Source organism: Cornus florida, unplaced genomic scaffold, assembly GCF_030987335.1.
Source record: "Cornus florida cultivar Cherokee Brave unplaced genomic scaffold, ASM3098733v1 CherokeeBrave_3.0.0_Hap2_Chr01, whole genome shotgun sequence".
NCBI classification, from domain to species: Eukaryota; Viridiplantae; Streptophyta; class Magnoliopsida; order Cornales; family Cornaceae; genus Cornus; species Cornus florida.
The window spans coordinates 42005080-42077168 of NW_026775571.1; the positions used below are offsets into that span (position 1 = coordinate 42005080).

The following is a 72089-nucleotide window of genomic DNA, read 5'->3' on the forward strand; positions in this document are numbered from 1 at the left end:
AACCAAGAACCAAGAAAATATCAACTTAGATAGGATACGGTGTGTTCTATATTTTTGGAACAAGTAAACCTAGAGCAACAAATTACTAAAAGTCAAATTGAGCGGTTTTGAATTACTAACACTATATATCAAAAATCATTCCTTGTTGAAGGAAAATCACTCCTGTTTTAGAAATATACAGGATCTATATAATCCAACCCCTACAATACCATATCTTTTACTATGTGTAATAATACCATGCTACAATTTCATCACATATAGCAAAACGCATTCTAGCAAACAAAGGCCAGAATGGATTAAGTGCCAGTAAGAAGTTTAGTGCTATAATATTCACTCAATTCAGAATTCATCAAATAATTTCATTATGCCATTTCATATGTTTTCTTTGTAGTTATGAATCTGAATATATATATATATATATATATATATATATATATATATATATATATATATATATATATATTGACAAGTTAAAAATGTAACTTTGTTGGTTCAGCATGGATTTGAAATGAATCTGAATATATTTAAGGACTATGGAGTGGTAAAATCTCACAATTAAGAAGAAGGGACACACACAGACTAATACCAAAGGAAACTTTAAACAGCTGAAGAAACATGCAGAATCTATACAGAACAAAAAATGAAAACCAATCGGGAAATGAGAAAGTAACTAGAGATGGACAAAGCTGACAACATTATAACATACCAGGCATTTTATGACCAAGCCCAAGAGAAACAGCAAGCTTTGGCATTTGCTTCCGCCAAGCAGACCCAACAACGAGCTTCCTATACAAATCAAGATCCTCGTTCTTCACAATACCGAAAGTCAGCAAATGTTGCAAAAACGTATGCACATCCGGCGTCTTCACGTTCTCAATTCCACCTCGCTGGTCCAAGCTCGCCTTCCACGTCTCCGCAATCTCCTTCGCTCGTTCCTTCACCGTCGGCGTCACCAAAAGCCTTGAATTCCCCAATATCGGATCGACCACAACTGGAATCAGCGATTCCAGAACCAAAACACAAGCCCACCCCAAATCATTCACTCTCTCGCTCTTCTCCACCCTCTTATCCACCGGAAACACCTCCGAAATCGCCTCCAACACAAACCTCGCCGGATCGACACAGTCGGCCAAGGACATGGGCATTTGAGCCCTCATAGAGTCCAATTCCTTCTTCCTCACAGTCACGAACCTCCAAAAGCCCTCGGAATCCATCTTCGTACAGTAAGATCTCAACTTCAGAAACAAACCATCATCGTTATCAACTTGGGGCTCAGCCTCTTCTTCCTCGCATTTGGCTTCGAGAGCTACCAGTGCAGCCTCCTTCCGCTCTTTGACCTTTTCGAGTGCGATCGAGACCGAACCGTCGATGGTGACCTCGCGCTTCTGGAGGACATGGAGGGACTCCTTGGTCTGATTATCTAGGGTTTTGATCTTCTTCTTCAGAGCTTCGGACTTCTTCAGTAGATCTTGCTCGATAGAAGAGAAGTGGTCGGAAAGCTCTTTCCACAGTAGTGTGCAGCTCGTCATCAGCGAGGTCTGCCTCTGGAACTCGTCGAAGCTCGGCTGAGTCAACTCGCCGAGCTCGCCCGGATCGGCGATTGAACCCATTGTGTGGTGAGTCAGAGACTCTTCTACTGTCTCTCGCTATCTCCGTGAGACTCTCAATTCAGGTGTGCCGAGACACCGACGAAACCCTAGAATCGAAATGGTAGAGAGAGAAAAGAGGAGAGAGATAGTGGAGGTCTTGTTGGTAGTGGGGAGATAAAGATAGGTCGCCGGAAGGGTACGGATGGATGACGTGTGCGGGTAAGGGATGAACACGTGTAATGGCGTCTGACAAAAAGTCGTTTGGTACCACCGCTAACGTGGGCTGGGGGTGCGAAGGTGGCGCAGGATTAGAGTATGACGTGAGCTGAACAAGGAGGGTGTTTGGATGGTAGGATAAGGGAAGGGGCTGCTTTCTCGGAATCGAAGTCGGATCAAAAAAGAAAGCAAAGAAAATACTTAGATATATAGATATAGATACAGATATAGAGAGAGAGAGAGAGAGAGAGAGTGAAAGATGGAAAAGCTGGGGAAAGTGGGGTGGAGGGAAGTGGCGTGGGCCATAATGAGTGACCTCCACATGTTCACATGGGTAATAGTCAGATAAAGTAAGTACATTGCCGGCTTCAAATTAAAGATGGTATAGTGTACAGATAAGATATACAACACGCACTGTTGCACGGAATGAACGCACAGTTGAGGCATGCGCATATGTAGCCAATGTTACGAATTGTTGTGTTTCGAGAATGGTAATAGTTCAATTCGTGATAATCAAGATTTTTTAGAAGTGATATTTTTATTAAATAAAAGGAGTATAATGTAAGTCATATTAAGTGTTTAAAATATGTCGCATAAGTGCACATTTTAGAGACGGTTTTGAATTGTACTTTGAGATTTTTTTATTATTATTATTTTTTTTTTGGACACAGACTGAGAGAGCAGTTGATAAAAAGTATATTATGTGTGTTAATTTTATATGATTTAGCATAGCAAATTAATATGATAAAAATAAAAAAAAACAAATTAATGGAGTGTATAAGACATTTTGTTTTTCATATACATGTGGTACAATATGATGTTTTATATTCAATTGGTGAATGATGTATTGTTCGGTTCGGTATTTGTATCGAACCGTCTACTTGATTACATAATTAATTTATTAGTACATGAGAGTGTGGCATATGCTATATATGAATTATAAAATTTGTATTATCATAAATGGTTCTTAATCGGTAATAAATGATGAATTATTTATTAACAAAAACATGAACTGGATCTTTAATGTAGAGTTAGAGGTGTGAGAATCATCGTACAACTCGCGAATGACTCTCAAGCATGAGTGAGGTCTTAACTCTTCTATTAATAAGTAGTTGACTTGATTTATTTGGCGGAGTCTATATGATCTAATGACCGATACTTTGGGTAGATATTAATTAATAAATTAGGATTAATGTATTGTCAAGAGTTGCATTAGTACTATTCTATTTTGACTTGATTGATTTGATCACCAAAAATTCGAGGCGATAAAATGTTTTTTATATATTTATTTATTAAATATATTATTTTATCAAATAAATCTTTTACTTGACCAAACAGAATAATTAAGAAGTCAAAATAAAATAATAATTAAATGGTCTGATTGATGGCTTATAGCTTATATTATCCAATAGCTTAATTAAGCATAGAGGGTCACGCAAATTGACTTCCTAAAAATTAATATTCTAAACGGAATACAATTAATTTTATCTAGTGGAATTATAATTAATTAATGGGATAATTGAATTGAGTCAAAGGAGGTTGATAAGGTCAATTATTAGTCCATTGAAGTCACGAAGAAAGTGAGATCCTCACCCATAGCTCTAGTAATAATTTTCAAGAAATTGAGAAGAAGACTAAAGAATTGTAAGAAGTAATTGGGGCACCCATATGGGTTGGAATTTTTTTTTTTTCTCATAATAAGAAAATTTTATAAATATATAATAATAAAAAAATTCTTCATTTAAGAAAAAATAATAATAAATCCAACCCACATGGGGTTGTTTTGAGTAGGACAAACCAAGAAAATTGGGTAAGAGGGGGCAAAAGTGAAAAGTTCTTATAATTTCAGAGGGGGGGGGGGGGGGGGGGTTCCCAACACTAAAATTTCATTGGTATATTATTGTAATATGAAAAAATTTTAGTAATTAGGCTCTTTTTTTTTTTTTTTTTTTGAGGCGGGGGGGGGGGGGGGGGGGGGGTGTGGTAATTGCCCCCCTGGTAATTGCCCCCCTGAAGCCCCCTACCCCCCTGAAGCCTTTTAAGTCCATCCCTACCCATGTTAGATTGTAAGGATTGTTAATTCTCCTCCAAAACATATATAATTGAGATATTCATATATGATAACAAATATGTATGAATTGCACTCCAAGTGACAATTCTAGAGAAATTGTAGGATAAACCTATACTTACAAAATCCCTATATCAATCTCATTCTACAAATTCTAGATCTAGGATTCTTATTTCTCATTTTTTATCAAATGCTTGGAGGACTTCATTGATGACGACATATGAGTGATTCTTGACGATAAGAATTCCACCATTAAAGTATAGAAGCTTGGAGAGATCTTCTATTGATTATACTATACCATTGTGGATTAATTTGTGATATTCTCGTATCATTACAGTAAGTTTTTTACAATTATATATATATATTCTATGGCATGTATTTTCATCAAACCTGTAAGTTTTTCCATGTTGGGTCAAATTAAGCCGCAAGCTCCACTCCTAAAGGTGCCCATTTGAACCAAGCAAGATCATGTCCTTGGGTTTATTTTTATGCTTCCATCATTTTTGAAATTTCATTTCAAAATAATGTGTTTGGTGATGTATTATATAAAGCATTTTTAAATTTTTTTGGTAAAAATCATACTTAAGGCACTTTTATTACTAATTTACTATATTAAGCATACACGAATAACAATATTGCGTGATATTAATGTGAGTATAATCCATTCATATTGCATAATTATTAATTAACATGGCATGATTACTAGTTATAAAACTAGTTCAAATACACTGTTATGACTCAAAAGTAAGATTTATTATTTCAGATATTAGTGTGAGTAACACTATGCGGAATGGATATAGAAGTTTGTATTAAAAATAACCTAGAGGGGGTGAATAGGCTTAACTTGTCCTTTGTTCAATTTTAAAATTATTTTAATTTTACCAAATAAAATTAGAACAACAACCCACAAAGTAAAAATAACATGCATCAAAGTAAATAAAGTTTAAGAGATAACACCGGAAATTTTTACTTCTCATTAATAGATTTTTGTCCATACTCCATAGCCAAGTCATTTATAGTGTCCATCCTTCTCAATTTATCTTGTGACTCCATGTTCGTATCTCAATTATTTATACTTCTAATTAATAGTTGTTTTCTTTTTTCTTATTTAACTTCTTCTTCTTCTTTTTTTTTTTTTTTTTTTTGCTATTGAATGATGCTTCTTTTTTTTCCATATAAACAAATTAATATTAAATTTGTATGTCCTTGAGTATAACAAATTTGGTTGATTCCCTCGTCTCAAGGCATGTGATTAAGAATTTCAATATATATATTGAAAGTCTATCTTTTTAAAATTCACATCTGAATTTAATTTAATAGCGATATTAGTTGTTTCTGATCTTTTATTTTTGTTTGAGTTATGAATATATAATATAATATATACTCAAGTTCAAATTTGATAATTATAATTATTAAATATCAGAAGTTGTACAAACTTTTGGATTCAAGCCTCATGTCCCTTGTGATAGTGATAAATAATTAGAGTGTATATAAGATAAATTTTATGTCAAACTTCTTATGAATATTTGTTGGATGAATCTGCAAGAGGTATGATTCAGTATTTTGTGACATTATATGAATTTTAATTTTAAATATGATCGAGTAAAGTTCATGTTATGTATAATAAGCTGATGGATATCATGTCATGATATTGCATGGTTTTTAATTAGAACATTTACATTGCAACAACAATCTAGTAACAAGATGGTACCAGGTGGGTTGGTTGTTGCTGTTGTGTAGTAGTTTTGATTTATTTAAGGAAATACGATTAAAAAAAAAACATATGAAAAATCATTAGGATAATACAAATACTGAATGGAAGATATAAGCTAAAAAATGAGGAGACTTGGCTTGAATAAGATGACGAGAAAAATACATTCGTGGCGAGTGAAGATTGGTGGGCCAACTACTTACAGGCATATAACAATATTTCTATTTTATTATATGAATTGCATGTATTATGATATAATTATATGTTAATGAAAAACAGGCCCACCCAAATGCAACGAAGTTTCAAGAAAAAGAGATTGAACACTCATACGAGTTAACATCTCTATTCAAAGATTGTATAGCAATAGGCAACTTGGGTTACACACGTTCGCAAGGAATATTTTCAAAAAATAAAGTTGGACCTTGTCGAGTCGAAAAAACACATGATACTCAAGAAGATGCAAATAATGCAATGCATAACAAACAAGAACATGGGGAATTTGATAATAATCAAGGTACAAATAATGCTGGTACAAGTGGCAGGAAATCAAGGGCATTCATTCCACTACTCGAGAAGTGTCGAAAAGTGTCACCGGCAACAAATACGAATAACACAATTGAGAGAATTTGTAGTGCAGTTGAGTCTAAGGCAGCAAATCATAGTGACTGAAGCATAATTAAGGAATGTATAGACTTGTTGAATCAAATTACCAAAGTACCAAAAGGAAGATATCTATACATGTTTGCTTGTGACACCTTATTCTTACAAAAAGATATACAAGAGCTATTTATTGCACTTTGAGAGTACGAGTTACGTTGTGCTTGACTTCAAAATCGACACACGCCTTCAAATACACCTCGTCCATAGTTATTTTTTGTTTCATCTTTTGAAATTACCATTATAAAATTTTTATTTATTTAGATATGGATAGTGTTAATGTGACGTTTCGAATTTTTTGGCATTTTTTTGAATTTTCTAAACTTATTTATTTTTTGAACTATTTAGATATGGATAATGTTATTTTTTTCAATTTTCTTAACTATTTAGATATGGATAATGTTATTTTTTTGAATTCCAACAAAATAATCAAATAGCCACATAATTTTAAAAAAAAAAAACTACATAAATAAATCTCCAGAAATTAGGGGTAATATTACATGATTGAAGTTCTAACCCAAAGACAAGAACGACATGAATGTCAGGGATGGACTGATGGGCAGGAGTGGCCTGGCCAACTATTTTTCCTAAGTCGGTTCTGTCATTAACAGAATGTCGGGTCAAAGGTCAATGGTCGCTTCATGTAATTGATGGTGACTAGGGCCGGATGCAATGTGTCACTTAGATTGGAGTCAGATGTTTTATTTAGAAGTCAGTTTCATGTAAAATGGGTGTCATTAGGAATGACAATACTTTTATCAATTGATATGGGTTATCATAAGCTGTGGTGCATTTCGTTTAGGATTATGTGTCCAATAAGCTTGAGTGGTTTGACCATTTGATCCTTGAACGGTATTTTAGAGACTTGTGCATTGAGTGATTGTTTGCACATTTGAGGATGTGGGTGATTTTTTGTTGAAACAATCATGAGAAGGGAATACTTCCCTTGGGAGTCAGTGAGTATGATGGGTTACTTGATCGTGCGATTGGTAATCGCTTGTGTGGTCATAGGATTATATAGTTATGTGATGAGCAACGTGGTTAATGTTTGTCGGGGATGATTTAGGTGTATCCTTGGGATTTCGAGTCGAGCTCGTGTGTTAATGTGTTAAACAGTTTCGTAACCGCTATCTTTGTGAGCACTTAGGGTGTTTAGCGTGGATTATTTGGGGTGTTGCGGGTTGGAGCTACCTGGTAGGGAATCAAATAGTTTCATGGTAAGATGTCTTATGAAGTTTGCGTTGACGTGGTTCTATGTCTTGTGTCACTTTTGACTTTGGGTTAAGTAGTTTTCTTGATCTCGTGAATGTGAGGGCAGATGGTTGTGTATTGTGATAATTTGAGTTGATTGAGTTCCTTAATAGATAAGTGAATTCATGTAGATTAACGAGGATCGTTATTTGATGGTATATTACTGACTGGTAGTTATATTCAGGGAATGATGATTTTAATGGTTTTGATTGATTAGATCTGGGTAGAGTCTCGGGGTTTGTATTGGGGACTTGTGCCTCGTGTGCTTAATGATTTCTTTGAGGGTGTGGATGATATCTTTGATTGTGTTAAGTGACGGTAGAGAGCTTGTGTCTAGTACAATGTGTGCCTTTGCATCCAGTTAGCTATTTTGGGGTTAAGGCAGCATGTGGCTGGTGGTCACAGTTCGCTGAGGAGACGTTAGGTCATGAGCACAGGGCTGCGAATAACATTAGGACGTGGGATTCCTTATATCAAGATTATGTTTTGTAGTGTGCTATGTGGGGTACTTGGAGACGTACTCCAGTCATGTATCCTGTTGTCCTTCACTTATGAGGTGACTTGATTTCGGGGATGAAATCTTTTTAAGTTGGAGAGATTATGACATTCTGAATTTTTGGTTATTTTAAAATTTCTAAACTTATTTATTTTTGCCTCGTTTAGCATGTCGGGTACCTTGTAGCGTGCCGTGTGAGTTCCTGGAGTTAATTAAGGCATTTCTTTGAGTTTAGAACTCTTGGAAATAAATTCCATGTCATTTTGATATTTTTCAGATTTTTGGTCCGGAAAGTCCCGACTGGTCCCTAGACCCGAATTTTTCATGCTCGGGTGATTCTTTTGATTCAATATGTATTTCATAATTATTTATTTGATGCATTATGTGTTTATACGTGGGAATTATTTAACTGTAGCATGTTTGTGGTGTATATATGCATAAAGGAGTATTTTAGGCATTTTGTGGTCAAACGTGGGACCCAATGACTTATCTATCACACATATGGATGACCATGTGCAAAAATTCTACATTTATTTTCCTTCCTCAGCCGTGCTACCCTTTTATCTCTCTAAAACCCACACATTCAAGACTTAATTTCATCCATTTCCTTTTGGAATTGATCTTTGCTTATATAAGGCAAAGTTAGAGAGCTTGACGAGGGTTTCAATTTGATCATAGCAAAGTTCCATTTGGGTGACATTGAGATTTTTGAAAATTGGGACTTTTGTTCTTCCTTGATGTAAAGTTGTCTAATTGTCAATTTCCTTTAGTATTGTAAATGATTTCATATTTTTCCCCTCTATTAGCATACAAGTTTGATGAAATTTACATTGTTGGATTCTAGGGTTCCATGTATGTAGAGAAAATTGTTAAATTGATGTGATATGTGTGGTTATATGCTTATAATGTGTGCAAGTTGTGAACAAAATGTTATCCAATGTGCTATTTAATGAACCCTAGGATTAATGTATGCTAAAATGATGTGAAGATGTGACGACAGCATGCTATTTGTTTAAATTGTCATTTAATGATGTATGCTTATCAATTGAAGATTTTAGCAAGCATGAATTGCTTATGGCATTGAGAATATTTTGTCAAGAATTAAAGGGTTTACATATGGTGCATTTCATACACGTGATATTGAATAAATTTTTACAAGCATGTGATTTGGGGTGTGTGGAGATATGTGTGTGGAAATATAGAAGAGATGAAAATATGAATTTGATAAGTTTTGTAATAAAGGTTTTCTCAAACCCGGTAGTTGGGGAGCTACCCTTTTGCCTGTAGTGCTAGCTAGTTAATAGGGACACGGGAGGTACTCATAAGTAATCTAGCGACCTCGAGCCCCAAATGGTAGTTGGGAGTCATCCTTCGCCAAGGATGACTAACAAATGCTCCTTAGGGACGGTGGAGGTACCAAAGTCCGGCTGGCTAACACGTTTTTGGTGTGTGTGTGTGTGAGTATGTGAGGGTGTGTGTGTGATTTATGGTTATATAATGCATTCCATGTATTGCATTGTATGTGGTTGATGACAATGTTACTTATGATGAAAATGGTGTATAGAAACCTTTACATGATCCCTATATCTCATTTTTATTCCTTGTGTGTGGAGCATGCCATTGGTTATTTTGCTTAAGGAGGTATCATTTAGGCAATCTCTACTGGGCCGTTGTGCTTATTTCTCTACTTAACATTTTTCAGGAAATGAAAAAGAAATAATAGACGATCCACAACCGTACACGTGATAGCATTGTAGACATCTTTTGACGATTAGACGTTTAATTTATTTTGGAAGCATGTAATATTTAATGTTTTGGGAGTTGCAATGAAATATGTACCTATGTTGCTACAATATACATTTAGTGGCCACTTGTATTTGTTTTGTGGATGGAAATAGTTTTGAAACAATTCTTTTGCATTTGTAGTCTCATTAAGATTCCAATCCTTTGTAGTGTTCAATAATCATTCAATGGTATAATTGGACTTATTTTAACTTCATAAGACGTATCAATCTTACAATGATTATTATATGAATGCAATGATGTTAACTTGAGGTGTTTTCAGTTAATTAGATTTTTTTGGGGTGGATTTAATTTACATTTAGGTTCACAAGCATGCCATGGGAGTGTCCAAGGCCATAGGTACCTTAAAATGGTCCATTTTTCAGTTCCCAGGGTGGTTCGGCCAGTTGGTGATATAAGTCAGCCGACCGACAATGCATTTTTGGCTTGGACAGAATGTAGAAAAGCCTGGGATGTTGTTTCGGTCGGCTGACCATCAATGTCAGCCAGTTAACCCTCCATTTTCGGCTAGCTGACACATGGCTTCAGCTGACCTACACAACCCAGCTCACCGACTTTTATGATCTAACTTAAAATGACCATATCTCCTTCATTTTAACTCCAAATTGAGTCCAATTTCAAGGTTTTTTTTAGTTGTCTTTCCAATGGTACCAACCTCATCCAAAAACTTCACATTTAGAAGTTATGACTATTTTAATGAGGACCACTCTAAGAGCCTTCCAAACCATAAAGGGATATTTGTGTGAAAGCATTATTTTGGCGTCTAAAACCTTACAAAATGAGTTAATAAGGACATGATGACTTGGATAGACTTCTTTTGACTCGTTTAGAATCAACCTACTTCTCTCTGTTACCTTGAAATGACCATTTTGTCACTGTGTGTCCTCGGGTTTGGGTAAGGATCCGGTTAGCATTTTGGATCTCGAATTTGGGTCGTTACAGTTAACAAACTCAAAGTTATTTTGAGAGAATATTCATATGGTGTTATTTTTATTTTTATTAATGGCAGTGTTTTATTTTGGATTTAGTGGATGTATGGTTCCTATTTTTTTTTTTTTTTTTAATATTGATATTAGTAGTTAATATATTGTATTGGTTTTGACAAATGATATTCTTTATGACAGTTATTTATAGATTTGGATGAAGAATTTCAATCCGATGATGAATTTGATGAAATGGTAATAGATTCATTAGTTGTTGTTGTAGTCTGTGTTACAATAAATTATCACATGACTTCTATAGTGAAAAAACCATGTAGAAATTCATATGACATCAATTTGTAATGAACTTACCAAATAGAAATTCAACTATTTGTCATGAATTATTTCACATGAAAAAATATGTATTTTTACGATATGTCAAGAGCTCAAACGAAGAGATCTATAAAAAGATAGTCATGAAATTTCTGTGGAAGAGCAAATGGCCATATTTCTTACGACAATTAGGCATAATGAAAGAAATATGATACTATAAGAACGATTTCAACCCTCTGGTGAGATGATTAGTATGCATTTTAACACAATTCTGAAGACTCTAGTAACCTTTTTAATGTCAATTATTGTGCCACCTTCATTCGATGAAATCCCTTTCCATATAGGAAACAATCCTAAGTATTAGCCTCATTTTAAGGTAATTTTTGTACTTTTTTCATAATTGTTTATATATTATATTTTATTGTATTTTTAGTAATTATTTTATTATTGACTTCATAACAAATTTTATTCTAGGATTGCATTGGTGCGATTGATGGAATACACGTTGATTCAGTGATTCGAGTAGATCAACAAGTTCCATATCGTGGACAGAAATGAGATTGCAGACAAAATGTGATTGTTGTATGCTCATTTTGTATGAGATTCACATTTGTTTGGGTTGGATGGGAGGGATCGACCTATGATTCCTATATACTTTCCAAAATTATTCATAAGCGACATGTCAACTTTCCGAAACCTGCAAGTGGTTCATATTGTTGAGTTTAGTTTATATTTTTATATTTTATTATAAAACTTATTGTTTGTGATATTTTCTTTGTAGATAAATGCTATGTTGTTGATGCTAAATACCCTAACATGGTGGGATATTTGGCACCATATAAAAGAGTATTGATATCATCTACAAGAATTTCAAAGAAATAGCTAGCCAAGAGAATTTAAAGAATTATTTAGTTATGTTCATTCATCACTAATAAATTTAGTTGAACAGTGTATTTATGTTTGGAAGGCATGATTACCAGTTTTAAAACATATGGCTCCTTTCCCATTCCCAACACAAAGATTAATTATAATTGCATCAATAGCATTATACAATAATATACGACAAGAAGGAATAGTTGATACCGAATTTCAATGATTTCGATTATATGACAACAATGAAGGTTATGTGAGTGACAATGACGATATGGATAGGCGTAATATGGCAGACCAACAAAATCATGGAGAAATGATGATTATACATAATATGATTGCTGATTCAATATGGCAGTCGACTAGATAAACCATAACTTAGTCTTTTCTATGTCATTAAATTGTAACTAAAAGTTTTATTTAATTTTTCTTTCAGTCAAGTATTGCTTATTTTGAAATTAGTAGCTAAATTCTTTATATAATTTGACATGTTCACATTTATTATTAAAAATTTATCAAGTTCTTCAAATAAAATTGAAATTATTTATTTGTTAATATAATTATTATGCAATTTTATTGTTTTAATTTTGTCTTGCTAATTGTTCATTAGTTAGTTATTTATATGTAATTTTCTTTTAATGACAAAACTAGTGTTTATATGGTTGAATAATTGTGTAAGGGTATTATGGTAAACTTGTGTTTATTTTATACCAAAAGGACTTTTGGTAATTTTGTTCCCAAACACACTTCATATAGTAAATTGAATTTTCCAAATAAAAGACCTTCTCAAAAGTCATGTTCATCAAACGACTTTTTTTTTTTTTTTTTTCCCCCTCAAATTCCTTCCAACGAAGTCTTCAAACTCATTTACAATGAAAGGATTTTTTATTTTTTATTTTGAAAGCTCCTCATCTAATCACAATTAAATGTTTCAAAATTATTATCAAAATAGAGTGCAAAACCACATTGATAGGATAAATTGTAAAATGTGTGCAGTTACTTATCTTAAAATAAAAAATACAAAATGAAAACTTTAATATAGTTCTTATCAACGTTTTGTATTTTATCAAAATTTTCTAATTATTTTATTTTTATTATTCTTTGATGCGTCTCAATTTACACGTCGTGTGGCTCCCAGTATTTTCCTCCTTATTGTTTCATCTACCTATTTTTTTTTCCCTTGGGCATTTTATATATGTGGTTGTTAGTGAGTGATTATATCTGTATATGGGTGTTAGTGTGGTTAGGTGGAATAAGATATTTGTTTGTGGTATGGTTGTGGTTATAAGGAAGTTTGATAGACATTTTAATCACTAAGGTGTTTCTTTGACTTTGACTTGAAGGATGCTAAAACGGGACCCGGGAGAAGGGGGGGGGGGGTGAGGGTTGACTTGGCTTCAATTATTATCACTCTTTCTCCTCTCATTTTCGAACCACACATATACTCTCTCTCTCCACTTTCTTTCTTTCTCTACATTATTCTCTCTTCTTTTTAGTTTGAGGAGGATTTGATTTATGCCGGAGTTAGCAAAGTTATAGATCGTTGAAAGGGATTCGTTTTGGTACCAGTCTTGCCAGCTTTTGGTGGGATTTTGAGTTTGGACTTGGAGCTTTGGGTTGATTTTTTGAGGTAGGGGAAGTTTAAACTACAAGTCCTATGGTTTTAGTGAGTTTTTATGTATTTTCTTACATGGAATCTTGACGGTGTGAAACATGCTTAGTTTTGTAAATTGATGGTTGTGATGTTAAACATGAGATAATGTTGATCTATTTGCTTTTGGGTTGGGAATATAATGGTTTCATCTACTTGTACTAAGCATGTTATTTTTCTATGATGAAATGTGGAAGTATAACTTGCGTGGTTGATTTTATGTTGGATATTATGATGTATATCATGGATATTATGTTAGTGAATGGTTGTATACTATGCATATTCTTGGCATGGGGTGAGTTGAGAGGATGAAGGTTTGATGTGGAAAAGAAGGTTGAAAAGTAAGATGATGATATGTAGTAATTTGAGATGATGGTTGTTATGAAAATTGGGATGGATAGGAATGTGGCGACCTTGTGGGTGGGTCTGTGTGAGCGTGTGCAGGTAGCACCAGTAGGCTACCACACTAGGAGAGCTACAGGTGCACAATCTCACATTGCCTGGGTGTGGATATGGCAAGTGTTATACGTAGATTCAACACCTTTATATGACACAACGTGTTTTAAAGTCGTGATAGCCGTGAACCAACCAGAACTCCAGAGTTAAGCGTGTTTAACCTGGAGTAGTACCAGGATGGGTGACCCCCTAGGAAGTCCCTGGTCCAGAGGAGCCAAAAGCAGATAATATTGTGTCTGGCTAGGGTGAGGGTTATTACAAATGGTATCAGAGTCTGACCCAACCGGAAATATGGCCAACGAGGACGTTGAGCCCCAAGGGGGGTGGTTGTGGTGACCTTATGGCGGGTATGTGTGAGCGTGTGCAAGTGGCGACAGTATGCTACCACACAGGGTAAGCTACATGTGTACAATCCCACATCGCCTGGGTGTGGATAGGGCAAGTGATATATGTAGATTCCATACCTTTCTATGATACAACGTGATTTAAAGTTGTGATGGCCATGAACCAATTAAAACTCCAAAGTTAAACGTGCTTAACCTGGATTGGTACCAGGATGGGTGACCCTTGGGAAATCTCTAGTTCAGAAGAGCCAAAAACGGATGTTTGAATAGGGTAAGGGTTGTTACAAGGAAGAGGAGTGCGTTGTATTTCATATGTGTTGAAATGGTTGAAATGTATGAAATTCATGTATGATGATGTTGATGATATTCCCATGATCCTTTTTTCTTGTTCTCCTCTTCTTTGGTTGTGGCTCACAGAATTTTTAGGAATGTATTTTAGGCTTACTTTACTGAGCTGTAGAGCTCACCCTATTATTATTAACATTTTTCTAGATTTTAGAGATGATCTGGTGAAAGATATACATATATGAACATTGATGTAGATATAATATTCATTTTTGTTAAAGTTATGTATTCATGGCCATGGTGGCCTTATTCTTTGTATTCGATTCCTTATAAATTGTATAAAAATGATTTGTATGATTTGATCTTCAATTGATGTATATAAGCGGTATGATTAATGGATGTTTATGTGTTAATATTTTGATGTTTATGGACTTATATTTTCATGATCTTTAAGTTTGGGAAGCATATGGATGGGTTGGGAAGTGATTTATTGGATCACATTGACTTTGGGCATCATCTTAACGTCAACATGGGGTCATCTTAACGTTTAGATCAGATCTGGGAGTCATCAGTGCACACAAATACCTTCATTTGTGCATATAGATGCACTCATTTATGCGCACAAATGGTCCTTCAACTTTAAAACCTTATTGGAATAACCATCTTAACGATAGAATAAGACCAAGTGTGTGCATAGATGGTCCACTATTCTCACTATGACTCCAAACTTTGGTATAATTACATAATTACCCCCAAACTTTAACTAAAGCATAGAATGGGCATAAAAAATGAAAGTTTTACCCCTAATGAGTTGTGAAGCTATAGTAAGTGTACTAAATGACTATTTTACCCTTTCGGGTCCCAAAGCATTAATTGACCACTGTAAAGGATTATTTTGCCCTTATGGGCTCTAAACCCACTGTAATGACATGAAATGGCCATGTTGCCCCCGAATTTCATTTTAATCATTGGATGAACTTAGTAAATGATCGTTTTACCCTTTTGGATCTTGAACCGTTATAATTGAGTTAAATGACCATAGTACCCTTATGTGTCCTCGGGTTCGGGTGAGAACCCGGTTAGCGATCCGGATCCCCGAATTTGGGTCATTACAGATTTGTGTTGCAATAAATTATCACAAGACTTCTATGGTGAAAGAACTATGCAGAAATTCATATGATATCAATTTGTAATAAACGTACCAAATAGAAATTCAAATATTTGTCATGAATTATTTCACATGAAAAAATATGTATTTTTACGATTATGTCAAGAGCTCAAACGAAAAGATCTATAAGAAGATGGTCGTGAAATTCATGTGGCAGAGCAAATGGCCATATTTCTTATGATAATTAGGCATAATGAAATAAATATGATGCTACAAGAATGATTTCAACCCTTTGGTGAGATGATTAGTATGCATTTTAACACAATTTTGAAGGCTCTAGTAACCTTTTCAATGTCAATTATTGTGCCACCTTCGTTCGATGAAATCCCTTTCCATATAGGCAACAATCCTCAGTATTATCCTCATTTTAAGGTAACGCCATCCAACCCAAACAAATGTGACAACGATGAAGGTTATGTGAGTGACAATGACGATATGGACAGGCGTAGTATGGAGGACCAGCAAAATCATGGAGAAATGATGATTATACGTGTTAGGATTGCTAATTCAATACGGCAGTCGACTAGATAAACTGCACCTTAGCCTTTTCTATGTCATTAAATTATAACTAAAAGTTTTATTTAATTTTTCTTTCAGTCAAGTATTGCTTATTTTGAAATTAGTAGTTAAATTATTTATACAATTTGGCATGTTCACATTTATTATTAAAAATTTATCAAGTTCTTCAAATAAAATTGAAATTATTTATTTGTTAATATAATTATTATGCAATTTTATTGTTATAAGTGTTGCTAATTGTTCATTAGTTTGTTATTTATATCTATTAGTATTATTTTTTTTATGACAAAACTAGTGTTTATATGGTTGAATAATTGTGAAAGGGTATTATGGTAACCTTGTGTTTATTTTATACTAAAATGACTTTTGGTAATTTTGTTCCTAAACACACTACATATAGTAAATTAAATTTTGCAAATAAAATAACTTATCACAAGTCATATTCACCAAATGACTTTTTTTCCCCCTCAAATTCCTTTCAACGAAGTCAGAATAACTCCTTTACAATGAAAGGACTTTTTTTATTTTGAAAACTCATCCTCTAATCATAATTAAATGTTTCAAAATTCTAATTAAAGTAGCGCTCAAAACCACATTTAAAGGACAAATTGTAAAATGTGTGCGGACTTATCTTAAAATAAAAAATACAAAATAAAAACTTTTAACTTCAAACTGAAATTTATATAGTTGTTATTTTCAATGTGTTGCAGTTAAATTTATGAATTGTTGCATCTTGGTCTAAGATTGGGCGACTAGCGGATAATTTATAAATTTTAAATAAAAATTTTCTAATTACCTTAGTGAACCCTCCAAAATCCCATCAACCAAACGACATGGTAAGTTAGCATTGCTTTAGGGCTCCACATTCTTTTCATTTCTTTTCATAGACAAGGATGTCTAAAAATAATAATTTGAAAAAAATATCCTAGAAACTTTATATGATTGAAATATAATAATCATTATTATGCTTCCAAACCGCACTAGGAAAAATACAGTTAATCAACAAGTAGCCGCCTACTAGATTATTGACTCTGAAAAGACACCATAGTTGAATTTTGAGCATGTCTACAACTTTGAGGCCCTACTAGTCTAAGGTGCTAAATACATTTAATCTAGAAGTTTGGTGAGGCAAGGCTTTCAAAAGGTACCTGAGCAAATAACAATACCTAACAACATAAAATTTTGCTTCTCTCTTTCGGTAGAATTTGAAAAGTTGATTTCCAGTAACAACTCACTTCTATTTGGTTTTAGTTCAAATTGGTATGATTTTATTACTAGATTTTGTCCCTAAAGACATTTAAAAAGAGCACTAGTATATATAAGCACTTTACCTTTATCATCGTACATAAGCGATGTTGAATTATGTAATCTGTAACTCGCCATGTCTCATGTTACCACTAAAAAACACTAAATCCTTGTCTTAAAATTAGGATTAGTTATGTGTATAAACTTCATGCATTTGTCCTAAAGCTGATTATCAGGTTCCCAATTTTTTTTTTTTTTTTCCTTTGATTAGGTAAACTACTCACACACATTTCACATAAATTAACTTCCAACCCCTCACCTCTTCTTTGAGCAATGTTTGCAAAAATAGGAAGCCCCATATGGTCTTCCACAAACATCACAAATGTGAATCCAAGATCTGAGATGAATTTATCAAATAAATTGAAAAACATGGAACTTTACTGTTTCCAATTTTTAGGGCGCAACTGAGCCAATAATCATGTTTGATTTCATACTCATGGTTGATACTTGACAATGGTCAAACAAGGCAGCTTCAACATTTCACAACTTTCTATATTGTCAAACAGATCCCAGTTTAATATCACTTTGATCATCAAAAGCTTTACCTTTCAGCCCATTATTATTTCATGTCCCTCTAGGGGCTTCTCACTATTTTTCGCTTTCATGTCGTCACCAAATATTGTATTTACAGTATCTTCTATGATGTTATAGATAGTCATAAAAAGGAAAGTTTTCCTCAACAGAGGTTGAGAGCAAGTCCAAAAAAACCTAACTTTCAAAAATCTCAAATCCTATAACTTTCAAAAATCGCTGAGTCCTATAAAACCAAACTTTCAAAAATCAAGCGGACATTGTTGAGATTATACAATTTGAGTCTACTATGGAAAAAAAACTATTAGATGGTCCTGAACCATATAGCCCACCAGGTGGTCCTGTCCAATTGAAACTCATATTCGGTTTCGTTTAATATCTTAATAAACTCTCTTAAATTCACTTGTTAGTTGGAGAATTGCGATTGGATTAGACCTCTTCCCAAATTATGCAAGCAAATGTATTAGCTTTATTTAGCTTTTTTACTTTCTCAGAATTATAAAGGGAAGGTTGGTGTGCAGAATCCTTAGTTGACAGCGTCTCAGAATTACAATATTAACAATATTTATACAACAGAAACGATTGATTACAGGGCATTGCATCAATATTTCATTCCTGGCTAAAGCAATCATACTGAGAACAAGGAAATAATAATCTAATCTCCAAGTTTTGACTTAATGCATGCCATAGGGCTTCAAAACACCGTCAGCATCAAGCTATAAGATAAAATATATCCGACTAAACATTATGGCATGTTCAGATTGGATACTGCCCTGATTTCACAAAATCCCAAAAAGAGGAGCAAGATCCAGTCAAGCTCAGTCCAAAAATCTTATTATGAATCACTACAATCGTACCACCGAAGGAGCTGATCTTGGGATTACATCCAGCTGCACCGAAAGATGAACGCAGTTCAAAGAATGTGGATATTCATACCTCATCAAATAACAGGACTAACTTCTTTCTGCAGATTTCGTTTGTCGTTAGCATTAATCCAATACTGACCTGCATTTTCCCTACAAGCACCTAATCTGAGCTCCAGGACTCGGCAGCAACCCGAAATTACAAAGCCTTTGAGAAGCATGGCAGGTTCTCCAAGTGCCATGAACAGAACAGAATCCACTAATTCCTCGTAAGATACAGGACCCATTACAGCAACACAAATTGTGGATCACATGGACCTATCAAAAAATCACCTGCATTCACCTATAAAAGCAGCATTTCAGCATTCTGTGAAAAAAAGCATTGTGGTTATAGTCCTCAGCAATGGGTTCAAGATCAGATCAAAGAGGAACAGATCCCCAATAACTTGTACAAAGGCATCAATCCTTCAGTTTCTACAAGAATCAGAAACGATTTCTGTACTCGTGTGATTCACTTCCCAACTCAGTCATATTTTGTCAGAAGTTTCAAATACAGAATCAAGATCACAGTCCAGAAAGAAGCCTTGGCCAAATATTTAGAATGAAACCACTGAACCCATAGTTTATCCCAACATATCCCCAACAAAGACATATTTTAGAAGCACAGTCCAGATCCTGGATTTTCCTGATATTAAAACCTCCTTTTCCAATTTACCAAAACTTGAATGCATATATAAACTTAAATTACGATAACAACAATTACCAATATTAAGCAAGTAGATGAGCAGATTCAGGTCCTGGCTTTACGAAAAGAAGAATATAAGAGGGAGAAAAAAAGGAAAGAAAACATTTAGCCCCAAGCATTCCCATACCAAAGTACATCCTCTCAACATCAGAAAAGCAAAGACAGGAAATTCAACTAACAGAAGAAAAAAAAAATCCACTTTAAAAGTAGCAAGTTCCACTTCCATGGGTTCCCATAATTCTTGTTCAATCTTTCCATTTTTTGTTGCAATCTGTCACTTGGTTATGTGGGTTTCAAGGTTTCACTTCCATTACAGATGGTACATGCACAATGAGCCAATGATCTATTCGTGTCTGTGGGTGCACTCTGTCGAAGAATCCCTTTTGCATTTCAATAAGCCAGAGTTCTCTGTTTTCTGAGGTGTCGAATGCCAGGGGGCACCTAACATATACATGCAAAGCCCAATATGTAGTACTTCCAGAAGAGGCAAAGTTCCTTCCTCTATAATTAATGAACTTAGCATACCCATGTCCATTAGAGTTACCTGCTTAAGTTTCTGAAAGCCATTTGCCTTGAAACACAAGCCGAAATGTATGCATCCCATATACAGATTCAGGCACATTAGATTCAGCAAAGCTTGCAAGGCTTCTAGCGGATCATCAAGTAATCTGGAAAAGCTCATACACAAAGTGACTAGATTTTAAAGTTTCGGAATCCAGCCAACTTCTTTAAATATCCAGACAAGTGGAGACTTCGAAGACGTTGAGGCGGGGATGATACAGATTCTATATTCAATGTCCCAAATGATTGTAGTACATAAAGACTTCTAAGATGTTTCATATTCGCAATGGAGGCCATTTCATATTTGCAATGGAGGCCATCAGATGTTCCCCATTTACATTTGTCAATGCTCCGACACCCAACTTCCTCAACTCTTTCAAATATCCCAGTTCTCTAGTTATCCCTTATATCATCTGCCTGCACAAAATGCAGCTTCTACAGCTCCTTTAAATGTCGAATCCCTTTGTGCACCTTCACTCAACAAGAAATTGGCAAACAAGCCATCCATTTTTTTTGGGTACACCAATAGATGTCGTAGTTTCTGAAGCTCATAAATCTCAATTGGTAGCTCATCCACGAGGGAATATCTCAGATCTAAAGTCTGTAAGTTGTGTAGCATTCCCATGGACTTTGGAAGTATCTTCACTTTCGTGTTCCTCACACTGAATTACCTCAAATGGTATAGGTCCCCAACTTCTTGTGGAATATTATCCATAGGAGCACCTTCAAGATCTAACACCTTTACTAACTTCAGTTTTGCAAACAATGATCCGAAAAATTTAGGCAGCACTTGGTCCACTCCAACAAAACAGGAATGAGCATGAACATCATCAATGGTTTCTAGAGCATTATATATATCATTGTGAAAACACAATCGCCGAGGTTGTCCATCAAAACTTGAGTCCTCCGCCACAACTTCACTAAAACTCAAATCCTTAGCTTTTGTAGTGATGATGACATGAATCAAACCATGCATTCGGTAACTACGGGCTTTTGAATCAATACTTGCGTCTGACACTTGAATTAAGCTTTTGTGAATTAGCCCGTAGATCTTGAATTAAGAAATATTGATTCAAAAGCCCGTAATTGCCAAGTGCATGGTTTGATTCATGTCATCATCACTACAAAAGCTAAGGAGTTGAGTTTTAGGGAAGTGTGTTTCCTTCAGTAATTTCTTGCTCCACCAGCAGCTTCTATAATATATCTGTACCAGGAAACACCAACATATTCATGGTCCTCATTTCTTGTTTGTGTGATTCCTCAAGCGGATTGAAGCCAAAAACTATAGTCCATGTATGCATGTGCTCAGCGATGGCAGGAATAATCAATTTCTCAACTTTGAGAGAGCAGAGTGCCTGAATAAAGAAATGTAACAACATAAATTATTGGCACAAAACTGATCATCAGAAGGAAAAATAAAAAACGGTTACTGAAACCAAAAATAAAAATGAATTTCTCAGGATTTGAATAAAAAAAATATGTAGTCAAAATGTCAACGAACGACCTAAGATGCCAACCCACAGTGCATATGTACATATGCGTGCAGCTGTAGAAATATGCATGTGTTTATGCATATAACATCTTAAATACTGCAGATTCTCATTCTGGTCCTCCCAGCCTCCCACATGCATCACTATTAATTATAACAATTGTTCATCCATGTTTCTAACACAATTAACAAAGATTTTTAAATTTTTCTCAAAAAACAAATGCAGCGAGTTAAAGCAAACTAACTAAGAATTGTAGGTTTAGGCCTCAAGCTCGGACTAATTATTCTTTGAAAACATGATTTTGTTTTGTTTAGATGCTTTGCCACATAAAAATGCAAGAAACAATATTACTGTACCGATTCAATGGCACAAAGAAGCCGGCGCATCATCCCTTGGCGTCTGTATATATGGCGTGTCCCAATGAATGGCATCTCTGCAAGCTGGGTCCCACGGGTCCTAACCAGGCAATAAACAATTCAAGGATTAGAACATTTTGCAAATGAGTGGAAACCAGCAACCTTACTAATAAAGGTGTTTGTTGAGTAAGACAGCTTTCGAGCCCAAGCCCCACAAGCCCCAACCAATGAAGTGGGGACCGGGAATGCTACAGGCTCAAAACCTTTGGCCGTTCTTTTTAAATGGGGGAGCCTGAGGAATGCTGATCAAAATACATGTGATGCATGCACACACAAAGCATAAATAACATAAGCCCACTTAAAAGGGATTAATCTATCTAATGGAAATTGGAGTACCCGAAACATGAAAATGATAAATGACTCAACAAACTCAAAAAGACAAACCCTTAGATCTAGTTACTTTTATATACAACATACTTATTTTTGATAAGTATGTTCTATAATATTCAAAATTTATTCAAAATTCTATATTCTATCCTTTTCTCTATTCATATTAGTATGAATGGCTAAGAATGAAATAATAGTTCATTGCTAAGATTCCATTAGTTTATTAGATACTAGTTCATCAGATTATAACTTATAAGTTCATAACCCTAGCCCATTCCCATTTTGGGCGAAATGGATCTACTAATTCTTTGATTCCAGTAATGTAAGAGTGATCTTTAATTAAGAAATAGTCCCTAGAAGCTAAAAAAGAATATCCTGAGCAATTGCAATAATTGGTTTCATTGATATGCCTAGTATAGTGGATGCTATCACACATACAATCATACTCAGTTTGACAGAATTGTTTGATCTTAATAATGAGTAATATTTTTAATATGTGAAAATCCTCAAAGTGATAAGAAAAATGGTTCGTATCATTACTTCCATTCTCCTTTGCAAATGAAAGTTTATTTTACACAATTACAAAGCTAAGTTCTAAAAGCCAGACATTATTAAGTTGGACAGATGTAAACATTGGTTATGCGAAAACAAAATTATTGCAATATTGCACCCAAAAAATAAAAAAATAAAAAGATTAGTTGATTGTGGGGGCCTAGTACAACAATTTTCTAAGACCCATGAAAGGCTGGCCAAAGGGAGCAAGATCAGTTGGGTTCTGCTTAGCCAACAAGATAGCAGCCAAAGCACAATTCACTATGACACTTCCAATTCAGTGCTGCCATTCTCAGATGAGGAAGAAACTTGGATGATAAAACCAGGAATCACCTCCTTTATTAAGTGGACTGTCTCTTGAGACCATGAAGAGGGAGACAGCCTGCCCCTATTTGTTATTTTGCAAAGCTGCAACTATATTTAGGTCTTAACATTTTGCAATATTGGGCATCCAGAATGTGTCATTTAATTCTTAGTGTGCGCAGAAAAATGAATGACCTGAAAGTTGTATGCAATATGTAGACAACCATAATGAGAGGCAATATACCTGATGGATGCTGCAGAAATTATTTCATCACCCCTCTCCAAAATAGCAGTATAGAAGCCACTATAGTTCAGCTGACTGAAGTTTGATCTATGTAGAAAAAATAAAATCACATGGTAATCAATCTCATAAACAAACACACAAATACATACGTAAAGGTTCTCTCTCTCTCCCTTCCTCTCTCTCTCTCTCTATCCATATAATATATATGTGTGTGTGTGTGTGTGTGTGTGAGATAGTGGTTACAGAGAAGTGACAACATAACAACCGTAAACAAAATTAATTTATTTAAGCTTTAAACTTGGGTTAAGACTAATATGATTACAATTAAAGAGGGCATAATTGAAAAGTAACAAGACATAATGCAGTTAAAAAGCAGCCAACAAAATTAAGGACAAAATTGTAACGTTGAGATTTAGTGGAGCTCAGTCGATCAATGAATGGAGCTCGTTTAGGCTACCTGAAGTAGAAAAGAATAATAAGGTTAAATGGCAATTGTCACCCCAAGGATAACACAAAATCATTTGAATTGCCTATACATAGGTGGTCTTCTGGGAGGACGAATAAGCAAAAGAAGAAAGAAAGAAGGAAAAAATAAATAAATAAAGGAATGAGAAATAGAGTGAGGAAGGACAAAAAGGAAAGAAAGAGAGGAAACAGATCAGATCAGAGAGAGAGGGAGAGGGGGAGAGAGAATTTAGAATAGAGGAAGGAACTCTCATTCTTTTAGAGTAGGGCATCGGACCCACTCTCACCAAAATTAAAGTCTCTACGCTTAAAATGAAAAAGTTCAAATAGAAAATAGTAAATAATTAAACATGGACTTGAAGGCTAAGACAATAAATTGCATTTAGCAAAAAACCTGAGTTGGAAAGTGTGTTTCCCTCAGTAATTTCTTCCCTCAGTAATTTCTTCCCTCAGTAATTGCATTCATGGTCCTCATTTCTTGTTTGTGTGATTCCTCAAGCGGATTGAAGCCAAAAACTACAGTCCATGTATGCATGTGCTCAGCGATGGCAGGAATAATCAATTTCTCAACTTTGAGAGAGCGGAGGCCTGAATAAAGAAATGTCACAACATAAATTATTGGCACAAAACTGATCATCAGAAGGAAAAATAAAATATGTTTACTGGAACCGAAAAAAAAAAAGAATTTCTCAGGATTTGAATAAAAAAATAGGTAGTCAAAATCTCAACTAACGACCTAAGATGCCAACCCACAGTGCATATGTACATATGCATGCAGCTGCGGAAATATGCATGTGTTTATGCATAAAACATCTTAAATACTGCAGATTCTCATTCTGGTCCTCCCACCCTCCCACATGCATCACTATTAATTATAACAATTGTTCATCCATGTTTCTAACACAATTAACATAGATTTTTATATTTTTCTCAAAAAACAGATGCACCAAGTTTAAGCAAACTAACTGAGAATTCAGAATTGTCCAAGGTTGAGTTAAGCGTCTGTGAATTAGCCCGTACATCTTGAATTAAGCATCTGCGTCAACGCAACTATTGATTCAAATGCCCCGTAGGTGCCGAGTGCATGGTTTCATTCATGTCATCATCACTACAAAAGCTAAGGAGTTGAGTTTTAGTGAAGTTGTGGCGGAGGACTCAAGTTTTGATGGACAACCTCGGCGATTGTGTTTTCACAACGATATTTATAATGCTCTAAAAACCATTGATGATGTTCATGCTCGTTCCTGTTTTGTTTTTGGAGTGGACCAAGTGCTGCCTAAATTTTTCGGATCATTGTTTGCAAAACTGAAGTTAGTAAAGGTGTTAGATCTTGAAGGTGCTCCTATGGATAATATTCCACAACAAGATGGGGACCTATACCATTTGAGGTACTGTGAGGAATACGGAAGTGAAGATACTTCCAAATTCCATGGGGATGCTACACAACTAACAGACTTTAGATCTGAGATATTCCCTCGTGGATGAGCTACCAATTGAGATTTATGAGTTTTAGAAACTACGACATCTATTGGTCCACCAAAAAAAATGGATGGCTTGTTTGCCAATTTGTTGTTGAGTGGAGTGAAGGTGCACAAAGGGATTCGACTTTAAAGGAGCTGCAGAAGCTGCATTTTGTGCAGGCAGATGATATAGGGATAACTAGAGAACTGGGAAATTTGAGAGAGTTGAGGAAGTTGGGTGTTGGAGGATTGGCAAATGCAAATGGGGAACATCTGATACACTGCAACTCAGAAGAAATGCTGTAATACAACTTTTCCAGTTCGAATAAAACCATTTTTTTGCTTGACAAAAATCCGCCTATTGCCACAATTGCAAGCGGCAACCCTTCACACTTCTCAACAATTTGAAGAGAAATTTCCTTCAGCACTGGCGGACAGCGATCCCCAAAGTCCTTTTGGAATGTTTTCCGGCAAAAGAGTTCCCACTCCGTGTCTGGACAGATAGAGGCTTCAGTAGGTGCATGTAATCAAATGAAGATTCTTCGCAAGAAGATGCAAAATTACAATCGGGAGTAGTAATGATTACTCGACTGCATTTGTCGTTCTTGGATAGAGCAAGGCTTATAAAATTCCAAAAATTCACTTTAAACACATCGTCAAAAACCACCAAATAGCTCTTCAGTCCTAGATATCTCCTTAACATTTCAATGAGCTCAACTTCCTTCATTGAGTCAATTTCTTCAGGAAAATTAAATTTTCTTGATTCGTAGAATTGCTTCACCATTGTTTTGAGGAGATCCTCCATCTTGTACTGAGGGACACCAATCCAAGCATGACAGTCAAAGTGTCCAATCAGGCTGTCATAAAGCTTCTTGGCCAGAGTAGTCTTTCCCAGTCCACCCATGCCCACAACTGAAATCACCCTGCGCATCGGTTGTTCTGCCAAAAGCTTGCTTGTCAATTCATCTCTGACAGATTCAATACCTAGAACTTCATTTTCAGATATGAAACGGGAAGCCACCCGAGGGTCAAGCCATGTGCTATCTTTAATGCCACTGCTTGATGCTTGTTCTAAGGAACTGAATCCAAACCTGTCAGCTCTTTGCTTAATGTTACTTAAAGTGGTTTTTATCTCTTGAATCTCAGAAGCTGTTACAATAACGACGAATCGAACTAGATTTCTATAGAAAGCCATGAAATCATGCTGATGATGTTTCCTTTGCCACGTGAAGTACATACTCATCAATAACATCTTCAATCCTTTAAGAAACTTTTCTTACATCTTTAACCCAAAGTAGCAGACCTATGTCCTTTTTTTTTTTTTCCTGCCCTAGCATCTGCATCCTCCAAGAAACACAGTATGTACTCCAATTCATCTCTAAAGCTGGCTACTTCTTTGTGCACGTCTGTCAACAATTTGGCTTCGTTGGTTAGCAGTGGGGCCAAATTGCTAATAACAAAGCTCACCGCAGTTCCTGCCATTATTTTGATCTACTTAACCGAACTAGAGAGCTAGGTGTTCTTTGATGTAGATTGAAAATTATACTAAATTCTGAAGATGATGGATCCTGCCACAAAGAGAGAGATACAAATTGAGATGTAAGAGAGCGTAATTCAAATTAAAAATAAAAACTGTGTGAGAATAATAAAAGAGACTAAAATTTGAAAATTAATAATTCTTCATCATCATCCATCCCATACTAACGGGGTCGGCCACATGGATTCTCTTTTTCCAATCTTTTCTATCATAAACCATTTCTCTTACTAGAATTAATTTTTTATAATTATTTCTTATCCATGATCCCATGTTAGTTTTGGTCAACCTTGTTGTCTTTTACCTTCTATGCAAATTAATTTTCCTCTCCTCACAGGCACACCTATAGCCTATAGCACCAAAGACACGACGAAGGCATTCAATTATACTGCGGAACACACCGGCAGCCCAAATAAGTCACAAATAGCACCGAACACACCGATAACCCAATAAGTCACAAATAGCACCAAGAGACCCTTAGCACATTTCGGATGCTAAGGGATACCCCAGAATAGGATCCTCCCTACACTATCGTACACACCAAAAGACTACCCTAGGGTTTTGCTCTACCAAAGCAATTGCAGCAAGAGAGAAGAAAGATATTAGGCTCTTGTACCATATTTGTAAATAATAAAATATAGGGTTAATTTCAGTGACACCCCTTTAGGTTTGGCCAAATATCATGCTCAAATATCTTTTGAAAATAACTATCACTTATGTCCATTTCTATTTTTCTATTGAAGTCTCTGTTAAAAACATGAGCAAAGACAACTTTGCCCTTAATATTTTAATCCTATTTATTCCAAAATATTAGATTATTTAAATGACCATTATACCCCTCAAGTGTGTATATATATAACATAACAATTAAAAACATAATAATAATAAATTAATAAAAATGTCAGCATTTAAATTTTCAAACCCATGTAACTTGATCCAAACAATAAATGTGAATTTCTTTTATATTTCAATCTTCAATGCCCTGAGTTTACTCGCAAGGATAAAGCTCAGGTTCCCAAACACCGTAAACCCCTCCCACCAAGATCTCACACATCCCTGAAAATTATCTGCCCTAAGCCACATGTTTTCAATACAAAAAGGAGTGACCCTTGACCCCAGCCCACCACAATCTAACACGAGGGATATGATCCGACGTCGGTCTGGCCAAAGCTTCCTAGGCCACATCCGGCAACTTCTCCCAGTCACCGGAAATGAGAAATCTATCCAAGCGTGAAAGCATGGGGGACTCTCTGCTACTAACCCATGTAAAAGTTGCTCCGTCCAACGGCAAATCATGAAGATGGTGACCATCAATGAACTCCGAAAACTGTGCCATCGCCGGAGTTCACCCTCCTCCTGTCGATCTCTCCAAAGGAGAACAAACAACATTAAAATCCCCTCCCACACACCACGGAAGGCCCCACTGTTCCTTCACAGACCCCTTTCTTCACAGATCCTAGCTCCTCCCAAAAAAGGTACCTCTCCCCATCATTCACTGGACCGTACACTCCAGAAAACATCCACCGGAACCCATCCTCCTCCATGGAAAAAGCGCATAAAATGGAAAATATCCCTCTCCACACATCCGATTTCAAAACCCACCTTCTATCCCACATCACCAAAATACCCCCAAACGTCCCGACAGCCTCCAAAGTCTCCCAATCAACAAATCTCCCACCCCACAAACTCCTTACAACCCTATCCGAGATAACAACCATCTTTGTCTCCTGCAAGCATACCACATGCACACCCCACTTCCTCACTGCCATTTTCACCACTTTCCTCTTGTTCGGGTCATTGAGGCCTCGGACATTCCATGATAAAATGCGGCACTTCATTAAAAACCAGTGAATGGTCCCTCCCCTTTCCTTCTCCCTCTACCTCTCTCACTGCTCCTCTCCCTCCCCACCCCATTCTTCCCATCATAATTGACATCAGAAATGAGACCACGTAGCTCCCTTCCCCCCCTCCACGGAGACGTCCTCGTCATCATCCTAACTGTCCTGTCCTTGCATTCATCAACTTCCACACTCTTCCCCTCGGCAATTGTATGTAACACCAACCGAGCTTGCTCCTCATTTGGCTCAAAGGAAACACCCAACATACTGCTCACAGCATCTATATTTTCTTTGACCCATTCCAACCCTCTATCATCCCTGCCTAAAACAGAGGAATCCCTCCATGACTCATCCGGTGGTAGTATAGATAGTGGTTGCATCATCTCCAGACTCTTAAATCTCTTGCCTTGGCAACAACCCCATACCATCCATTGCATCATCACCCACCGTCATGTCTCTAACATTATACGCAGAGAAATCAGATCCTTTGCATGTCAAAGGTGTACAAAAATCCCCTTCCACCTCATCTGCTACGGTATCTGAACCAAAATCCAGAAGACGATTTAATCCCTTCAATCCCTTGTTGACCCCACCCCATTCTTCCCATCATAATTGACATCAGAAATGAGACCACGTAGCTCCCTTCCCCCACTCCACGGAGACGTCCTCATCATCATCCTAACTGTCCTATCCTTGCATTCATTAACTTCCACACTCTTCCCCTCGGCAATTGTATGTAACACCAGCCGAGCCTGCTCCTCATTTGGCTCAAAGGAAACACCCAACATACTGCTCACAGCATCTATATTTTCCTTAACCCATCCCACCCCTCTATCATCCTTGCCTAAAACAGAGGAATCCCTCTATGACTCATCCGGTGGTAGTACAGATAGTGGTTGCATCATCTCCAGACTCTGAGTCTCCTCCCATGGCACCAACCCTATACCATCCATTGCATCATCACCCACCGTCATATCTCTAACATCATACGCAAAGAAATCAAATCCTTTGCATGTCAAAGGTGTACAAAATCCCCTTCCACCTCATCTGCTACGGTATTTGAACCAAAATCTAGAAGACGATTCAATCCCTTGTAGACCCACAATTCCTTCAGGCAGCCTCGTTGCTCAACCGAAACCTCGTATTTCTTCCCACACAAACCGTGAACCCATCCTCAACATCCTGCGGATCAACAGCTACTGCAGACCCTCCCTTATCTGAAGAATGCAACAAAGTTCCCATCACATCCTCCGGTTCTGCAGACAACACACCCTCTGTATCCCTTTCTGCCACAAGTGATAACAACCCAGTCATCTCCGACAACCCATCAAAGTTCTCCCCATCACCACTCCTCAACATCCAACAAGGAGTACAAGAAGAAGGAGCAGAGAGGGAGCTCCAAGAATGATTAAGAACAGACATACCCGATTGTAAAGGAAGATCATTCTGGCACACCCATTTCTTTTTCTCTTTCCTGGTTCTTCGCTATTATGACCTCTGTTACGCTTTGGTTTGCTCTGGCCAAGTACACAAGCACTAAGACCACCATCTTCTAAATGCACCGACTTAGAAAGTATCTCAAACCTGTTCCCGAATCCCTCCTCAAACAACAACCACCGTGCCTAAATATCTTCCCCTTTTGATCGTAACCATCAGTGATTGTACTTGCTTTTACCCTAAATCTTTATCAGAACGTGACCATTGTCTGTCAACAACATCATCATCCGAACAAAAAGGGAAAACCTGGGCTTGGGCAGAAGTAAATCTCCTGGATCTCCTTTCCTTTTCCATCAGTCTAGGCCAAAAAACTTCAGAACAAGACAATTGTTTGGGCCCCAAGAGACAGTCCGATCCCGTTTGATGAAACTTGGGCCTGGAGCATAAGGAGCAAGCCCGAAACAAAAACCTAAACCCTTGGGCTTGGACCCATCCCAACCTTTCTGCACCTTAGCCCATCGCTGCCCACCACTTAGCCCAAAAGCAAACCGACCCATACCCCGAAGCTTCAAGCCCTTCCTTCGCGTGATCCTTCACATTATGATACAGCTGTAGAACGCAAAGACCGAGGGAGACCATCATTCCTATCATGTGGGGGATTGTGATCCTTCCTTCTCCCACTCGCCTTCAACGTGTACCTATCAAACCGTCCCTGTTCATGCTTCCAACCAGGCCTCTCCGCCCCAACCAGACATTCTAGGCGAACAGAACCATCTCCAGATCTACGAATCGTGTAGCCTCTCCTGTCCATCTTAGGTTTCGCCTCAACTAAAAGAGCGATCTCATTAGACAAGAAGATCTTGAAAGCCCAGGGTCGGTTTTCCACGATGACAAACTTCGGCGTAACTCCTCTGTCCACCACCGTAATAACAATCCGTTCCATCTCATACTTTGAGGCCTCCACCTCCTGAAAACCACCGCAAAGATCCCCAATAGCTTCAAACAACTTCAGGCACCATAGATGGAGCGAAAGACCAAACAAAACAACCCTTTTGTGTCTCGTCAACTTCCTCAACCCAAAAACACCCAACTCAATAGCACCATAAATCAATGAAAAGCTAAGCGTCACCCCAGAATTTCTTACCCCCTCTTAACACCCTCTGAGCTTCCTTTTCCGACGGAAATCTAAACAACAACCGCCCGCCCGGTAAGTTAGAAACCTTGACTCCACAAGTAATCTTTCAAATCTTAGAAGCCCACTCCTCAATCCCTTTCAAACTGCCCACATCTTTGTCAAATCTCCCAACAAGACAAGATTTCAAAGTCTTTCGCGAAGAGCTGTGCTTTGATCATCCACACGAAGAACAATCCCTCTATTTGAATGCACGCTCTCCACTTCTCCCTTCAAATTCAATATCGGGAGACTCGCCACCTCCAAAAACGACTTCATCTTAGCAACATAATCAAGCTTTTGCTCAAACTATGCATTAGTAAACAGCTGCTACGTTTGAGAGACTACAAAGGAACTTCTTATGGGGAGGGTCAGGGAATGAATTTAAGTATCATCTTGTCCGTTGGAAGCAAGTACGTAGGCCCATTCAGTCCAGAGGCCTAGGGATTAGGAGATTAGTGCCTTTTAACAGGGCCTTCTCGGGAAGTGGCTATGGAGGTTTGGTTTGGAATGTCATAGGTTATGGAGGAGAGTTCTTTTGGGACGTTTTGGGGAGGAGGCCGGGGGGTGGTGCTCGGTTTCGGTGACTATTCCCGGAGGGGTGGGGGTCTGCAAAGCTATTCAGAATGGGTGGAATGAGTTTTCCAAGCATATCAGATTCAAAGTTCAGGAAGGTTGGGAGATCCGCTTTTGAGAGGATTTGTGGTGTGAAGATCGTACTCTAGCTTGTTTATTTCCGAGATTGTTTCAGATTGCTGTTGATAGGCATGCCTCGATTGCTGACTGTTATCGGCTTAATAGAGGGAGGATGACTTAGGATGTACATTTTCAGAGATCTGTTCAGGATTGGGAGCTGGATGATATTTACGGTTTCCTGGAGCTTTTGTACAGACAGGAGATTCGTGGTGGAGGTAAGGATTCTCTGGTTTGGGTTCCTTCCTCTCAAGGTACTTTTTGTGTGAGATCCTTTTTCGGTTGTCAATCGGATTCAGCCGGGAGGTTTCCGTGGAAGGTAGTATGGCGTTCCAAGGTGCCGCTTAAAGTGGCTTTCTTTACTTAGACTGTGGTGTGGGGTAAGATTTTGACGCTTGACAATTTGAGGAGGAGAAAACATATCATTATTAACTGATGCTACATGTGTAAGCGAAATGGAGAGTCAATGGATCATTTCCTTTTACATTGCCCAGTGGCCTTGGATTTTTGGAGCCTCTTGTTGGGCCTGTTCGGAGTTACGTGGGTGATGCCTAGATCTACGAGAGGATTGATGGAGGTTTGGAGAGGGGTTCTTTGGGACCTCACGCACGCTAGAGGGTATTGGAGGATGGTGCCCTTGTGTCTATGGTGGTGTTTGTGGAGGGAGCGAAATAGAAGAGCCTTTGAAGGAGATGAGTCCTTGGTTGTTGTTCTCAAGTTTTCTGTTATTGGCTCTCTTTTTTTGGGGTTCGGGTAGACAATGTTGTTCTCCTGAGGAGATGATAGATTTTCTAACTTCTTTGGTGCCTTAGGCCCCTATTTGTTTTTGTATTCGGGACGCGTTCCCCTTTTAAACGCTTTTTATGAATCTTTTTACTTATCAAAAAAAAAAAAAAAAAAAATTAATTGGGGGACCAAACTAGTAATGTAAAATTAAAATTTTAAAATAATATAAAATCATTGTAAGATTTTTATTTATATTTATTATTATTATTATTATTATTATTATTATTATTGTTCATGCTTAATGCCCTCGCTGAAATAGATGGATTAGTTATATTATCTAATACTTAAAACAAAATTCTAATAAAAAACTCTGACTGTCCATCTCAAAAGGTAAGAAATATGGTTTTTAAATTTTTTTTATTTATTATTCCGTAATAATATATTAAATATTAAAAGACCGTTTTTAATATTCAAATATTAAATATCACCTTCAAGTAATCACACACAAGTTAATCCTTTTATTTCTTAGCGTTTATTGAAACATCACTTGCACAACATGTCACATTTTTCTTCCACATAAAAAAAGAAAAAGAAATCGTGTCACAATAAAATCATATTTGTTTTTTTCATTCTTGAGGGTCATTTTGGTCAATTAATAGGAGGTTATAAAGGTAATTTAATGATTCACATGAGTCAATTCAAAAGTCAAAGGGCAACTACGTACTTTTATCATGGTTGGGGTGTCTTTGCTCATTTTACCAAACCCGGGGATGTCATTGTCTAAAAAGTGCTTTAAGTTGTAGATGCTTTAACTCAAACATGAGGGGTGTCAGTGCAATTTACCCTAAAATATATATACGAAACAAGTTTTTTTCCCAAAACAGTAACCGTTAATAATTAAACATCTACAGTATATTATACTTTTATTTAAAACATTTTCTATGAAATCTCGAATGGGTTTTGAAGTAGTATGATTTTAGTCTTTAAATTTTATTCCAAGAAATTTTATATTATTCAGAAATAACATTAGCACATATAGGCACTTTATTTTCACAAATTGTCTATCACATGCTCAATCTCTCACTCTGAGCAATGTTTGCCTCTTTCGATTCTTTTTATCACCAATGAGTTGGCCCAGAAGTAATATCACTTGGACTTTCGCATCTCCTAGCACCAACTGAAATTCGATTTCCATTAGAAGTTAATGATTATTTGGGGTCACGCCTCTATTGCCATACTCAGCGAATTATCCGGCCCGGAGTGAAGATGCACCTTTTCTGGGTCCTCCAGAATTACTCGGGACAACGCCTCGAAAACCCAAAGTTTACTTTAAATATAAATATACTCAGCGAATTATCCGGCCCGGAGTGAAGATGCGCCTTTTCTGGGTCCTCCAGAATTACTCGGTATATATATTTAAAGTAAACTTTGGTTTTTCGAGGCGTTGTCCCGAGTAATTCTGGAGGACCCAGAAAAGGCGCATCTTCACTCCGGGCCGGATTTATTTTTTTTTCTTTTCAAAAAGGAACGTGAATGATCTGAGAAATGTATTTTTCAAATAAATTGAAAAACATGGATCTTCACAATCCAATTTTTAGGGGGCAACTCAGCCAATAATCATGTTTGTTTTCATCATAATCATGGCTGACACTTGACAATTGTCAAACAAGGTAGCTTCACAATCCACAACTTTGTATATTGTCAAAAAGATCCCAGTTTAATACCAGTTTGATAACTTGCTTTTTTACCTTTCAGCCCATTATCATTTTCCATGTCCCCTGGAGGGGGTCGACTATTTTTTAATAAACAAAAGCAATTGTTTCATAATCAAAGCTGTAGTTTAAAAGTATAACCTCAATGGATAATGTATCCAAGTAAGAGTTACGGTAAAAAAAAAAAAAAAAAAAACACAAACAAACAAACAAACATTTTCGCAAGTCAAATTTGAGGCAATAAAAAAAATAAAATAATAATAAAAAATTGAAGGATCAAATCATTAAAAATAATAAAAAATATGATAACTAAAAAAATCATTTGTAAATTGTCAATATCCTTCCAAAAAAAGATGGAATTTATTTGTGAAATAGAATTGAGATGCTTTTAACTACAATCTTACCAACTCCAAAACAGAACCATGTTCAACGACTATTCTGGAATATCACCTTCTTGAAAAAAATTCAGTGACTATGCATATGCAGAATACTTGATTTTTCGGACTTTATTGAGTGGCCAAACAAATTCAAAATTAAGAAAATATCATGTCATTGAAAAAGTTATCGAGTTTAGCTTCAAAACATATAAAGATCATTTTGAAAATCTAAGTAGGGAAAAGATATAGTAAAAAGAAGGGTTAAAATCATAAAACTCCCCTCTATCAATTTGTTGCAGAAAGTCCCACTAAAATTAAACCCCCTGCACTAAAAAACACGTTAACACATTGCCTCCCATTTCCGTTAGAATCTGATAAATCGATATGAATTGACAAATCGATGTAAAATTCAAATAACAATAATTATTATTTTACAAATTACAATTATAACCTTGGTGGGGGTTCATTTCTTGGAATTGGTAAGGCATCAAAACAACAGTGAAGCACTATGCTAATGTGGTGTAATGTTGGTCTTATTGCAATCATTGCATAAGAATAGCTAGTACTCCGTACTAGATGCTTCTAGCATGCTGAGATTAAAAGACTAGATCCATCAATTGGTACAATTTTAACTACAAAAGAAATGAAAATATTAGTACACTATTTTTGTTGCTACTGCAAAATAATCTGACGCTACTCAATAACTACAACTCCTTGTGTTCCTCTATGTCGGCCACAAGCATCCACGAATTACCAGAAAATCCTGTTTGCACTAATTCTATGTATCCACCAATCCATCATAACTGTGCTCTACATCTTATTTCTGGGTCTTTACATAAAATTATATGTATACAATTGATGTGTATATTCATATTGATGATTCTGGAAATGGGGTTGAGTTGAAATTTGATTTGGGTTTTATAAATTTCTTGGATTTTGGTTGAATTTGGGTGCAGAGACTGTCGAAATTGGACATGGGTACAATTTAATCAAGTTCTTTCATGAAACAGGATGATTACAAATATATATATATATATATATTCAATTAGATTCAATAAGTTACGTAAACAGAACCTAACAATTGTTATACTAACCTGATGAGTAAGTTGGAAACAGCTTCTTGGCTTCATCCACGGTGTAAAATTTCAAATCTGCATGCCGAGAGGAATCAATCTGCAAGCGGATCGTCAACGATTCCTCTCTTCGTCAAATCGTCCACTCTAGAGAGAGAGGAGACAGATGAGGAGAGAGATAGGATTCCTCTTTACTGATATAAATCTGTCATGGATCAGACACATAAATTGCCTAATTTGAGTGTATACACTTGAGAGTGTAGTGTTGCATTTGTCCATAAAATATAGGGTAATTTGTATTTACACCCCTCATGCTTGCAATAAATATAGGTAGATAAGAGTGTGATTCAATTAGTTTGCAAACTTGAACAACAAAATCCCTAGTAAGAGTACATAATTGCCCTTTGAGTTTTGAATTGACCCATTTAAATTATTAAAGTAAAATATTAACCTTTATAAATGACCCTAAAAAAAAAAAAAAACTTGTGGCCGCCAATGCCATATGCAAGGCGGCCCTGAGATTGAAAAAATATCGAGAGGTCCTAGGCGAACTTTAATGTGAAGCCCTTTATACATAAAGTTTCACACGCACAAAAATAAATGTCTATTTTTTGAATCCTAAGGAAAATTTTCAAGTTTTGCATCTCTTGGAGGACCTATTTCAACTAATAATTCTCTCATTTTTTTATCAATATTTTTCCAATTTCCTGGATCATTAATGTTCAAAGGAAAGATTATCATTCTCAGTCATATATTCTTCATTTACCAAATCTTCAAGTTCATTCACATTTTCTTCATTTTGATTCTCATTTCTATCTTCATTCATTAAATCTCTATGTTCATTAAGATTTTCTTCATTCATGTGTTCTTCATTCACCAAATCTTCAACTAGACTCTCTGTACGTGTATTGTTCCTAAAAAGCTTATGGATAGCGTCTTTTTGAGATTGAATCAATTTTCTTCTCTCTCTCTCTCTCTTTCATGCCTAGATTCAAATTTTCTTGTAGACATAAATGACAACAAAAAAAAAAAAAAAAAACAGAAATAGAAGTTATAGAATTAAAATATATATATATATATATATATATATATATATATATATATATTTGTTTTGCTGAAATAAAATGTAGATTACCTCAAAATGCAATGCAATGAATATGACACTATAACACCTTTTACTGTAATCAGCCCCTTCACACTAACACTCAAATCAAGCTCCTCCAAGTTGCTCAAAGCACAAAAGTCTACAAAAAATGAAAATTTTGTTGTTTTCATATTAATAAATTTTGTTACTTTATTGTACTTTGTTTCATAAACAATTGGGTGCCCAAATGAATTGACAGATTTATGCTTTATGCCGTTAACATCCAATTTATTATTAGCATGAAAAAAATTGGAATAATATATTTATATATATATATATATATATATATATATATATATATTGAGTAATTGAAGAAATGACTTACCAGTCTGAAGTGATGAGAGCACTCTAAAAGATGGTAGGACCGTAGGATGCTGTAATTGTAAAAATTATAATCCACGATAAGGGCCTTTAGCTTCTTCAAGACTCAAGTTAAAACAAAACCCATACATTAATTTAGCAGTTACAGAGAGAGAGAGGGGGGCAAGCTTAAGAGTTGAGAGACAGCGGCTGAAGCTTGCGAAGGGCGAACCCGAAGTGGAACAGCAGGCGATGGAAACTGAAAGATATGGGTTTTGATTTTTTGAACAATCTGAAATGATATGCCGATATGGGATTTGATATAGGTAATACGTTTTGAACTTTTGATTCTTGCAGACAGATAGATAAACTGAAGTATATGGGTTTTGAACTTCTGATTCTTGTAGATTTTGTAGTTTGCAGTTCCAGAGAGAGAGAGAGAGAGAGAGAGGGGAAGTTCAGACTTGAGAATGATAATAGAGATGGAGGCGATTGGGGAGGCTGAAATGATTTGCCCTAAATATTATTTATTTAATTATTTATTTTTTTCTGGTGGCCTATCATCCATGGGCCTATGGCCCCATAAATTTTGAGGCCCTAGGAGGTCGGCCTTGGTCGCCTTGGGTCAGGGCCGGCCCTAGCCATATGCATACGATAAGGGCGGAGCTAGAAGTTTTTAATTGGGAGACCAAACTAGTAGTATAAAATTAAAATTTTAAAATAATATAAAATCATTGTAAGAATTTTTTTTTTTTTTGTTGTTGGATGCATGTTTAATGCTCTCGCTGAAATAGATGGATTAGTTATATTATCTAATACTCAAACAAAATTCTAATACAAAAGTTGGACTTTTCATCTCAAAAGTAATAAATATGATTTTTAAATATTTTTTTTTATTATTCAGTAGTAATATATTAAATATTAAAAGACCATTTTTAATATTCAAATATTAAATATTCCCCTCAAGTAATCACACACAAGTTAATCTTTTTATTTTTTAGTGTTTATTGAAACATTACTTACATAACATGTCACAGTTTTCTTCCACAAAAACAAAGAAAAAAGAAAAAGAAAACATGTCACAGTAAAGTCATCTTTGTATTTTCATTCTTGAGGGTCATTTTGATCAATTAATAAGAGATTATAAAGATAATTTAATAACTCGCATACGTCAATTCAAAAGTCAAATACGTACTTTTATAATGGTTGAGTATGTTTACTTATTTTACCAAACTTGGGTGTCATAGTCTAAAAAGTGCTCAAGTTATAAGACGCCGTCTTCTATGAAGCACGGACACTCCTCCCAGGGGTCCCGTACCAGTGTCGGACACTTTTCGGACACCGACACACGTGTCCGAGGCTCGGACACGTATCCGACACTTCTGTGAAGTATCCAAATATTATTTTTTATTGGACACGCGTGTCCGAGGCTCGGACACACGGTCCGACACTTCTGTGAGACAAAATTTATTTTCTCTCACTCCGCTCTCAATCTCTCATCTTCTTCAATTATCTCTCTACATAAACAAGATATATATATATATATATATATATATATATATATAAGTTACATGAACAAGATTTTGTGAAAGACTGAAAGTATATATGTTTATTCATATACATATTTAGTTCATTATAGCTATGTCTCTTCTGCACATCTTCGTTTGGAATTTGGATTTACTTTATTTTTCATTTATTTTCAGTTTTGTCTTGTCTATATTTTTCTTATAACAGAGATGAAATTATTGAAATTGATTCTGTTCTTTGTTGTTGTTTTATTTATCTGTACAAGATTTTAGTAATTATATTTTGAATATATATATATATATATATATATATAGGCGTATCCCCGCCGTGTCCGTGTCCTATTTTTTTGAAATTTGCCGTGTCGCCGTATCCGTGTCGTGTCGTACTCGTGTCCCGTATCCGTGTCCGTGCTTCCTAGGCCGTCTTTAACTCAAACATGAAGTGTGTTAGTGCAATTTATGATTTTAACAAGAATACACACATGTTGAGAATATAACTGAAAACATCCTATGAGAGGATATTGTTTCATGACCCACCTAATCATGTTTCAAGATTTTCGAAACATAGTTTTACTCTTGAAATTCCAATGTCGCTTCCATCCCTATGCATCAAATCCAAACAAATCAACTTATACCATGCAAAGACCCACAAAAATAGAAAACAAAAAATCGAAATTGCAACAATTTCATCCTAGTAAACAAGGTAAAACATTTTAATTAAATCTTCAACAAATGCAAATTGGTTTTAAGAGAATCATTAGTTAACATGCAAGCAAATGTATTAACTTTATTTAGCTTTTACTTGCATGTCAACTAGTGAAGTGATTAGTCAGACCAATAATCCAGGACCATGAAATAATTTCTTGGAATTATGAAGGTAAAGGTTGGTTGGAAACCGCTCGTTGTGTGAGGTCTAGAATCTTGAGCTGACACCATTTCAAAATTACAATATTAGTACCAACGGGTCAGTAACCTAGCAATATCAGCCTCTTACCTTCTAAAGGAAGGTCTAGGTTCAAGTCTCAGTAGAGACGTGTGTGAGTACCAACTAGAAAAAAAAAAAACAAGAAATATTACAATATTAACAATATATATACAACAGAAACAATTGAGTGTACAGGACAGTGCATCAATATTTCATTCCTGGCTAAAAGCAAATCATACTGAGAACAAGCAAGACGTAATGCAATGTCATAGGGCTTCAAAACACCATCAGGATCATGCTAAGACAAAATACATCTGACAACATTATGGCATGTTTAGATTGGATACTGCCTTGATTTCATAAAATCCCAAAAAGAGAAACAACATCCAGTCAAGCTCAGTCCAAAATCTTATTATCAATCACAACAGTCGTACCATCGAAGGAGCTGATCTTGGGATCACATCCAGCTGCACCGGAAGATGAACACAGTTCAAAGAATGTGGATATTCATACCTCATCAAATAACCGGAAGAACAACTATCTGCAGATTTCATTTGTCGTTAGCATTAATCCAATACTGACCTGCATTTTCCCTACAAGCACCTAATCTGAGCTCCAGGACTCGGCAGCAACCCAAAATTACAAAGCCTGTGAGAAGCATGGCAGGTTCTCCAAGTGCCATGAAGAGAACAGAATCCGCTAGTTCCTCATAAGATACAGGACCCATTGCAGCAACACAAATTGTGGATCACATGGACCTTGATCAAGTCTTAGGACTAATACGACGGAGCTATCAAAAAATCACCTGCATTCACCTATTTTATGTGATGATGAAATCATCATATAAAGCAACACATATTACAAGGCCTCCAAACTCAGGAAATAAAATTCCAAATCTAGATATGTACACATGAAAGCTGCATAAGAATGTTCAATCAACAAACTAGCACATTTCAGAAGCTAATTTACCCCACCACTGGAGTAGTGTTCCAAGGCAGGTAACTTCACCTTCGATTGCAGGATATATGCACAAGGAACATTTTCGACCTTTTATTACCATCTGGAAGAGATAATAATGATGCACCAGCTTGGACCAATCCCTGAAACCCGTACCCAAAAGGCTGTGCAGGTTGCAAAAAATTTTCCGCCGAAATATCACAATTTATTGGTACCATTTGAAACACAGCATTACACCAAAGCCCTCAAACCAGCATATAAAAGCAGCATTTCAGCATTCTGGGAAAAAAAGTATTGTGGTTATAGTCCTCGGCAATGGGTTCAAGATCAGATCAAAGAGGAACAGATCCCCGATAACTTGTACAAAGGCATCAATCCTTCAGTTTCTACAAGAATCATGTCTTCCACACCGCATTGCAATCAGAAACTATTTCTGTATTGATGTGTGATTCACTTCCCATCTGAGTCATATTTTGTGCAGAAGTTTCAAATACAGAATCAAGAATAGGTTCAACACAAGCAACTTTAACTTCTTCTTCAGGAGCATCACCCAAGTGACCTTCTGTATTAGACTGAATATTGCTTTCAAGTGGAGCAACTTCATCGGAACCAACTTCTGCCAAATGCAATTCACTTTCCACCTTCGTGCTCTTCTGCTTATTAAGATCAGAGTTGAGTCGCATGGCATGCTCGTTAGAATTACAAGGCCTCGAAAGAGAATCGGGACTCTGGCTTTCATTCATTTCTTCATTAACATCCTTTGCAGAAATGTCCCCAACAGAATCCACTGCAGCAGTCTGAATACTACTTTCAGCTAAACCAACTTTTGCACTGGAAGCAACTTCTGCATTAGGAACTTCTGAAACCACCTGTAACCTGGTCTCCATCTCAAGAGCACTTGGATTATTCAAATCAGAGTTAAATTGCACAGTAAGGTCATTGACATCAGGAGGTGTGGAAAAGGAAACAGGATGCTCACTTCCATACAAATTTTCTGTAGTATTCTGAGCAGAAATTTCACCTAAAGAACCAAGAACAACAGGTCCAGCACAGGCAACTTTGACATTTACTTTATGAGCATCACTATCAGAACCCTCTGAAGAAGACTGAATATTACCTTCAACAGGTGCAACTTCTGTGCCAGAGACAACCTCTGAAGCCACACACAGTTTGCTTTCCATGTCAACAGCACTCTGATGATTCAAGTTGGAGTTGAATTGCATGGTAGTATCTTGAATGGTACTCCCATCAGTGACATAAACACCAGAAACAGAAACAAGATTATGATTTTTATTGACATCTTCAGCAATATTATTTGCAGATGTTTCATCTAAAGAATCAGGAACCGGTTCACCACAAGCAACTTGGACATTCTCTCTACAAGCATCATCCACAGCACCCTCCGCAGAAGACTGAACATTGTCTTTGTCAAGACGACCCAAAACAGGATTTTTCATCTCAAGAATAGCATGACTAACATCAGAGGAGAGGCACTTCAAGTCAGCAGTAGATTCAGTTAACTTATCCACCAATTGAGAATTAAAGGAAATAGCCTCCTCACTGGAGACTTGGAGATTAGGTTCAGGAGCATCTAAAGAACTACTCAACCCTGCAGTATCATTTCTGGGTAAATCTGGATCCTGCGAACTAGAATCTGTAGAAGAACCCTTGTCATTCAAATCGTTTGAATGGTGCACACCATCATCACACATGTGGAGATCATTCCCAGCAGAGGAATCCATGTCAGATTCTTTTGCCAAATCAGGCACAATACAATCATTATCTTTGATTTTAGTGGACTTTCCACCTACACCAAAAAATGAAAAAGTTCAAATAGAAAATAGTAAATAATTAAACATGGACTTGAAGGCTAAGACAATAAATTGCATTTAGCAAAAACCTGAGTTGGAAAGTGTGTTTCCCTCAGTAATTTCTTGCTCCACCAGCAGCTTCTGTAACATATCTGTACCAGGAAACACCAACATATTCATGGTCCTCATTTCTTGTTTGTGTGATTCCTCAAGCGGATTGAAGCCAAAAACTACAGTCCATGTATGCATGTGCTCAGCGATGGCAGGAATAATCAATTTCTCAACTTTGAGAGAGCAGAGGGCCTGAATAAAGAAATGTAACAACATAAATTATTGGCACAAAACTGATCATCAGAAGGAAAAATAAAAAATGTTTACTGGAACCAAAAAAAAAAAATGAATTTCTCAGGATTTGAATAAAAAAATAGGTAGTCAAAATGTCAACTAACGACCTAAGATGCCAACCCACAGTGCATGTGTACATATGCGTGCAGCTGCGGAAATATGCATGTGTTTATGCATATAACATCTTAAATACTGCAGATTCTCATTCTGGTCCTCCCAGCCTCCCACATGCATCACTATTTATTATAACAATTGTTCGTCCATGTCCATGTTTCTAACACAATTAACAAAGATTTTTATATTTTTCTCAAAAAACAGATGCAGGAAGTTTAAGCAAACAAACTGAGAATTAAGAAGTGTCCGAGGTATGATTATGTTTTGTTTAGATGTTTTGCCACATAAAAATGCAAGAAACAATATTACTGTACCGATTCAATGGCACAAAGAAGCCGGCGCATCATCCCTTGGCGTCTGTATATATGGCGTGTCCCAATGAATGGCATCTCTGCAAGCTGGGTCCCACGGATCCTAACCAGGCAATAAACAATTCAAGGATTAGAACATTTTGCAAATGAGTGGAAATCAGCAACCTTACTAATAAAGGTGTTTGTTGAGTAAGACAGCTTTCGAGCCCAAGCCCCACAAGCCCCAACCAACGAAGTGGGGACCGGGAATGCTACAGGCTCAAAACCTTTGGCCGTTCTTTTTAAATGGGGGTGCCGGCGCACACAAAGCATAAGTAACATAAGCCCACTAAAAAGGGACTAATCTATATAATGGAAAATGGAGTACCCGAAACATGAAAATGATAAATGACTCAACAAACTCAAAAAGACAAACCCTTAGATCTAGTTACTTTTATATACAACATACTTATTTTTGATAAGTATGTTCTATAATATTCATTATTGATTCAAAATTCTATATTCTATTCTTTTCTCTATTCATATTAGTATGAATGGCTAAGAATGAAATAATATTTCATTGCTAAGATTCCATTAGTTTATTAGATACTAGTTCATCGGATTATAACATATAAGTTCATAACCCTAGCCCATTCCCATTTTGGGCACATACAATCATACTCAGTTTGACAGAATTGTTTGTTCTTAATAATGAGTAATATTTTTAATATGTGAAAATCCTTTTCAAGTGATAAGAAAAATGTTTCATATCACTACTTCCATTCTCCTTTGCAAATGAAAGTTTATTTTACACAATTACAAAGTTAAGTTCTAAAAGCCAGACATTATTAAGTTGGACAGATGTAAACATTGGTTATGCAAAAACAAAATTATTGCAATATTGCACCCAAAAATTAGAAAAAAAACAAAGGTTAGTTGATTGTGGGGGTCTAGTACAACAATTGTCTAAGACCCATGAAAGACTGGCCAAAGGGAGCAAGATCAGTGGGGTTCTGCTTAGCCAACAAGATAGCAGCCAAAGCACAGGTTTTTCCCCTCTTAATATGTGTGGTCACTATGACACTTCCAATTCAGTGCTGCCATTCTCAGATGAGGAAGAAACTTGGATGATAAAACCAGGAATCACCTCCTTTATTAAGTGGACTGCCTCTTGAGACCATGAAGAGGGAGACAGCCTGCCACTATTTGTTATTTTGCAAAGCTGCAACTGTATTTAAGTCTTAACATTTTGCAATATTGGGCATCCAGAATGTGTCATTTAATTCTTACTGTGCACAGAAAAATGAATGACCTGAAAGTTGTATGCAATATGTAGACAACCATAATGAGAGGCAATATACCTGATGGATGCTGCAGAAATTATTTCATCACCCCTCTCCAAAATAGCAGTATAGAAGCCACTATAGTTCAGCCGACTGAAGTTTGATCTATGTAGAAAAAATAAAATCATATGGTAATCAATCTCATAAACAAACACACAAATACATACGTAAAGGTTCTCTCTCTCTCTCTCTCTCTCCCTCTATCCATATAATATATATATATATATATATATATATATATATATATATATATATATATACACATATGAGATAGTGGTTATAGAGAAGTGACAACATAACAACCGTAGAACATTTAAACTAGGTTAGAAACGAAATTAATTTATTTAAGCTTTAAACTTGGGTTAAGACTAATATGATTACAATTAAAGAGGGCATAATTGAAAAGTAACAAGACATAATGCATTTAAAAAGCAGCCAACAAAATTGAGGACAAAATTGTAACATTGAGATTTAGTGGAGCTCAGTCGATCGATGAATGGAGCTCATTTAGGTTACCTGAAGTAGAAAAGAATAACGGTTAAATGGCAATTGTCACCCTAAGGGTAACACAAAATCATTTGAATTGCCTATACATAGGTGGTCTTCCGGAAGGACAAAGAAGCAAAAGAAGAAAGAAAGAAGGACAAAAAGAGTTAGAATAGAGGAAGGAACTCTCATTCTTTTAGAGTGGGGTATCGGACCCACTCTCACTAAAATTAAAGTCTCTACTCTTAAAATGTACCAAGGAAAACCCCGAGCAGTTGGCTCAAGTGGATAAAAACTTGGCCTCGGTGCCTCAGAAAGCGTCAAGTCTAAGGTTCAAATCCTCTCGGGAGCAAACAATTCCTTGGGGGGGGGGGGGGGGGGGGGGTGGTGTGTTGTGTGAGTACCAACTAGGAGAAAAAAAAATGTACCAAGGAATAATGATGTTTAGCATTGGGGAAAAAAAGTTGTGTTAGCATGCCTATGTTTTACTACAATATAGTTTGTGTATGATATTATGCAGGAATTGTATTGCAAAGATGGCTTCATCAAAATTAAACCGTATGTGATTTGATCTGAGCATGATCATAGCTTATTGTGTTCTAACATTGAAATTGTTAATTGATGGTTCAAATGAATTTTTGTACTAAAAATGATGCATGCTTTCAATTTTTTTTGTTTCTAGTCAAGGCTGGATTAATCGAACTTGACGCCTGATCTATTGAATTGCAAAGAGTTTCATAATTCCATGTTCTTGTTGATTCTTGATCAATCAAGGATCAAGCGGTATAATCCAATGATATGTTGAAGTTAAGATTTTACTCTGTTTCAAGTGAAAAATCGAAATTATCTATGGAAATTCATTAAAAGATAAACTACATGAAAGTGACAGATTGATCAAGCTTGAAGCTGGATTGATTCGACCTCTACACAATTTTTGAGAATCAGTTTGAGAATCAGTTTAGATATGTGCCATTTGCCGACTAATAGGTATGAAAAATTATTGGACGAAATCAGAAAAATGTTATGATGATCTTGCAGCACTCAGAATTTGTAATGGGCGCAAACATGAAGATCTTAGACCCCAAATTTTGAACTTGTACAAAATTAATGGCCTCAAACAGTCAAAATAATGACAAATGCTAATGTGATATATGGCCTTAAACATGTTGAATCTCTGCTAATGTGATGGTCTTGAACAGCCCAAGAATAAAAATGCGTAGATGATGGTCTAGGACCAATGATTTATTTCTTGTATCTTTGAGATTGTCCTGGACCACTTTGATTCACAAAAACTAACCAATCTTTCTGAGTCTAGTATCCTTGGCGGCGTCCCTTATTCTGCTGAAATAGTCATCATCAAGACGGCTTAGGGACCACCCCGGTTTCTTCTCTGTGCTGGTCATGACAGTTGATATTTCTGGTGGTCCTGTAACATTCGTTCAATATTATTCATTGTGACGAGTCTTAGATCTTTAATGCTATTTGCTATTACCTGCTTCACTGATGGTCTTGGACAGAAATGTTCTTTGAGATGACCTTGGACTTACATTGTGAATTGAGATGGCCCTGGACTGAAACAATGTATTGATGGTCATGGACTAGTTGTCATGATAACCATGGGTTGTGTTTGTTTTTTGCCTCCGGTTGTATTGGTTTTGAACCGCATTGTTGGCATTTGGTATGCGTTTGTCAAGGGTGAACCTAGTGAAGAGAACTCACTCAATTGAGCAGCGGTGACTAAGTGTCGGACAATATTATTATAGGAACCCTAAAATTACTCATTGATAGAATATTGCCATGAGAATATCTTAGGAGTGATTTTAGCCTATGATAGAATATTGACCAGAGTGATTTATGGGTTTGATTTTAAGAATCCTCCATCCATGTATTTTCCATATTTATCACTTGTATTCTTTCAACTATAAATAGAGGTGATCATTGTATACAAAAAATTAAAGAGAATATAATAAAGATATGCAGCCTTTTGGGCTTTGTGTGCCGTTGGATGTAAGCCCTAGTGGCTGAACCACGTGTATCATTGTGTTATTCATTTTCTCTCTCTCTCTCTCTTCAATTTTGACACTAAGAAAAATCTCGTGTGGTGCCTTAGGGAATTATCTGTGGGAAGTGGTTTGTGAAGAATGCAATGCCTAGGGTGACTTGGTAGGAAGGTCTGATTAGGTGGATTGTTGTTGAGGATGACCTATGGGAAGTTCTTGTACACCAATAATACTATACCGAAAATTTTGTCTATTCTACTTTGATCTTGGATCATTGTTCTGGCATAGTTGACCATCAACTATTGTCCTATCTGTAAATGCATAATGGAACTAGTAGTGGTTGATTGATAATCACAAATATGCAGTTCATAAATGACTTACATATATTAGCATATATGCATCTGGTCAAAAAATTAGTGTCATATCTTTGGATTACCAATACTATGATCTTGTGATGAAATTCTGTTGAGTTGGATGTTATCATTCATGTTTATATGGAATGAATATTATTATAATAGAGACTTGACCTTGTATCCTAATGCGCATTTGTACTCACCTCATTTATATATATATATATACACACACACATTTCAAACGTGTAGGTTTGTAAGCTCAATAGGACTAAGATAGCTAATTTCGTATATCAAAACATGTTCAAAGTATTTTTTGTTTAATTTCTAGCTTGATAGAAATCTCCTAATAGAAAGTGTAACTTACGTCCAATCTGAAGATCAAAACCTACAACAAAGGTCATTTTCATAATCTTCTACAAAAAGGGTATATAGGTAAATTCATACTATGATACACACTCATCAATTAAGTTCATGCATTGCATCTTAATTTCAAAGTTTTTTAAACTTAAATTTGATTCTAAAATATGCATGAGAATGCATGATTTGAACATTGGAAACAGTTTCGGCAAATTTTTTTTATCAAGACTGCATATATTTAGTGGAACTTTTCTGGAGCCTTCTTGATCGATCAAGGATAGTTTCGATTGATTAACAGAGTCGAACATGCAGTGTTATAATAGAACTATATTACTAAGTTTTGTTCCACTTAAACACTTTACTAAGTAGCCTATATATACCTGTGATTCCAGAAAACCTAGTCATGCATTCACAAGAGATTTTCTTGAATTATTGAAGAGCGGAAACAATTCTTTTGTTTATTTATACAAGATCAAAATCTCTATATTCATATATACATTGAGAGATTACTTGTGAGATATCAGTCCGTCTTTATTTCCAACCTTCATCGTATACATTAGTATATTTATGAGTTGTTATCGATGTTATGCATCTGTTGCTATGCCTCGTCAAGATCATTCAATACAATCAGATCGCAATCCACACCAGATTCTCGACTCAACAACTAATGGCAAATGCTAATCAGTACATAAACGGATTCACGGTTGTGAAGGTTGCAGACACATCAGAAAGACGACCTGGAGATCTTCGAAAGACTGAGGTTTGGTGTCTTACCATGTCTAGAGATAACTAGGAGATCGACTGTACTGAACTGTGACCTAGATTGTAAATCTTTCTCATAGTGGATTAATTGTTTGAATTAGGTTCTGTGGTTTTTTGACTCTTGATTGAGGATTTTTCCATATAATTTTGGTGTCCATTATTTATTTCTTAGATTGCACGCTTATTTCAAACTGATAATATATATTGCATGTTATAAAATTGGGTTAATTACAAGGACACACCTTGAGGTTTAGCCAAATCTCACACGGAGAGAAATTTTGAAAATAACTTTCACTCACACCCAAATATCAGAGAACTAGAACTACATTGCTACCCTTTGAGGTGTTAACAAATATAATGTCACTGTTCTTAGAAGGTCATTTTTTTGTGTGAAAATTTCTTATCCGGGACCTCACTCTCTCGAAAAAACTCTTTGGTTCTCTCTCTAAAAACTTCCTTTCTTTCAAAGACTTGCCGAGCAGATTGAAATCTTCATCTTTACTTCTATCTGATGACGATCTAAGCTCCTTCATATTGTGCAACCAAAAGTACCCACTTTGTTGTTTCTCTATATTTATTATACGTTTGTTCTTTTTTGCTTCCGTTGTCCTTGCTGGTGAGAGTCTAAGACTCTAAATGTCCATTTTTTGAGTTATTGAGTATTGGAGGTAATACTTTTGCATGACTTGAATCCATGGGTGGTTCTTAAGGAGAGGTGATTGCAGGATGTGGGTTTGAGGTAAAATTTAATGTCATACGCTTACTAATTAATAATTGGTTTCATGGGTTTTTGGAGGTTTTGACGGGTTCTTTATTTGATGATTTGGTTATTTGGGTTTTACTTTTTTTCAAGTTTCCTTTTTGAGTTTTCTTGAGAAAATTTGCAAGCGCCACGAATTCCTATCTCCAATGATGGAGTGGGCCGTGGTAATGCCGTTGGCAGTCGTAGCATACAGCTTCAAGGACGCCTCCAATTGGTTGCATGAAGTTCATATTTGAAGACATTTCTTAATTTTCTTTTTCTTATTCTAACTAGATACTATTGCATTGTGTGTGTGTATTTATGTATACATATTGAACTGCTGTTATCCCCTGCAGAAAGGGCGAAGTAATAATTTCTATCATCTATGTAATAATTTCTTTTTCCTTGAATACATCTACATAGTATATATGTATGTATATATATATATATATATATATATATATGATTGTTGTGTAATATGTATTTCTCTGCAACTTGTACTCCAATATATATATATATGTGTGTGTGTGTATTTATGTATATGATGTATTGATGTGTGATATATTGTTAACGAGCTACGAGCTAGACTCGAATTGGTCGTGAACGTTTCCGAGCCGGGCTCGAACACTGAGGTGTGAGCTCGGCAGAGCTCGGCTAGAGCTCAAGCCGAGCTCAAACAGCCATTACTTGGCTCAGCTCTGCTCGTTTACAGCCCTATGTAATATGATTGTGAGTAGAACGGAATTCGTGGCCTAACCTTTGAATTATGAGATGGGAGTCGTGAAAAAATACCATGATCACTCTAATATTCTCATTAAGGATATTGGATGGTAGTAAGTGTGGTATATCATAGTGATATCACATGATCTAGATAAGGAGACTAGGATGCAAGTATGACTGACAAAGTTAACTAACACCACATATAGAGACTGAGTACAAAGAATGCTGGCATGGAAACATAGAGCAGGATAAAATGTTAAGCAGCATATACCAACCAAATTGCAAAAGCATTACAAATTTGAATAACAGTAATACTGAAAAACAACTACACACAAACATTAAAAATCTCTAACAAACACATGGATATATAATCAGAATACATCCTTGAAAAGTGCATACACGTGACTGAACAAAAAAGGAAGAAACAAAAAAAAAAAAAACTAAATCGTGCAGTTGTGCATGCCTCATATAAACATACAATCAACTAAAAAATAATAACAAATCCAATTAGATGTAACAGAGGATACTAAAACACTAGTTATAAGAATAAAAAATATGCAATACACAAAAACAGTATCTCATGTGTGAAGAAAATATATGCACATTTCCAATGAGGATAATACATAACCACTTACCCACAATTATAGAGAACATTATGGATTAAATTGATACCACTCCTCCTGTCAACAATGGGCAAAAAGCATTCATCCATAACAGACAGTGCAACAGCTAGCTTAGAATTGCATTCCACCCTCTGAGGAAATCCACGGTCTGGATCCATTCGATGAATTAGAGACCATGAGAATCCTGCTTCCAGTTCATTTTTGACCCCAAGAAGCTTCTGTAAATGGTCAAACAGCTGCAGAAGCACAAGGATTAAGATTCAATTAAACTCCTTCCAAAATAAAATCCAATGCAATCAGAAAACAACACTCCACATAACAGACAGATAACAATTAGTCAATTGAACTAGTGAAACTCCATTTTCAAATTCACCAAAAAATCCTTGTGTCAGATTCAAACATTTCACTTGTTCATCCTTGCAACCTATTGCTGCTATTTTTCATATTACTACAGGGAATTAACAAGAACTTGTTGATAACCATAGCCTAATATTGAACTATTGGATGCTGAATATTGGAAACATATGCATAAAATTACCATTACTGAACCAAGCAATTAAAATCAAGGCCTTAATTATCTAACATGCACAGGTCTACAAAACACATTCCACCCTCATACAACATAGGGTCTAAGGATTTTATTCCTCAAGTGAGCAAAATTTAATAGAAGCAACTGGTTAGTCAGCATGTGATGGAAGCTCATGCTCAAGGGCTGCACTGCATCAGATATTAAACATAGCAATAAATTACTCAGCAGACTGGAAATCACTGCATTAAATTGGTAAAGAAAGGCTGAAATATTGGTTTCTACTAACTATAAAACATCACTTAAATATCGCCTAGCCCAAGTAATAATTGACCCTAAACTCTTACATTAGAGAACTTAGTAACATTAGGAATACCTCTTGGCATTTCCGCCCACAAAAGGAAGGGTATGCATTATCGGAATTAGCAGGTAAAGCATCCATCTCCTGACTGCATGATTCGTGATCTGAAGAAGGCAATAGTCAGATTTCAGCCAAATCCTATAAGTGTAACCACAACAACAACAACGAGAGAGAGAGAGAGAGAGAGAGACCAGCATGTATGCAAGTACAAAAAACTTTAAGGGGGAAGGACAAGTAATTACATTTTTTCTCACACAGGCTGCATGTGAGAACTTCACTGCTAGCTGTATCATTTTCTTCTGCAACACACCCTTCAGCTATCCCACATAATTTGCATGTACAATTTGGACAGTGCCAATCACCCGCTGGAAGCATCTGCAATCAGAGGAAAATATGAATGCCCAACAGCTGAGGAAGTTACAACTCACGCAAGCAGCCACAGAGAAAAAATATAATAGTTCAACTGTTCAAAACACTAAATGCTACAGTACTTTATTTATTTTGCTTTTTTGACTCCGTCACCCCAAATAAGTGAAAACTTAACCAGCCAATCCTCATGCCAATTGTTTCCACTTAATTTTCATCCAGATATTCTCAGAAAAAAAAGTCATTTAACCAAGCAAGTTTGACACTATGATAGCATCAGCCTGCTTTACAGGCTCAAGTCTACTGGCATAAGATGGGTAAACTGACCTTGCATGAACGTACCTACTTTCAGTAGTGCAATAAGAGTGAATAAGGAATTAAGAATGTAACTATATCCTTGAATACTTTCCTTTGTTCAACATTTCATAGGTAAAATAGCATCTTAGATGCTGAAAAAACAAAATTATGTAACATTATAGTCTTTTTCACATTTTGAAAACAGATTCCCTCTCTACATATGAACTCGTTAACCAATAGCTTAAACTTTTGGGACAAGGTGTTCTAACATGGTATCAAAGTCTTGGTTCTAGGTGGTCTTGCATCCAAGTTTCCACCACCTCTTCTTCTGTCACGGTTCCTGTTTCTCTCAAACTCGGTGTTTGGTGCACAAGTTTGTCCTTGTTTCGTTTAAACTCTCCGTGTGTGATACACTATCGCATGTGAGAGAGGGTGGGTTTTAGAACGTGATAATCATTGTCGAGCTCATTCTTTAATAGCTTAAGCATTTGGGGTAATTAGTAATCTAACACAGAAACTATTTCTTCTCTCTCAAGCTCCTCCTATATTTGGGTTTAAACTATTTCTACACGTTCATTGGTTCTTGTTTCTCTCATTCTCAGTTCTTGGTTTGCAAGTTTGTATTTTGGAATCTCCAGGTGCGGAACAGTTTTGCACATGAGGGAGTGTTAGAACTTTATATTCATTGTTGGGCCCATTCTTTAACAACTTAACCTTTTGGGGCAATTGGTAGTCTAAGACATATAAACTATTTCTTTTCTCGCAAGCTCTTCACAAGTCTTTAAAGATTCAAGAAATATCTCCACCTGTCAACATCCAAACTTTTAAGCACAATGTTGACTTTCCTCTTAATTCACCATTCTATTCTACATGCATAGATGTGGATGCAATTATAAAAATAAAGATATACAAACATATGCACATAAATACATTTGTTACACGAAAAAGTAAAATGGACATACAAGAGAAAAATAATATAATTAAAATGACCTAAAGGATGTCTATATGTGCTCTGTGATCAAGTATATATACCTGTATATCTAAGCAACTCTGATGAAATGTTGAAGGACAACCATCACAACAAATCAAATCACCACCATCACCACATAGGCCACAAGTATCATCATTTGGATCATCACCATCTACGTCTACCGTTTGAAAACCACAACGTTCAGACTCCTTTTGCCTGTTCCATGCATCTATCTGGCATTGCAAAAGGGAAACCCCAGATTCCAAATATATGTTCTGGAATGGCTGACGCAGTTTACTTCCAGCATGAATCTCAAACTTCAAAACAGTGAGGATTTTGCTACAGCAACCACAGTGTATGCCATCTCTTGTAATCCAACCCTCTAGCATTACTCGAGTCCGTCTACGGTTCATGTACTGCACCTTCTCACTTAAATGCACTGTACCAGAGTCAATCAGCCAGGAAAGCAGGGTCCGTTTTCCAGTATATGGAGCAAAATCATCCTTTTCTGAATTTGGTCCTTTGTCAGAACCGCGAACTAACAAAGTACATCTGCCAAATTTTCTACTTTTTGTTCCTTGTATCATTTGAGAATTGGTTGTTGTGGACAATTTTTCAGCCTTGGCTTGCTTGGGAGTTCCTTTGTACAAGTTACCACTTGAATCATCCCCACTATCATTCTTTGCTTCGCGCAATCTGCCTTTCACTGACTTACCACTATGCTTCTTGAAAGAACTAAGTTTCTTCTCATGCTCATCACTGTCCATGTCATCTTCAGACTCTTCGGAAACAGAGTCTTTAACATTCTTACTCCTATCAACATCTCTTCGCTTCTTCTTCATTTCCTTCTCCATCTTCTTTCTAGTTTGCCTTGTTAACTTACTGAGTATCTCCTCTGACAATGGAGTAAACGGAGAGGAGACCCGACTAGGTTCGATTTTAATATTATCTTCCTCCAACTGCTTCTGAAGCGCATCATAAGCCTTTATAATAGACCAGTAAGCTGTTCCTGCAGGATTAATGTACACTGCATCTAGATAATCTCTGTTCCTTCTAGGTCTATAATCAATTGTCCAGCCAGCATTCACAAGCATATTCCTAATCTTCTCGCGCAATAATTGCTTTTCTGTGCCAGTGCCACGCTTAACCTTTCCTTCCTTGCCTCTGGTTGGAGTGATTTGTTCAGCTGATGGAGTAACACTTCCTTCATTCTTTACCCGTTTTGAGGAGCTACAAGCCTGCATGCTCGTTGACCCTGGATTCAGTAACGTATTACTGTCCTCTTTCTCTAATTCACCTGTCATACTGCTCTTACTTGAAATTGATTTTTTTGTTTTAAGCTCGCTTTTCTCTGCCCTAACAAATGAATCTCGTTTTTCACGACGTTTTGAATCTGAGTAAAAAGAAGGCCGGACTGGCATGTTTTTCTTGATAGCGTCTTCAGACCTAGAATCCTTTCTATCTTCAGATTCCTGCTGATCACAAGTTCTACGGGACAAACCCAGCTTCTTTTTATTTACCATTACCTTTAGAACACCATTTTTCCCCTGCAACCGGATAAGCTCATCAGAAGGCTCACGAACCTTCTCTCTCAAAAACGAAATGGGCATGTGAGCTTCATCATCCTCCTCCATCTCAAACCTATTCTTTAAAGTAAAATTAGGTCCCCTGTTCCTCCCACCTAATGAGCTACTTGTCCCATCAACATAAGAATGTTTTCTCTTGTCAACCATAACATGTCTGTTAGACCCACCTTCAAATTCCCTCTGGTTACCACTCCGTCCTGCAAGCTTCAACCTATCATCCATAAAATCATTCCTCATAATTTTCCCATCCATTGCGTCGTACTCATCAAACTCAAACACATCTAACCGACTTCTCTTCCTCTCGCTCTCAATTTTACCATTCCTACGAATTTCTCTATCATCCACAATACACTTATTATATACAAGTGAACCGTTATGAAATTTATTGTTTTTGGAAACAATTTTCCTACGAAGAGGCTCTAATAGCTCATCGCTCGACCCCGAATCGCTGAGAAGCAAGCGGGGTCTCTTCTTCTCCTTCTTTGACCCAACAACTTTTCTTGAACCCGAAGAACCAACCCCACTCATCCCATCCCCTTTCTTTTTTATGATCAAACAACCAGAGGAGCTCTTCTTCTTCACCAAATACCCCGAAGGGTCCCCAGATCCACTACCCTCTTCCATCTAATGCATTAACGGCAACAAAACTCAAAATTTTCAATCAGATCCCCACATTCACCATCAACATCAACACAAACGGACTCAAGAACCCTAGGTCTCCGCCCAATTCAAATGTCACCAGATCTGAATCAAAACAAACCAAAAACCCTAAAATCTTTTACCAAAAAAAAAAAAAAACAAAACAAAACACGTCCGTAGAGGGAAAACGGCATAGGAAGATTTAATGATCCTTACCTTACCTCGCAGTGATTCCGACAATCAACGATTAACCACCGAGACGCTGTGAATTGGCGGTGACAAAACTTTCCGGCCAACGAATCCACGTGAGGAACCTATATAAGAGAGAGACCGAGAGAGAACAGTTCATGTAGAGAGAAAGATTGGTGCTGTTTATATGTGTGTATAATTTGTATATATGCTGTATATATGCTGTATATCAGACGCTTGTCGTTTTATATTATCAACTTGTAATTAAGATTAAGCATTCATATTGTCTTTATATTTACTTGTTGATGGTTTTATTAAGGTTAAATCTTGTTAAATAACCTCTCTGTTTTTTTTTTTTTTTTTTTTTTTTTCTTTATTTTAGTTAACTTTCCCTCCAAATAGTTACCTAAAATTCGTAACCTCAAATAATCACTGCCACGTTTTATGGTCAATTAAAGTCAAAGACTAAATTTTATGCAGACATCACTACAACAAGAAATTTTGCTAGGTTATAAATCACTCCTGCGTAAGTAATTTTACCGAGTTATACATCACTCGTAAGAAATTTTACTATTCTTGGTTTCCCTAAAAAAAATACCATTCTTTCTCTTTTCGTTAATTTTTTAAGAGTCATAAGCTTTTTTATTTTCGAAATGATTTTAAGAAATTATAAATGTTAAAAGAAGGGTCTTGAATGGTGCTTAGGAGGATGTACATTTATGTATTGTTTGATAGGGATGCACACAGTTCAGTTGAGTACGATTTCTGGTGAAACTGGAACCAGAATTGTTCCTAACGGTTCTTAGAAATTGGAGCTAGAACCGGAACTGAAGTTCAGTTTAGTTCTTCCTTTTTTTTTTTTTTTTTTTTTTTTTTTTTTTTTTTTTTTAAGCAATACATTGGGTCACATTTATGTTGATACCATTTAATGATTCTAAACCTCTTCGCAGGCATTTTGATATATAATATAATACATGAGATAATATATTTATTATATATATATATATATATGTATGTATTACGATTTTGATGGAGAGGTTTTACACAAATATTCTTCTAATAGGATTACTGCAACATATAATCAGAGTATTTCAAAAAATTTATAACCAAACAAGCATCAATAGGATCAATATTAGCAATTATATAATTATTAGTACAATTCCAGTTCTGGTTCCAGAGTTTCGAATCAGAACCGAATCAAAAATTGACGGTTTCAAAATTTTGGAACCGGAACCGAAATTGAACCAATGATGAACCGGTATTGAAGCACCTATTCGGTTCAATTCCGATCGGTTCTTTAGTTCCACCGGTTCTTTGTGTTGGGATTTATATGTCCAGACATAGCAAATTCCTATTTGGATTAAAGTGACATATGTTCCTAACGTATCTGAAATATTTTTTCTTTATACAATTGGTGAATTCAATATATTATGTTTCGATTCATTATGGAATTGATAGTGTCCACTTGATTACAAGAGATATTTATATATGTATGTGATGGCGATCAATATATGAATATAAATAATAATCATAAATTGTTCATAGTCGGTAATTATAGATGGACTCATAATTAATTAAGACTTGAACTGGATCGGCGTTAAGTTGAGATATATATTACGAGAGCCGTCGTATGCAATTGCTCCCTATCACTGTAATGGCATTTGACTTTTAAGCTTGAGAGAAATATAAACTCTTTTATTAATTAGTAATTACTTTGATTTGTTCGGCGGAATCTTCGGAATCCTTAGACCAGCACTTTGGGTAATTATGTAATTAATAGTTAGAGGGTTATATTTTTAAAATTTGCATCGTTGCTACTTGTATTTATTTTGTATTGATTATTGTTGATCACAAAGTAAATTAGAAGGCCTTCATGTGTTTTTAGACAAAATAATTTATTATATATTTATTTATTTAAATTATTATTTTTGTCAAATAAATGTTTTATTGTGATCGAGCTAAAAATAATCAAAGGTACCAAAATAAATATATTAATTAAGTAGTCGGATTGATGGCTGTTACTCAAGAATTGACTCTAGAGGGGGGGTGAATAGAGTCAATGGTCAATTTTCGTAATTTATAGAAATACAATTTCTAATTAACAATATAACCTATTGTGCAATAATCAACATATGAAATCAAGATATGAAAGTAAACAATTTATAGCACAATTATAAAAGAGATAAGGGAAGAGAAATTGCAAACTATAACACAGCGATTTTTGCGAGGTTCGGAAAACTCCTACTCCTCGGCTCAAGATCCCTCTTGAGACTTCCCAATCCAATATAGCTTCTCCTTACGGGTGGAGAGCAAACCTTGATTAGAAGTAACTCCTTGCTAAGAGAAAACCTCTCTTAGTCTTCCTTTGGGTTACACCAACCCTTACAATATCCTTGCTAAAAGACCACCTCTCTTAGTTTTACATAGGCCACACCAGCCCTTACAATTTCTTTGCTAAGGGAAACTCTTCTCTTAGTCTTACAGCAGATTTGTAGATAGAATTTGTAGTACAAGAAATCCTCTCAAGAACTGATACAAATCAAACCTCACAATAGAGTATATATGAAGTCAAGTGAAGCTCAAACTCTAAGAATGAAATGTATGAGAGATGATGAGGAAAAAATGCAGAACAAAAGCTCTGTATAATGATAGAGCAAAAAGCTCTCTTGGATGCACTTGAATGAATGTTCTTGAATGCTTTCTCAAGTAGTATAATAGAGCAGAAACTCTATGAAGATTAAAACAAGAGCAAAAGCCCTTTTGATCTTTTACTAGAATCTCTCAAAAATAGAATAAGCGTGAAATGAGAGAGAAGAAGATGAGAGAACAAAAGCTCTCTTGAAATGTAATATTATGTCTCTCAAAATGGTGGTGTTTTTGCTTCAGCAAAATGAGCCTTCCTTATATAGACAGCCGTAGCTTAATATGTCTGTTAGAAGTAGTTGGAAGACTTAAATGCAGAAAAGTGCCGTTGAAGATTCAAATAATTTAGAAGAGTCGGCTCTATAAAAAATTGGAGGAGGCTCCAATAAATGGGAGGCGGCTCCAATTCACAAAATGCATTCTACGACACACAATTTGGCTACTGGAGTGCAAAGAGGCGGCTCCTATAATTGGGAGGCGGCTCCAATAAAAATGGGAGGCGGCTCCAATTGATAAAATGTGCTTGCTTTAGTTTTCATGGAGGCAACACCTTGTTTTGGATTTTGACAGAAAATGGCATGACTTCAAATGGACATAACTCAGTCCATAAAACTCCAAATGAGGTGAAATTTAAGTCTAAATTTATTGCCTTGAAGTCAGCTTTCTAAATCCACTGGCTTTGCTCAAAAATTATAACCATAGAGATGGTTATGGTCGTTTTAGTGCAACCTGGTCAGAATTTTCGCAGACCAGAGATATGCATTTTGTAATGCTCATATCTCATTCAATTTAAATCCCTTTTAGGTGAAATTTGAGTCTAAACTCAAGAGATCGAAGTCAGCTTTCTAATGCACCTAGCCTTACTTAAAAATTCCAACTACAAAAATAGTTATAGCAGTTTTAGCATAGGCTGGTCTGGAAATTTTCTGGGCTGAAAATTGCTTCTTTTGAGATAACCATCTTTCTAGCACCTAGGACTTTGATGAATGGCTCAATTTAGTTCAAGACCTATTTCTAAGAGTCTAGGGACATATAAGGATGATAAATATCAAGTTCATGGTGTCCTAGAGTCATTTACTAAAATATAGCAACAAAGGCTTTAAAGATGAAATATTAAGTTCAATGCCTTTTCCTTTTCTTTCTAGACACCAAAGTAAATCTTATGATTAATGTGCATGGTCCTAGCATTTCTAGCTCAAGTTGCGAGTTCTTTCAAAACTTATGCAAGCTTGAACTAACCCTTTCTTAGCAAAGACTTCATATGACAATATCTATGAATGAAGTGCAAAGTCTATTACTAAGGATATAAGAATATGTGAATGATGATAATATGCATGATCCTATAGAGATGAGCTTCAAATGGATTCATAAATACTTTGACATTGAATCCAAAACACTCACCATCCTATCTACCCCTTTTCTTCATGCATTGTCCATGATCGTTTAGGCTTGAGGTAGTATTACTTTCTTTCTTCCTTTGAGTTGCTTTCTTGCTCATTGAAGTCCAAGCTATCTTTGGACATTGCATTTTGTTCCTTGCAACTTCATGTCTTCATTGTATCCATTTCTTTCCTTGATGTGATCTTGAATAATGGAATACTTTGAATGATCTTTAGTGCTTCATTGAGGTCATTCTTTGAATGTGAATAATCTATATAACACTCAATGTAAACATTAGTCCTTAAACACCATTAATGGTTTGTTATTATCAAAACACCTAGATTGTCATTGGATGAAATCCTTAAGGTCAACAGTGGCTTTATTTATCCGATAACTAATTATGCATAGAGGGGTCAAAGTACAACATTGACTTAAAAGTTATTTATTATTTAATTGGAGTTTAATTAATTTCTTTTAATGGAGTAGAAATTAATTAATTAATTAATTTAATTGGGTCCATAGACCAGGCCAATTATTAATTCATTGTAGCCAAGAAAATAATAAGCCCAATATGATTCTCATTCATAGTCCAACTTGATATTAGAATCCTATTAGATTTGAGATATGTGAATTAGAGATGGAGAATGATTTATGGTTTCCTTTTCTGATTTTTATGTTGCCTATATATACATGGGTTCATGTATATTTTAGGAGCTAGAGACTTTTAGAAGAAAAGAAAAAGGAATATATTTTTTTCTCTCTAGATTTTAAGGTTTGCTTTCTCATCTAATGGAGGCTCCCACAAGCATAGTTTTCCAAGGTCATTCATGGAGGCTTATAGGTGATTCCTAAAGACAAAACTATTACCAAGAAGATGAAGATCTAAGGAGATGGCATCTAGTAAGGGGATTTACAATAAGTGAGAACATTCACTTTAAAAGAGAGATATAAGGTTTACTCAAACCTTTGATGTAAGTATTCAATCCATTAATTGAATAATACATTATATTTTATTTTTGCATAAAACTTGTCTCTATTTGACGAATCAAGATCTGTGAATGAAAATCCCTCGAAAAGTTTTTAAAACTAGCACGTTTCCCAACACTTTGTACACCCCTATTATTTGATAAAACTAAAAAATCAAGTACTGAAAATTTTATGAGCTGAAGTTTTTAAGTGGTAATTAAAAAATAATATTTTTTAATATCTTTTAAAATTTTTGGTGTTCAGTGATAAGTGATGTCTTTATCACTTAAAATATTATCTCATTTTAAGTGACGCTTACTGCTTTTAGTCATATTCAAATTGTGTTAATAAATGCACTTAATTTGATAAGCGCTTAATGTGTTCATAATTGTGTGCTGAATTGAGTTATCAAACAACACCTTATAGTTTGAAAGGATATATGGTTTGCTTATAATGGCAAAAGGTGTTATGCATCTCTAAAACTTATGTGAAACACAGTTGGCATGTTCTTTTATAATACTTTTTTGATTCAATATAAGTCTTGATTTTAAAAACTAAGTTTTGATTTTTCAAATGGTGCAGGACTTGAACAAATTTTGATAAATAGACTTTATGCCATTTTCTTGTTTTCAATGCTTTCGGGAGTATTTCAATAAAGAAATGTAATTCATGAAGTTTAGGCTTTAATGATGCTCTTGGGGATGCAACTGTCAATTTGGACCAAGTTTTAATGATGATTCAAGGGTATTTTAGACCCCGAGCACATCTGCGAGAAGAATAAGAGTAAACAGAAAGAAATTTCTAACTATCAGCGGTCGGAGGTCAGAAGCAAGCGCTCGCAGGGGACTCCAGCAAAGAGATGCGCGCGCGTATGGCCACTAACAAGCAACGAGCGCTCGCTGGTTACCTTCAAGGGCTAGGAGTTGAAACCCCAAAATAAGCAAAAGGCATCCTCTAACTGCAAGTGCTCGTAGCCCCAGACCCACTTTGGATTATTTTATTAAAAAGCTGTTTTTGACCCATGCTTTGGGGGAACAATAGTCTGATTTTCTATAGGCTTTTAGGGGCACGAAATACAGAGCCATGTGACTATATTTTGGGATATATCTCATCTTATCATAGTAATTCATATCTTATCTTCATTCTTGGGTTCTAGAGAGAGAAATATTGAGTTTTAGAGAGAGAAGAAGAGGGCAGAAAAGAGATCTTGTGGAGATAGAGTTTTCAGCATCCATGGAAGCCTTCCACCTTGCTTATGAGCAACTAATTCTTCCCTTAGCGAGTTGATGTAGCCATCTACAAGTAAATATGTTTTGATTTGTCTGTATTTTGGGGAAAAATAATGTTAATGCATATCTATGTTGTATAACTTCAATATTGTAAGCAATCTACATCTTGTAATAGAGTTTAATGTTTATATTTTTTCATAATAAAACCCCTTTCTTGTCTTAGAAAACTTTTATTGTGTTTGAATCATGATCATTTTTATAATAACAATGAAAATGATAAGTTATACAAATATTTACATGGCATACAAGGTAAGCACTTCGATATATCATATATAGGAAAGACAAATCATGCTACACATTAGATTAATTTAGATAGGTAGACGATTTGTTCCAACCAAAGATGAACTATTCTTAGTTTTTAAATTGTATGTGCATTTATCCTTTGCGTAAGCCACATGATTAATTGCTATGCTTAATATTGTTTTCCCTATGACAAAATTAATCGGACATAGTTACAACGGGGATGGTGAAGTCAATTCCCTAGCCATCTCTTGTCCATTTTAGTAGCAATTTTATTTATGTAGTTAACAAGCAACAAATCAACTATTCAATCCCAAATTGAATCAGAAGTAATCTTGCAAATTTAATGGCGATAAACTTTACAATCTCTGTGGTTAGACACCCTTTATGTAGTCATATCCTATAAAGACTAGTGTTATTGTAAATGGTTTTTAAATTGAAAAGAATACAACTGTTGCCCAAGAATAGACTCTAGAGGGGGGGTGAATAGAGTTTTTGGCAAACAATGGCCAATTTTTAGTTTTACAAATTCTACTGAATCCTTCTAACAATTATGCAATAATCAAGATATAAACATAAGCAATTAATAACATAAATGTAAAGGAGATAAGGGAAGAGAGATTGAAAACATTCACATGACGATTTTAGCGAGGTTCGAAAACTCCTACTCCTCGGCTCAAGACCCCTCTTGAGACTTCCCAATCTACTATAGCACCTCCTTACGGGTGGAAAGCAAACCTTTACATGAAACAACTCTTTGCTTCACCTTGCTAATAGATAACCTCTCTTAGTCTTCCTTTGGGTCACACCAACCCCTACAAATATGAAGCTAACTTGCTTCTTCTTCCTTGGGCCACACCAACCCTTACAAATTGAAGAACAGATTTTTAGTACAAAGTGATCTCTCACAGATTTGATGTATAAAGTTTAGCTCACTCTAGAGTATATATATGAATACAATGAAGCACAATACTCTTCTAATGATATAGGATGTATGAATATAAGAACAAAAACTCTTTGGATGGTATGTGATGTTTCTTTATTGTAGCCACATTAAATCCCGAAGTCCCCAGCTCTATTTATAGAGTTTTGATGCAACTAATTCAAAAATATAGCTGTTATGCACGGGTTTTAAGGCAAAATAGTTGTTTGAATCAGATCTGGACTTACATCGGTCGTCCGAAATGACTGAGGTCTTTATTTTGGTCGTCCAAAATAACCGAGGCATGTTTGACTACTTCATTTCGGTTGTCTGGTTGTGATCCCAGACTTAGCATGGCTACTACCCAAACTGGTTGTCCGGAATGATTTGTCTATACATTTTGGTCTGCCGAAATGAAACTGCTGCTTCAGAAATTTTGTTCTAAGTTAACAGATGAGAGTTTTTCTACAGGACATCTGCACATACCTTATTTCCATTGAAAACATTTAAGTAAATGTTTCCATTTACTTTAAGTTTACAATGTAAATAAGGAAGTACCCCCCATTTGGATTCAATAAAAAATATAAGAAAATTCAAATCCAACTAAATCAAAATATAAAAATTCAGTTTTAGTACAAATTTGGATTTCCGATAGTTTTGGTAAAAATGAATCCGTATGTAGACCAATGTAGACTTGGTCATAAATTCTGATAAAATCAGTTTAGGCTATTTGAAGTATAAAGAGTTATTACCGGGAAAAATTATTTTGAAATAATCATTATTTTAAAAATCTATTTTTCACACTTAGCCAAAAACACAGTTTTTCATAACATGCATTCTAGGGTCTTAATGTCCGTTACCAACTCATAGTAATGAAGGCTTCTCATGCCTTAATTGTTGACCAATATGAATTATATGATTGATGCGCATGGTCTTAGCATTTCTAGCACAAGTGATGAGTTCTTTCAAAGCTTATGCAAGTTTGAACTAACTCACTATTTAGCAATGACTTCATGTGCAATTATATACGAATGAAGTACATAGTTTATTGCTAATATATATAGGAACATATGAATGATGATATGATATGCATGGTTCTATAAAGATGAGCTTCAAATGTATTCATAAATATTTCGACATTTAATCTTAAACACTCACCATCCTGTCTATCCCTTTCTTCAAGCTTTGTCCATGATCTTTAGGCTTTGAGGTAGTCTTGCTTTCTTCCTTCCTTTGAGTTGTTTTCTTGCTCATTGTAGTCCAAGCTATCTTTAGATAGACTTTACATTTGTTTCTTTGCAACTTTATGTCTTCTTTGTATTCATTGCTTTCCTTGATGTGATCTTGAATAATGGACTACTTAGAATGATCTCTATAGGTTTATTGAGGTTCTTCTTTGAATGTAAATAATCTATATAATACTTAATGTAAACATTAGTCCTCAAACACTATTAATGGTTTGTTATTATCAAAACCTCTAGATTGTCCTTAGATGAAATCCTTAAGAAGAACAACAACGTTTTGGAATACATCAATTTTTTGCAACGTTGCCGAGGATTGTGTTAACGGTTTTGTCGTTAAGTTTAAAGATTAAATCTAGTTTGGTTCTTAGATTAGGAATTGTATATATTTGGTTTTGACATTTTGTTGTTGCAAGTACATTTTGCGGATACGAAGATCATCATTTGGGGAAAAGGAAACGGGGATTTTTAGGACCTCAGGTAAGTTTTTGTATCCCATTTTATGTACTTTTGCTTCCTATGTATATATTGATTATTTGTATGTATGTTAGGTTACCGTTCTTTATCACTTCCATTGCTTGAAAGTGACATTGACATTGTTTCACTTGGAAAAACTCTAAGACAGTTTAGAGGAAACCCTAGGGACCTTATTTTGTTGAGAGAACAAGAGGGTGATAACATGGCCAAGGAAGTAGGGAGAGAAGAAGTTAGACCCGCGGTCCTTAGGGATCATTACATGCTTAAAACTTACACTTTTTCCTCATGCATCCAAATGCCGACAGATGTGTTTATTTTACATGATAAACCACTTGTAATAGTACGAATCCTTATATGATAGGGTTATGTTGACGGTATCGAACCTCAAGGACTGTGTTGGATTGTCAAGTGTAAAATTAATTGCTAATTTAATTTAGAGAAAAGATTTGTTTGTTTTGATTGTATCTAATTACCATAGAAAATAAAAATAAGCAATTGTAACAAAGATTGAGATCAAGATAAGGAATACTTAGGACTTGACCTCACCGTGAACCTCATAATATGGTTGTGACGACCTTGGATTTTTCAACCCAGTATGTCCTATGACGACCCGAAGCGGATCCAAAATGCGGAAGCAAAACAAAAACAAGTCCTTAGAGATGTACATTATCCTTAGGATACAAGAATGAACTTTCAAAGAGTTTCGAGACTCAATGAAAACAAAACGAAGATAAGGGTATCAAAACCCTACTGAAAGAAGGACCAAGGGTAAAATGATTTTACCCTATGAGGAAGGAATTTGACTTCCAACAAGTCAAATGAGATAAAAAAAAACATCCAAAAACATCATTTGGTAACTTCACATAAATTCCTAAGGCCAAAGGAAAAGAAATCCCAAATGAACCCTATCCCGGTTCGAATCGAAACTGATACCCCCTCACTAAAACAAGTATATCTTGAGCTAGGAGAAGAATCTAAATCTAAAATTTATACCATTGCAAATCTTACTTCGACATGGTCAATTTTGACTCAAGAACGGACCAATTTGGAGTTAAAACAAAGAAGTTACATCAGTTCAAAGTTGGAAGACCAAAACTGAACTTCCAACACAAAACTGGAAGACTTGAACTGGTTCAACCTCCTTGAACTGGTTCAACTTGACCAGAGTTGAACTTAAACAGTAAAATTGCAGAAAAAACAGAAAAATGAGATTGGAGCACGGTTTTCGAGACCAAGATGACATTTTTCAAAAAAATGTCGTGAAAAAACTCCCCCTAAAATCACATTTTCTATGTGGAGGAGTTAAGAATAGAATTAATTCCGCAAAAAAATTCCCAAAATGCCTTTAAGCCGAATTTTTCAACAAAAAAGTGAAATGAGTCCATAGGAGACTCAAAACACAAATGAAAGGGTTTTTCATGAAAACGATCATTTACGCAAGCGTAAATAGTGATTTTGAGCGCACTGGAATGGTCCATGGCTCCCGGAAATGGCCGAGTCAAAATCCGACTCCCCAACGGCCAAAAAGGCGAAAATGGACCTAAAATGGAAACTTTGAAGACCCAAATCAACAAATGACTTCAAATGATAGTTTGGCCCTTGGTCACACTTCATACATGATTAATGAGACCCTATGAAAGAATGAAAATGGAATTCCCACACCCGATGCACCCATGATGAAACAATAACTTGTGATTTTTCAAAATTTTTATAATATTTCATGAAGTCAAAATTTACATTGGATACAAAATACATGTCATTGGCTTCCGGCCTCATCTTATACATGTCAAATATAATACAAAAGGTATACTTATGTACACATTACATACATGGAATCAAATATACAAGTTTGACATAAAAAGTACAATGAGGCATTTCATGCTAACATTTGCATGAAATTGAAACTTATAAACTACTAGTTATCTACGGAATGGTGAGCATCACGAACCAAGTCTTCGTACCTGAACAAAACCCCCAGTAACTTCGGGGTGAGTAAACAAGTTTACTCGTAGAGAATGAGCGTGCATAGACTCGATTTCTTTAAAGATTTTTACATTAATTTGAAACAATTCAAAAGGATTATGCCACCTAATGTCTATGTCAAAGGTGAGACCCAGGGAGCATCCTAAGCTACCTTAGATCATTTCTAGCATAATTCACATCCCTCATGCAATTCAAACAATATAGAAACATGTTATACGAAACAACAAGGTATAGATTCTCAAAGCCATCCACTTGAAATCTAAAATCCGAAAACAACAAAGTGGGTCATGCCACCTAACGTCTATGTTCCAAATGAATCTATAGGTTCATTCCTAAGCTACATTTGAACATTTAAAACACAATTCATCATATCGATGCAATTTAACCAATATTGGAACTTCCAACACAACACATCAAACACAAATTCTCAAAGTTAACATCTTGTAACTTAAAATGAGAAATCAAATAAGGAACAACAAGTTACAACATTATATAGTTATCAACTTGAAATGAAATGCGAAATCAAACAAGATGGATACTTGGACGTCACGCCGAATCAGGCTGACACTATGGTTACTTTAGGGTTACTAGCCCATGGGTAACCTCCCTATGTATGCACTTGACTGTAGAGGGACAATCCCCCATACTAGAACCAAGCCCTAGCCGTAGTCAAACAACGACATCCCCAAGTTTTCAAAATCAACAAGTTATGTAACAACGTATATATATCAACATGTATATACAAGATAATCAACTATCTACCATGCAAAACCGAATTTGAAACCCATACAATACATGCTCTAAGTTCACGACCACTATGGCATGAAAAGATGTCGAGTACAAAATATGCAACTCGCTACACAAGACAACAATATAATCCATAAAGAAAACGTGCTCTCATGAATATAAATATAACAACAATGTTATCCTATGCTCAAAACATAACCAAGTGAATATACAATAAGTCCAAGTCCATGATTTGAATATAGAAACAACTTCTAAAACGCAACTAGGTCCATGGAGCCATTAGATAGAATTTAATTACACAAAAATAATTAAATTCTGTAGATTTCAAATCAATTTCAAATAACCTCAAATTATTATATGTTAGACAACATAGCATGCTCATTACATATATCAAATCAAAAGGGCAAAATGAGCAAGACATCATCATGTAGAATTTAATTAATTTGAATTAATTAAATCTCTAATTTTCAAAAGTTGTACAAATGATCCCAAATTAATATATACCAAGCACTAAGTCATGGTCATACCATATATCAAGTCTAAAATGGAATACAAGAAAAATACAATTTATTATAATTTAAATCAAATTAAATCCATTTAATCTCTAGATTTGAAAACTCATTTAAATGGTTCCAAATAATTATATAACAAAGATCAAGTCATGGCCATGCCATATACCAAGTCTAAAGTGAGTTACAAGCAAATCATTATAAATCATTAATTTCTCAAATTGATATTAAACATGCATACAACTTGTATTTCATATAAAAGCAAGTAAAATCACTTGGAAAAATAAATTATAACACCCTTTACCTCACTAAAGAAGAGTCTCTTTAGAATCCAAGGCAAATCAACACAAAATGGCAAACCCTTGAAGGGTTATGTAGAGGAGGATGAGGGGAACAAAAAGTGTTACAAACTTTATAGTCTAAGGTGAGTGGAAGGCCATTAAAAATCAAGGTCAAGGCCTAAGGTTTCAAGCTCCATCCATGGAGGCTAGGGTTTTCTTTACAAGAGAGGGAAGAGATAGAAATTAAGTGTGAAAGAATGTGAGTGGAGGAAATAGAAATCCTCCACTCACTATGTGGTCTTACACCAAGGTCAACACACACAAGTCTTGGTCAATTGCACAAAAACCCTTCTTTAAAACTATAATCCCAAAGTGGCCCAAAATTAATTGCAAGACTTAATTTGGAGCCTACACTTGTCACTCATCCGAGCATCCATTGTAGGCTTAATCCTAAGCCTACACTTGTCAACCATCCATGCCAATAAGTCCACCTATCCTAGGTCAACAAGTAGTTCAATCTCCACCCTCCATGAGTTATCATCCAATACATCAAAGTGTCCCCACATAAATGTCAACAAGTGGACCAATGAGAAGGTGACACTTGTCACACTTTTTCAAAAATTGCAAAAAGGTCCTTTTTGAAAATATCTTCCAAATTAAATTACAAAATGCTCCCTAAGATGAAAAATAATTACTTTATTTAATTACACAAGTAATCCCAAAAACAATAAGTTTCCAAAGAAAGTGTGTATCCACACCCCTAAGGAAGAAAGTGAACAAATGGCATGCATTTCTAAGAAAGTAAAAACACACATGGCATGGAATTTAAATATCATGGATGCATGCAAAACCGGAATCAAATCCGAACATGAAAAGTGAGGTTATGCCAACAAAGTGACAATTGAGAAAAAGACGAAAAGTGAATAGTGTCACAAAAGTGAAAATGTAAAAATGACGCGATCCTCAAAGGAAGTCATCAATCCAAATGAAAGAGTATCGGAAACCATTTCCGAGCACTCAAGATGACACCAAGAGACGAAAAACCGAACTTAGAAAAGAAAAGACAACGAAAAAAATATATCTGTAAAATTTAAGGAAAAAAGAAAGGAAGGAAAATGATCGGGTCATTACAACCTTCCCACCTTAAAGGGATTTCGTCTCCGAAATCCAGCCCCAACAAAGCAAAAGGCGAAACCAGGGTAACTACAGAGTACATCTCTGATTATCCCACACAACAGGCTACAAAAGCGATCCCAAAAGTGAAAGACAACGTACAAACTAATGTCATTCGCACCCACGTGCTCACGACAAGACAACTTCTCAAAAGGAAAATGATCATATGGTCACACAACAAGTCAGAACACACACACAGAAACTAAGGTCAGATGAGGGAACGGAAGACAACAATCGAAAGCATCCCTTCTGAAGAACCATCATAAGGAACCAAAGACAACCACCAAAAGAGCTCCAAAATAACCACATATCAAATCAGGGTACAGAACAAAGACGACATGGCAGTATGAATAGCGACCAGAACCCGCCCACGACGTATTCAAATGTGTGGTAGCAATGACAGTACCTAGTGCCCGCCCACACTTACTCATCAGTAAGGTAGCATCGACAACAACTAGCACTCGCCCACAACACACAACCTTGTACGGTAACATCACAATATAAGACACTAATTCATAACCTGCACCCACTAGGTCTACTCATGAAACCTCTCAATACAAATGACATCAATGTCGTAAATCATCATTACCAAAAGCAATTCAGTAACCCGGCATTCCGCAAGAGTTGAGACATGGTCCAAAGACGTCGACATCCCGGCCATTCTCAAAATCCTAATGGCAATGTTACAGGTACCTTCCAGCTTAAGGTCTTAATCCTCAATACAACAAAACCAACAACTTCAGTGTCTCCAAACACTTCTATTAATAGCATCAATCAAAATTCCAAAGCTTGAAAAACAAATCAAAACCACCAGGAATCGAAACAAACTTCACTACAAGACATTTGATCGAAAGTCCCACATATCTCCCTGAAACAGATCAACTATAAGACCAATCACCATGATTAAACATCAGATCCACATCCCTATCACTAATAACTAGTTCCTCGAAAAATAAGTCCACCACGTAGCACACACATCAAAATCCTGACAACTAAGGTCACAAAACAAATCTCTCAAAACCGTGCTTGGCATCACTAAGCTAAATCAAAATTCCTTAATTTCCATCGATCCATAAATAACCACTGGAACTACAATTCCTCAAGACTATGCCTAGTCATAACTAGGATGAAAAAACTCTACAAACAAGCCAAATCCAACGGCGATCCTCTAAAAACTTCTCCTAAGAGTTAACCACATCAAGGTTTCCAAAAATGAAACAAGTCTCCAAAAGACATCCCTAAACAGCGTCAAACTCACACAACGAGTTAACCAAATCCTCAATCAAATGGACACAAGTCTCCGTAAAATGATCTCACACTAATCAACTCACTCTAAGCACAACAAACTCCGTTAACAACCACGGTAAAACTCCCCAAGGGAAGACATGAAAGAAATGAAACTACTAGTTCTAAGAAAGACAACACCAAGATTCTGTCTAAAAAATGAAAGACAATAACGTCAAAGACTTCACCCCCTACATGGAAGTAAGTTGACCAAAATCAACCAAATCCTCACCAAGGACTCAAGACAACAATGGTGATCTTTACGGACTAGTCAACCCCAAAACTGTGCATAATGTAACGGAGAGAAGAGACTCACTCCTTGTGAAGTCCCTTACTCGAACCAAGAAAGGAAGAGGAACCCTATTCTCCCACAAGTGTCAATGCGACAAATACAAAAAGGGAATAAAAAGGGATAACTAAATATAGAAGTCATGCATATGACAAGGAATGCAACTACCAAGTAAGTAAATCTACTTACATAGATAAAATCAAGGGTACATACGGCACATTTCCACATAACACAAAAGCAAGTCATTAAAGCACAGTAATAACATGGCATCTCTAAGTATGTATGCAAGGCATGCTAATGTCACACAACAAGAAGACAAATGTGGATACACTTCCACCTACTCATGCATCACAATATCATAAGTCATGCTACTAATATGGCAGTAAACGAAATTATAGAAGATAAACAGATGCAACAATGAACCCTATGGACATTGTGTCCTAGAGTGTCTAGGAAAAAGGAAAGACCAGTCATAGCCATAATCTGACTTTAAAACCCAAGGCGACAACAACCTGTCTCAAAACAAACACGAGCCCTTACCACAATAGTAAGACTCTAACAATCCACCTCTGAATCTAGAGGTGACACTATGAGTGACACTAACAATGCAATGCTCTCACCAACCTAAAAGATCAATCAATTGACTCAACCACAAAAGCGTCATCACGCAAGAAGAACTCAAAGAAAATGGCAACTATAGCCATACCATCAACAATCAAATCAATCTCAAGAATCATCCTTAAAACGATCATCAATCACTGACCAAAAGGACT

The 72089-nt window shown here is 35.8% G+C and overlaps 2 protein-coding genes and 1 long non-coding RNA gene across 6 annotated transcripts in view; all 3 read right to left on the reverse strand.

Annotated features, from left to right (window-relative positions):
• LOC132295378 (FRIGIDA-like protein 4a) overlaps positions 1 to 1752 on the reverse strand; it is a 6175-nt gene extending 4423 nt beyond the window's left edge. The window contains exon 1 of the mRNA XM_059793629.1: positions 707 to 1752. Coding sequence (XP_059649612.1) covers positions 707 to 1610 — 904 coding nt within the window. The 5' untranslated portion in view covers positions 1611 to 1752. The remainder of the gene's footprint in view (positions 1 to 706) is intronic.
• Positions 1753 to 18590: 16838 nt separating this feature from the next.
• On the reverse strand, positions 18591 to 36647 carry LOC132295387 (uncharacterized). 2 transcript variants are annotated; one of them, XR_009478456.1, is made up of 6 exons: positions 36182 to 36647; positions 25160 to 27167; positions 24534 to 24727; positions 23675 to 23761; positions 22189 to 22288; positions 18591 to 21697 (listed from the first exon to the last, which is right to left on the reverse strand). It is a non-coding gene; the product is annotated as an uncharacterized LOC132295387 (long non-coding RNA). The 2 variants fall into 2 exon arrangements; XR_009478453.1 differs by having other exon boundaries at positions 25106 to 27167; positions 36182 to 36642.
• Positions 36648 to 40201: 3554 nt separating this feature from the next.
• LOC132295392 (uncharacterized) lies at positions 40202 to 56107 on the reverse strand. Of its 3 annotated transcripts, XR_009478462.1 has the most exons (10): positions 55920 to 56107; positions 53541 to 55808; positions 52088 to 52220; positions 51861 to 51949; positions 50971 to 51194; positions 44934 to 45020; positions 43597 to 43696; positions 42913 to 43126; positions 41064 to 42819; positions 40202 to 40860 (listed from the first exon to the last, which is right to left on the reverse strand). XR_009478462.1 is itself a non-coding variant. In XM_059793673.1 (9 exons), exons 2-9 carry the CDS (start codon positions 55686 to 55688, stop codon positions 41408 to 41410), a joined length of 4407 nt encoding a protein of 1468 aa, XP_059649656.1. In that variant the 5' UTR covers positions 55689 to 55808; positions 55925 to 56107; the 3' UTR covers positions 40202 to 41407. The 3 variants fall into 3 exon arrangements, 2 of the variants coding, with proteins under 2 accessions (XP_059649656.1, XP_059649649.1); XM_059793673.1 differs by having other exon boundaries at positions 40202 to 42819; positions 55925 to 56107; XM_059793666.1 differs by having other exon boundaries at positions 40202 to 42819.
• Between the last annotated feature and the right edge of the window lie 15982 nt (positions 56108 to 72089).

Excerpts from the sequence above, each read along its gene's own strand:
- LOC132295392 (XM_059793673.1), bottom strand. The coding sequence starts at position 55,688 with ATGGAAGAGGGTAGTGGATCTGGGGACCCTTCGGGGTATTTGGTGAAG. Across the intron at positions 51,950-52,087 it reads CAGCCTGTGTGAGAAAAAAT|ATCACGAATCATGCAGTCAG; the intron begins GTAATTACTTGT and ends TGCCTTCTTCAG. Across the intron at positions 43,127-43,596 it reads TTCTTTGTGCCATTGAATCG|GCCCTCTGCTCTCTCAAAGT; the intron begins GTACAGTAATAT and ends TTCTTTATTCAG.